General features: G+C 32.4%; 1 protein-coding gene across 1 annotated transcript; it reads left to right on the top strand.

Moving 5' to 3' along the window:
• The first annotated feature begins 36,454 nt into the window (after positions 1–36,454).
• LOC120075275 (phytochrome A-like) lies at positions 36,455–43,766 on the top strand. Its single transcript, XM_039028497.2, has 4 exons — positions 36,455–38,561; positions 39,404–40,238; positions 41,176–41,466; positions 43,349–43,766. Exons 1-4 carry the CDS (start codon positions 36,464–36,466, stop codon positions 43,557–43,559), a joined length of 3,435 nt encoding a protein of 1,144 aa, XP_038884425.1. The 5' UTR covers positions 36,455–36,463; the 3' UTR covers positions 43,560–43,766.
• Positions 43,767–72,089: the final 28,323 nt, after the last annotated feature.

Here is a 72,089-nt window from a genome sequence, read left to right as displayed (position 1 = left end):
TTTATGAGTTAATCAATTCTTTGATTCTTGTACAAGCACAAATTTTTGTATTGCATTAATTTTTAATTATTTGTATACCTGGTTAATATTCAATACAATGAGTATCTATTCATTCCATTTTTGCCTGTGCCTTTTTCTTTATCATCCTTTATCAATACTTGCGATGTTCTCAATCTTTTACTTTTTTTGTTCTTCATTGCGTTGCTATGATATAATATATGTTTATACTTAGAAACATTTCCCATACTTAGTAAATTCTGACTAACACTTAGTTAATTCTTAGTTTAGCAGTACTTTACCTTTTATCTTTCAAGTTCTGCTCAAACCTTCTTTTTGAAACTTTTCTTCCAAGTATTTGTCTAGTCTATCTAAACAACGCAATGAGGACCTTGCTCATCTTTAAATTTGGGGGTGGGGAAGGTCTGAGCAGTTGAGATCAAGAATATGCAGTATTTAAGAAAAATGTGTCCATTTTCTATTAAAAAAAATCATACAAATCTCCAATGCCAGCGCAAGGGAAACCCTTAAACATGTTCCCAACCTGATAAGAGTTTAGTTATGAAAGAAGTCTGCTCGTAGTTGGATGTTCGTATGACACCCGTAGGAGCAAGCCAAAACGAAGGTGGGTTTCCAAGAACAACACAATATGAAATAGAAAAATAAAAGAAAAATAAATGCAAGAGACAACTCCTCTGAATATCATGAGTTAAAGTTGAAATTGGCACACAACCATAGTTGGATGTTCGCATGACACTCGTGGGGACAAGCTAAAACGAAGAGTGTAACCACGATCAACAGTCTCTAAATAAATGATGCAAAGGTTTTGACCACTGCATATAGATACATCAAGTTGTTTTGAAAAGAAGAGAAAAACATTCTATTTTGAAAAATTAGAAAAGTATTTTTTAGCAGAAATTTGTTATATAGAAGAATAGTAGGGCTTTGTTAAGAATTAGCAAGGATAGAAGGAAATTGCAATGTCAAGTAATGTGCCTAAGTGTAACATTCGGAGCAACCAATTGTCGCAAAAATATAGGATAGGAATTGAGCATGATTGCCTAAGTAGAAGATATGCTTGAGGACAAGCATATATCTAAATTTGGGGGTGTGATAACTTGTAGAAATACAAGTTATTTAGACTGTCTTATCTAGATATTGCGGCCAAAAGAAAATAAATATGCATCAATTGTATCAAAATTAGCATAGAATTACAATAATTACAAATTATCGCAATTACACCCACTAACATCTTTAAGATGGAAGAAAAGGAGAATTTTACTCTGTTTTGCAGGAAACCGAGTCACCGCTTGCACTCAAGGCTCAAGAGAAACTGATCAACGCATCTCTATCACATTGCGCCTGTCAATCAACAATGAAGAGACGATTAATGCAATGACGGCACAATACGATAGTCGATCCAGAGCTAACTTTCAACTGTAAGCAGTAATAAAAACAAACATCGCATACAAACACTCGATCGAAAGATGCAGCTGAGCAACACAAAAGCGAAGGCTGGAGACACGTGCATAACTAATGGTTGTGCAGAATTGACGGTCTGATTGCATAACAGAAGGAATAATATCCCTCCATCTTCGGAATTTCCATAACAACAAGTGGGGATCACAAGGCCGGAGTCAAAGATCCTCATCTATAAATACTATGCTACTGGATACGGGGCTAATTGCTGCTAAAGTGTTGAGAGAAAAGGCTGAGCTGGGTGCTTAACTGAAGAAATCTGGGAAGAAGATGAGACAGGGCCGAGAGGTGAGTCTCAGTTCTATTCTGTTGAATACCCACCGAAAAGCTCTGTGCTGAGAACCCTGCTACTGGTTGAGCAAGCCTGAGAGGGAAGCTCATCCATCCATCTAAATCATCCAATCCGGCAAGCAGATCTCCATTCAAATCGGTGCCAAGACGTTGGAGCTTGTTTGTATCTATTCCATCTCTTTTCATCATTGTATTTCACTTTCTTTATCTCTTCATTCACACACCATGAATCAAACGCTTAATAGATATATTAAATGTTTCGATTGCTTTCATATTCCATTTTCTGTCTACTTCCGTTCCTCCGTGAATCACTTTCTCCATGATGTCTTTTTAATCCCCTGGTAGTTAATATGAATTAAACGAGTACTTAACTTGTGTTAAAGAGATAACTACGTTTAGCTAAAGCATGCTAGACGGCATCTTCACCTATGAGAGCAGAAGTGAAGATGCCATTCTGATCGATCAAGAGAAGGTTAAAATAATGCGTTAACTAAAGCGATTAGTACTTCCAGACATGGAAGCAACCTTGCGTTCATTACGTTCGTCTTTGATTCACCACTGACATGTGGTAGCGCAGCCGATCGCTGAAAGGTGTACGCCAAGAGAAAAGTGGAATCATACTTATAACTTCAACGCAATTAAGAAACTTGCGCTGTTTATATTAGTTATCTTTCTCTCTTTGTTTGGTACATAAGACTTGCCGCCGCATTCCATGTTCTTTGCATAACCTTCACAGCAAGCCTGGACCCCAGCATCTTGTATCATGAAGCCTATATCTTGTATCATCTAGCTTAGGTTTACCGTAATTATTTTATTATCGCATTTTTACTGCTTTCCTTTACTTTATCGCAATTTTATATACTTGTACAAAACACTCATTAAAGATTGAAAAACCTGATCGCATATACCACGAACATACCACAATAACCTCAAACAGTCCCTATGTTCGACCTCGGATCACTCCGAGAAACTTGCGGTGGAATTACACTTGGTTCCAACGTAAGGAAACTTGTGACAACGCAAGGCATACTACAGGAACATTCGTAATTAACGCATATCTAGAAGTAGTATCGCATCATTTCGCGCATAGCATAGCATATCTTTTTAGCATCAATCCTAGCGTTCAACAAGTTTACGGCGCCGTTGCCGGGGACATGGACTCGTTCATTCATTTACATTCATATTTGTCCACATGCTTAAAGATATAAATTTTAAGTTACAGTCTACAAGGTTTACACATAAACCTCTATCTCTATTTATGCGATGACAACATGACATTCACACAAATATGCGACCACATAATATCATTCCTATTCCTAGGATGCATGTGATGACATGCAGATATGCATGTCATCTTAGGCCTTTTCCTCAGAATTATGAAGGTTGTTAGGCAGAATATGCGTCGATCATGCTAGGAATTCATGAGAAAAAGAGTTTGCGACGATCAGCATATCGAATCTCAGCTAACCCATTACTTTGCGTTAATTATGCGTTCAATGTTCTATTTTTGTAGCCAATGCAGGAAATGAATGCAAATGTGGAAACCGGACCATCGCATAGACGACCGCATATGGAGAAACACTCCATCGCAAGGTAAACGCATCGATCAATGCACGAATGTTGCAGTAATAAGCCGTATGCGTCCATTGCATGAGAGTTGCGCTCGTCAAGCGATTGTGGTCATCATATAGAGTTGCGGTGTTAAGTGAATGCGTCCATTGAATGACTGTGGATGCGCGACAACGCATTCTAATGGGATCAATGCAAAGTTGGTGGAATGAATGCATCAACACATCTGTCTCGAGAAAATCCAAAGCTAATGCTGACATTTCACCTACCGCACCGTTGGTGGCAGAGGTACAGAAAGGACTGACGCGGCGAACGTCGGACTCAGAGCAGTCCAATTAATGCTGTCAGAGACCCAAGCTCTATAAATAGAAGCCGATGAGCTGAAATTCATTCATTTCATCCAAGGTTTTCTCCTAACGTTCGCCTATGGCGGATCCTTGCAATCCAGAAGACGGCTGAGAGTTCTTCATCTCCTTCATCCATTTCGAGTGACGACTGGAGCCTTCGACCAGAGTTAGATCTCGAGAGAGTCAGTTCCTCCGCCCATCCATGGCACCACCGGCAGCCTTGACACACATCCGCTGAAAGCAAAGTTTTGCTTCCAACCGGTCATTTCTTTTTCCTTTCTTTTTCTATATTGTATTGTATGACATTTTGACTTAAGAAATTAATATAATGTGTTTTCAATGCAATTCTTTATTCCTTCGACTCCATCTCCATCTTCTTGCTTAGCGTCTTTACTTTCATTGCAACACTTAGTGGGATTGCTTGGGTATTGAATACTTAGTCATGTGGATTAGGAATATGAAGCATATAGAAAACTACCAAGAGGTATGCATTGCACGAGTATGTGAGTAATCTTATTTGCTTAGTGTGAAGCTGCTGCAACGCCTATCTATGGGCTAACGCATTGCTTGTCTATGAGTGAAGTCAACAACAATTAACTGCCTGGGAGGGTAAGTGGTTGGATGCATTAAGCAAACTATGTGTTGTTCACTGGGGATAGTAACAATCTTGCATCGACCAAGTTCATACGTTTGTCTTGTCTTATGTTGTGCCCAACACACCTTTAGAGCTACTCGAGAGAGAGTCTAAAGAAGAACCTAATGACTCGAGAGAGCTAGTTTAGAATCTAGACTCGAGAGAGTGAGATTAGATCGGCATAAACAAGAGATAGGGTCTTAGAGATAAGCTCTGTTTGTTAACACTGCGTCGCGTGCACCCTAGGAATAGGAATGATGATATGTGGTCGCCTTGTTTTTGTATCATCGGATAGACAAGAATTAGAGGCTTATGTATAGGCCCTATAGACACTTCTGCACATACATCGCATGCGTTCTAGCATTAGAAGCCGTAGCATTCGCACCGAGAGGTGGTTTACTATTGTATGAGTGTTGCATGACCGCATTAGTTTGCATTGACTAGGGTTGCCCTTGCGATCACTCTTAAGTTTTGAAATGAAAACATCTCCACATTTTATCTATTTTCCCACACATTTATTCCATGTCAAGGTTTGTCGCATCTCTACCTTTCATGCATAATCTCATTGCGGTGTCTGATAGATAGGAGTAGGAGTAGGATTAACTTAGTAACATCCCCTCCATTCTTTTAGTCAACCGCCGCATGCACAATCACCGTAAACATATAGTTACAAGTCCCTGTGTTCGACTTCGTATTACCTGAGAAACTTGCGTTCATGTTATACTTGGCGTGAATGCAAGAAAACTTATGGCAGGACTCATGGTCATCGCATACATTCGATTAAGGCATTTTTCATCCAACGTATGACCAACGATGCATGACTATCAACGCATATCTTAGGAACATGCATCGCATACCGTGTCCAAGGGAAGTGGGTTGTCGAGTAAGATTGACTTCAAATTTTTGTCATCAGCATGCGATGCAAGTTGACAAGCAAAGCTCATCTCTAAGTCCCTATCTCTTGTTTATGCAAGCCTAATCTTGCTCTTTCGAGTCCAGATTCTAACCTAGCTCTCTCGAGACATTAGGTTCTTTCTTTAGATTCTCTCTCGAGTAACTCTAAAGGGGTATTTTGCACAATATAAAACAAGACAATCGCAAGCAATGAACTTCCTAGATCATGTTAGCTTAGTTCCTCTCAACCCATTCAACTAGTTTAGCTACTCATGCGTATTAAGAGAGTGAGCAGATGTAGAAATAGAAATTCCATTGAATAGATATAAGATGAAGTACATAATAACAATGCAAGTATAGTAAAGAGCCTGGAGCAATTTCTTGCTACCAGGCGTTACATTGTTTCTACTCGTGCTCTAAACATATTCTCGCTTTCGCGAGAGTCAGCCCGCTCTTTACTCTTATGCCTCAAGGCTCTCTCTCGAGTTTCCTTGGACAATCTCCGGCATCACCACTCTTCTCTTGCTCCGCCGTAAAATGGAAAAGAAAACTATGAACAGATATATGAACTTGTAATGGTGATGAGGTAATCGACTGCTTAACCCTTTCTCTGAAGAATGCACTTGGTATTTATAGGGCATCAAAGGTGAAAGACGACTTCTCTCTTCTGGTTGTACAGATGGGACAACTTTAATTCCTAACTGATGCGCCAGATAATTGTCACCAATAAAGTTGGATGTACTTTGTGACCGTTATCGGCTGTCAACTTAATTTGGATCCGACTACCGTCAACTTTCTGTCCCATCGATCTTAATTGTCCTTTCGTCCGGATGCGTCCACCATGTTGCGGTGGTTCTTCTTAGGTGCATGTTTGCGAGAACGATCAACGCAAAGTCTTGCGGTGAAGTTGCGCTCGACCAATGTATTCCTATGATCGCATTCTTTGCATTGCGTTAACGCATTATTCTGCACAAAAATATAAAGATCAACTGCTCTAATGCATTGGATGCATGCGACCGAAATATTATAGAATTTACGCTTAATGGATGCAATTTAACATATTTCATCAACGCAATCCAACATTCTTTAAGGATTTAGCACTATGATAATGTGCATTTCTGCCCGTTATCACCTGTGAAGGATCGACTTACTGATTATGGTTAAATCAAATGGACAGAAATATATCTATAGTGAGGAGAGTGCAACTACTGAGCCATAGTGGTATGTCTCGATAATTAACGAATATTGATTAACTCGGTCTAAAAAGTTTAGCCAATTAATCTCAAATCATTGGAGCTCATAATCTGTAGGTCTGTTTAGATCCATCTACTAGCTTATAAAAGGACTAAACCTTAGAATAGTGTTTTGAGAGAATTTGAAATGTACAAATGTGGTTTAGGGTTTGGCCAATTATATTTAATATAATTAACGTTTGATTAACAAATTAAATGAATTTAGAGAGTTGAAAATATTTAAATTTAATTTAAATATCAAATACATGAATGGTGATTCATGTATGGATTAAGTGTTTTATTAATTTAATATTTGATATTAAATTAATTAATGAAATTTATTTAATTAATTAATTATTTAAAATAAATTATGTTAAATAAATTTGAATTTAAAAATTAAAATTCAGAAATTAAGTTTTTTTTATTTCATTTATTGAAATTAAATTATAATAAAAACTATTTTAAAATTTGGAAGTGGATTTTTCCAATTTATTCCACCTAATCCACTAAAATTAGTGGAGTTTAAGTGTCAAACTCCCATTCAATTAAGTGTTTCATGTTTTTTTTTTTTTTGTATAAATAGATAGCCAATCAGATTAGTATTCATTCATGCAACAGTCTGGAAAAATAACTTAAGTTTTCTCTCTTCAAACCAGACCCCAATATACACGTAAAATTCCTCTGAATTTGAGTTCCTCCACTCAATCCAAGGTTTGAGATTAGTAGAGAAGACACTTGTGGTGGTATACTACAAATATTGAAGAAGAATTTCGTGATGAATCCAGTTAATTTAGGAGAATCATCAAAGGTATTCACTTGAAACTCTAATATACTAAAACTATGAACATGCATACTAATTAACTAAAATTGATGTACTTAAAGTACTTAGATCCTTAATTGCTTCTATTTGTTGAATGTCGACTCCATCAGTGGTTTCACTAGTCTCTTTGATCTAGAGTCTTTGGCCTCAGCTAGTAGCGTACTCATAGTTTTCCCACTATGCAGTGTCACAACCTGACACTACTCCTTGTTGTTTCCCCATGGAGCCCCAGTGTTACTAGATAGGGTACTTGGCTGCCTATTTTTCAACTCCGGTAATCTACCCTAGTTGGACCTCTAAATCTCGTATCGAAGAGGCTTGTGACCGAATTAACGCATCGTTTTTCTAAATATATTATTTGAAAAGTGCTTCCAATGTTGACAATGCATTCGAATCTGACACATGATAGTGGTTATATTGTGGCCGGTTCTGAGTTTGTTGATGACCATGAGGTGATGATTGAATCTTGGGGAATTCCCTCTATGCTTTTGCAGCTGTTGACATATGTTCTTCTGCCCCGGCTGGTCTTGATTTCCATCCCAAGAGAAATTGGGATGATTCCTCCAACCCGAATTGTATGAGCTACTAAACGGGTTATTGTGGATGGAGAAAACTATCTGGGGATCATGGGGGCAAACCTTGATTGAGTGGGGTTCCCCACATTGTATACCTGCTGTAACTTGTGTCATGGTGTTCAGTTGAGCAACATTTTTATTCAAAGCACCTTGGTTTATTGCCATTGTTTGTAGAAGAGAAGTAACAATAGCCATTTGGGTGGCTAGTGAGCTCACTGCATCCGACTGTACTATAGCTCCCTCCATCTTCCTTCTATTAGTGTTCCTGTTCCCATAACCGTCATCAACGCAATCATCTATATTCTTGGAAATTCATTCCAAGATCACTTTGGCCTCGGTATAGGTCTTGTCCATCAATCCACCTACTGTAGAGGCATTTACTATCACCTATGTGGCCCTATTTAACCCGTTGTAATTCCTCATAGGATGTTGCGATCTGTGGCCAGGAGAATAGGGTCTTGCTACCCTTGAGCAAATACTCCATTTACCCTAGCTTGGTTGTTCATCTGTTTCGGTTTTGTCTTGCTTTGCTACAAAAAGTTCATTCAATTTCAAGGTTAATATTGAGTTAAGGTTTCGTTCCCATACTCATATAATTGCTACTTGTCGCTTAAGTTGGCAATACTCCTAAAATCAAAAGGATGCCTACAAAACACAAAATCAAAAACTCGATTAGTTGCCAAATCCCTGGCAGTGGTGCCAAAAACTTGTTGCTTTCTAAATGCATCAGTCGTGACAACACTATGATATATATGTGTTGTTATGTTATGCGCTCAACTATAATCAATCATGCGCTAGTCACAAGTTTTCTTGTTCTCTTGCCATGTATAACAAGATAACAAGTTTCTCCAGCTAACCCAAGGTCAACACGGGGATTTATACTAAGAATGCTAGAGAAATGTGAGAATGCGGCGAAACTAATGTGAATAGAGTGGAATTGAAATCATGCGGTTAACTAAGCTATGCTGATGTAAGTATCTAAACTAGCAGAGAATACTTTGAAATTGATTATGAGAAAACTTAAGTAACACAGTAGCCTTAACACATGAGAAATATATAGAGAAATTGGGGTTTGGGAAAGATCAATGTCACATCCCTAAGCTTCAGCTTAAATGTTAACCCTAGTTTGCAACTTCTATTCATCGCACACCTCTCGGTGGCCAACCACACTGATCATATTTTTATAATACATGAACATTGTTTCCTTGAGTGCAAGGTTATTTTTATCTCTAGTAACACTTCTTACTTTGCTTAATGAGATCCACAACTACTTACCCTTTCGAGTAGTGAGTTATAGCTACTTGACTCAATGAGTGATCATAGGCAAGCATTTAAATCGTCTTACATTAAGCAAACAAGGTAACTTTTACATATTCAACTTAGTTCATGGCATTAACCTTCCCTCTCACCTTGTGAAAATTCGTTACTCGTGCTAGAAAAGAAAATGAAGGTAGAGATGGAAAAGATGATGAAGATAACCATGATAATATTAAGATAAATATAGAATCATCGTCTACAAAATGAATAATCTCTTAAACAGAATGTAATACAACAACACAAAGTAGTAGAGAAGTAAAAGGAAGGCAGATGTCAGCAATTTCTTGCTTCCAATAAATAGATGTCAAGGTTGATGGGGCTAGAGTGGTTGTATGAATGGAGAAGGCCCTCTCAGACTCTTGCTCCGATGAAGCTCCAATGATGAATCGGGATGAATTTTGGACGATGGAAGTTCTCTTGTTAAAATCTCAAAGTCTTTGTTCTTTTCTCCTCTTTTTTTTTTTTTTTTTTTTTTTGAAGTCTAGGCTCTATTTATAGAGCCATGTGCTAATAATGTTAGGATTCCCATTCTGATTAATTGTAATCATCTGATGTGATAGGTGAAGATGTCAGCACTACAATCATGGTCAACATTATGGATGTTTGACAGAAGATCCGCTGGTACAGGCTTATAGATCTCGAGGCATGCGGTCAACTATTTGCTCTAGAAGATCAACGTATGCAACAAGTTTTGTGGTCAACTGCAAAATAGACACTTTGGTGAAATATAACTCATGATATGTGGTCAGCGGGTGTTTTTAATGTACATCAGCGCAAGTTTAATATTCATCATGAATTCTTAGTAGAATCAACGCATATTCTTCTTATCTACCCTCATTATTCTAAGTAAAAGGCTACAATATCTTGTATTTCTACAAGTTATCAATTACACTTACAAGAAAATGTTAAGTTGTTAACAATTTCTGGACCAAACAATGGTGACTAATATTTACAAGAACAAGGAATTGTTATGTATATTGGTTGAGATGGTCTCATTTTAGTGAAGGGGTACATGACCACCCTATGGTAGCTTTTACATTGCCTCACTAAAACATCATTGCAAAACAGATGTCACATAGGGTGCATTAAATTATTTTGCTAAATCTGATTGGTTTTTCGAAAATGGGTAATGCATGGATTACTAATATAAATAACTTGTATGTTTCAACAATTTTACAATATGACTTCCGAAACTTTAAATATGCTCATTGCCGACAAATTAACTGACAATAATTACATCACCTGTAAAAACAATCAATATAGTTCTAATTATCGATGACTTAAAATTTATCCTGGTGGAGGAACATCCTCCAATCTCAACTCAAAATGCCACTCGAAACGTTTGGGAGGCATACAAGTCTTGGGAATGGACAAATGAAAAGGCCTGAGCGTATATCTTTTGAAGCCTTTCTAAAGTCTTGGCCAAGAAGCATAAGCCCATGCTCACTACTCGTGAGATCATGGAGTCTCTACGGGGAATGTTTGGACAACCGTCTGCTCAACTCAATCAAGACGCTCTTAAATGCATCTTCAATGCTCGTATGCAAGAAAGGGCCTCTATTCAAGAACACGTTCTCAACATGATGGTCCACTTTAATGTGGTTAAGATGAACGGTCTATCATTGATGAGGCCGTTTAGGTTAGTTTCATCCTAGAAACTTTACCTGAAAGTTTCCTACAGTTTTGTAGCAATGCTATTACGAACAGGATTGACTACAATCTGACCACTTTGCTCAATGAGCTGCAGACTTTCCAATTCTTGATGAAAGTCAAAGAGCAAAAAGATGAGGCAAATGTTGCCTCGTCCTCCAAAAAAGTTCTTTAGAGGTTGGACCTCTGGAACTAAGTTTGTACCTTCCTGTTCCGACACCAAAATATGGAAGAAGAAGAAATATGGAAAAAGGAAAACTAACCCGCCAGCTGCTGCCTAAAAAGGCAAGAAGGTCAAGGCTGCAAAGGAAATTTTTTTTCATTGTAACCAAGAGGATATTGAAGAAGGAATTGTCCCAAGTACTTGCCAAAAAAGAAGAAGGCCAAACATGGTAAAAATGATTTATTTGTATTGGAAACTTGCTTAGTAGAGAATGATGATTCAACCTAGATAATAGATTCAGGTGCCACTAACTACGTTTATTCTTCATTCCAGAAAATTAGTTCCTGGCGACAACTGGGGGCTAGAAAGATGACAATGCGTGTTGGAAATGGGCACGTCGTTTCAGCTACGATAGTACGAGGACTTCGACTCTGCTTATTCTTAGGTCTTTAAATGATGTATATTTTCTATGTTAATTCCCCCAAAATTGTGTTTATTATTTTCTTTAAATACTAATTTTGTAGGTAAAAAAAGTCCCAAAGGCATTTACGAGTCATTAAGAGAAGATTATGCCAAAAAGGATCCAAAATAACTAAGAAAATCAACAAGAGGCAATAGTAATTGTGTGTTTGGTGGCTATTCCTAGGATGCACTAATTACTAGATTTAGAGAAAACTTGTTTAATTAAGTAAGCTATCTTAACAATTAATCAACACAATTGAATCCTAGAACCTAATGCACATGTTTTCTATTCTATATGGCCACTATCGAACCTAATAGAAGTAGGAGCATGTAGGTTGATTAGGGTTTGGCCTATCCAACCTCAACCAATGTTTAGGATGCTCTTTTGACTAGGTTATTGCTAATTTTCGGCCTTTGTAGAGGCTAGCTTGATCGAGTTGAGTGAGTAGTTGCGAGCGTAATTCGATTGTGAACTAAATTTTAAGAATTCAATGATAAGAATTGCAATGAACGTCTAACTTGAATTAGAAGCAAGATTGTTCTAAACTTGGTTACAACTATCCTTTATCTTTTGTTTTTAGCATTTTTTTTTTTAATAAAAAAAGACCCCCCATTTTATAGCTTTCATAGTTAAGCTTGGTTAAAGAAAAGATTAAATAACATTTTCCTGGGGGATCGACCTCTTACTTCCACTTTAACTATGAGTTAGGTAGGTTGTTGTTCGAGCTTTATAAATATTGTTTGTTTCAGGTTAGGTAGAACTAATGACACCTACTTAGCTCCGAACACTTATAGAAATCATATATTTTATTAGATAATGTGTATGTGGTTCCATGCTTGAAAAGGAACTTGATTTCTGTAAGATGTTTACTTGAACAAAACTACTCTTTAAATTTTAGTGTAAATAAAGTGTTTGTTTACAAGAATGGAGTATATATTTGTTCTGCAAATCTTGAAGATAATATTTATATGCTAAGACCGTTAGCAACAAAAGTTTTCCTAAATCATGAAATGTTTAAAACTGCGGTAACTCAGAATAAAAGACATAAAATTTCTCCTAAAGAAAATGTCCATCTTTGGCATCTAAGATTAGGATACATAAATCTCAATAGGATTGAGAGAATGGTTAAGAATAGACTTCTAAGTGAGTTAGAAGAAAATTCTTTACTTGTATGCGATTCATTCTTTGAAGGAAAAATGACTAAAAGATATTTTACTGAAAAAGGTCATAGGGCCAAAAAATCCTTAGAACTTGTACATTTAGACCTCTTGGTTCGATGAATATTAAGGCAAAAGGAGGGTTTGAAAATTTCATCACTTTTATTGATGATTACTCCAGATATAGGTATTTTATTTAATGCAACAAAAGTCTGAAGTGCTTGAAAAGTTCAAGGAGTACAAGGCTGAAGTTGAAAATTGAATAAATAAAACAATTAAAACATTTCGATCTAATCGAGGTGGAGAGTATATGGATCTTAAATTCAAAGACTATTTGATAAACATGGAATTGTATCCGAACTCTTGGCACCTGGTACACCTCAACGGAATGGTGTATCAGAAAGAAGAAATCAAAACATGTTGAACATGGTTCGGTCTATGATGAGTTATGCTTCCTTACCTGAGTCGTTTTGAAGTTATGCAGTACATATTGCAGCTTACATTTTGAACTGTGTTCTGTCCAAAATTGTTACTAGAATACCTTTGGAATTATGGAATGATCGTAAAAGTAGTTTATGCCATCTCAAGATCTGGGGTTGCCCAACACATGTGCTTGAGGAAAATCCTAAGAAATTGTGATCTCGTTCAAAATTGTGTCTATTTGTAGGTTACCCTCAAGGAATTAGAGGTGATTACTTCTACGATCCTAAAAATAATAAAGTATTTGTGTATATAAACGCTACCTTTTTAGAAGATGACCACATAAGGGAGCATAGCCCCACAATAAGATAGTGTTAAATGAACTTTCCAGTGAAACTACTGAACCTTCAACAAGAGTTGTTAAAGAGCTCAATACCTCAACAAGAGTTGTAGAAGTTGGTTCATCTAGTAGGTCAAATCCACCTCAAATGTAGAGGGGGCCTCGACATAGTAGGAGGGTTGCGAACCTGCCTATTCGTTATAAGGGTTTAACAGAAACCATAGTTATCGTAGCCGACGGAGATGTTGAGGATCCATTGTCAAGAAGGCAATGGGAGATGTTGACAAAGATGAATGGATCAAAGCTATGGATCTTGAAATTGAGTCTATGTACTTCAATTTGATTTGGGATCTTGTAGATCAACCTGATGCAGTTAAACCTATAGGTTGCAAATGAATCTAAAGAGAAAATGGGGTGCTGATGATAAGGTGCAAACCTTCAAGACTAGATTTGTGGCAAAAGATTATACCCAAGTTAAGGGAGTCGACTATGAGGAGACTTTCTCATCTGTTACCATGTTGAAATCTATCCAGATACTTCTGTCCATTGCCTCATATTATGACTATGAGATTTGGCAAATGGACGTCAAGACTACTTTTCTAAATGAAAATCTTGATGAGACCATATATATGGAGCAGCCTGAGTGATTCATAACCCAAGGTCAAGAGCAAAAGGTTTGCAGGCTTAATCGGTCCATTTTTGGATTGAAACAAGCTTCTTGATCTTGGAATATAAGATTTGATACTATGATCATATCTTATGGCTTTGATCAGAATGTTGATGAACCTTGTGTTTACAAGAGAATCATCAATAGTTCAGTAACTTTTCTTGTGTTGTATGTAGACAATATCCTACTTATTGGGAATGATGTAGGTCTACTAAATGAAATTAAAAATTGGCGACCCAATTCCAAATGAAAGATTTGGGAGAGGTGCAGTTTGTTCTAGGCATTCAGATCTTTAGAAATCGAAAGAACAAAATGTTGGCCCCGTCTCAGGCATCATACATTGGCAAGATGTTTATCAAATTTTCAATGTAGAACTCCAAGAGAGGCTTGCTTCCTTCAAGCATGGAGTTATTTTGTCTAAGGAACAGTGTCCTAAGACACCTCAAGAGATTGAAGAAATGAGACGGATCCTCTATGCATCAGCTTTTGGTAGCCTGATATATGCAATGTTATATACTAGACTTGACATCTACTATGCAGTGGGGATAGCCAGTAGATATCAGTCTAATCCAAGATTTGATCACTGAACCGTCGTTAATAACATCCTCAAGTATCTTTGGAGAATGAGGGACAACATGTTCGTGTATGGTTTTAAGGATTTGATCCTTATAGAATACACAAACTCTGATTTCCAGATTGACAAGGATCAGAGTTCACTTTTAACAGAAAGGCAGTAGTCTGAAGGAGCACCAAGTAGTGGTGTATTGCTGACTCTACTATGGAGACTGAGTATATATCAGCTTGTGAAGCTGCTAAGGAAGCTGTGTGGCTCAGGAAATTCCTGACTGATCTGAAAGTGGTTCTAGACATGTGAAAGCCCATCACTCTTTATTGTGATAATAGTGGTGTTGTGGCTAATTCCCGAGAGCCTAGGAGTCACGTACCCTCATTCAAGAGATTGTTCATCGAAGGGACGTGATCGTAACATAGATAGCTTTGGCACATAACGTTGTTGATCCATTTACAAAGGCGCTCAAGGCTAAGGTAATTGAGGGTCTCCTATAGAGTATAGGTCTACGGGACATGCCATATCTAGTCTAGGGCAAGTAGGAGATTTTGTACTCGGCGCGTATTATGCCTTAGTTTCTTATTTTGTATACTTCTGTATTAGTATGATTTTTATGATGTACACCCTACTAGTTTTATGACAAGTGGGAGATTGTTGGGTTGATGCCCTAAATCTCGTGGGTCCTGTAGTTTCTAATTTTAAAGTACAAATAATTTATTTATTTAATAAAATTTGAGGTGTTTTATTTAACATATAGTAGCATTAAGGCCGCAAAACCAATAAACTAACATCAAAGGTTATCTTCTATAGCTCAAACATGTATGTAGACACATACAGGTGGATCATGTTTAAGTGATAACTGTTGAGATTGGTGTCTTAATTCTCCCGGAGTCTCGTAGTTTATAATATATACACATTGTTATGAATAAAGAATTATTTTATATGGCATTTACTCATATCTAATAAATGGAGCTCCATGGTTATTGTATGTAAACTTAAGCATGTATATGAGATATACAAGTGGATCATGCCATAAGTGATAACCTAAATAGGTTTGTAGTATAAGGATTAAGAAGGGATACCTAATCCTAGTGACACTACGGATACGGCCCGTTTTGTAGAGGTTTGCAAGTGTTGTGAACTACGACAGATGGTAGATCCTGACCATTCATGTGGAGACATGTGAGCAAGAATGTCCTGTTAGTTGCTATCGTGATTCGAGCAGGGAGTGTATTGTATAAAATAAGTTGGAAAAATAAGTGCTAAGTATAAATGGTGTGTTGATGCTGTGATGCGTTTAAGTAGTTGTAATGCGTTGATGCGTTAGAGATATGCAATTAGAATGCACGACACTCCTATTAATGACGTTCAAGTTTTCCTAAACCAGACCCAAGTATAAATCTAATTTAGGTTCCTGACAAGTCCAGGGTCGAACTCAGGGATTTAGTTAAACAAACGCAGACCTTGCGTTGTATCTATTGTAGAGGTTTTTCTAAATGAATGAGAGAAATGTGTTATTTACACTAAAGTGTTGTGCCTGTGCCTGTGCAAGAAGATACAAAAGAGTTGAGTGGAGTGATGGGTCATGCGAAAAAGAAGTTTAATGTAAGTGGATGCATCGGTCTAAGATGAGTGTACACAAACCAGAATGTGATATGGATGGGATGGGATGATGTGCTTATCTTTTGTTCATGCATTAGACTTTATTTAACACTTCTCAATGCTAACAACATACAAAACCTATCTCTAGGATGCATGCGTCTAACACAGAATGCAATAAACACCAGTAAGTCTATCTCTAGTTGTACTAAGCGTTCTACTTGATGCGGCTTAGTTATTCTCTCGAACAATCTAAGTTAAAGATGCTTTTACCAATTGATCAAGTTGGCTTAAGTGTTGAAATGAAATTTTGCATAAATTATAAATGCATTCAACATGAACAAGAAATAAACAATGGCAAAAATGTGATGGATCAAATATATGAATTTTATAAAGAAGCAAATTGTCTTTACAAAAGCAATATTCAATCAAGTGAAATGAAAGAGATGAAGGAAACTGAGTCAAGCAATAGAGTACAATCTCTTGTATCTCTTTGGCTCAATTCTGTTGTGTACAATCACTTGTACAGGAAGAGGACGAAGTGTCTTTCTCAAGCTTAGTTTCCTCCGCTTCCTGACCGGCGGTGGTGGTGGTTCTCAACCCTTCTGATCGTCTTGGCACCACAACACAGCTTAAACTATGACTATACTAATTACAGAGAGTAAGGATCCTAATAATTTCTGAAATGAATAATTTTTCTAACCCCGAACTCTGGAGTGACTTCATCTATTTATAGGCGTTGGTCATGTCCACTTGGTGAATGGGCAGCATTAAAGTCCATATCCTGGTCAGCATTAAAGTCCATGCCCTGGTCAGCCGCCTGACTCTTAGGAACTTTTCAGATGCCGCCTGCTGCTCGGAAGCTTTTCAGACGCCGCCTACTACAGGTGCCCATACTTGCAAGTGATGATGTGACACAATCAGCCTGGATCAATGAATCTTCTCTGTGTTGAATTCCCTCCGATGCATGGCCCATGCGATAGAGCGTTCCCTAAGGCATTTCTTGACTATGCATTAGCTTCTTGTAAAAATCCTGCAATTCAATGCATTTGTGTCGCAGTATTTGGTAATAAAACTTCTTTTGCATGAGTTTGCTATTGTTTGAATAATTCCATGCGTTTCTACTAAAAATGAGGAGAATTTATCATTAAAAACCTTAGTTGTTCCAACTTAAGAGCAAAAATAACTTGTATTTCTACAAGTTATCATGTCCTATACAAAGAGTTTATATAACGCCATCGATACTAGAGACTAACATCTCATCTAAACGACCATAGGTGACATGACCTCAATCTAGAGTATTTTGGGAACTCCTACCTTTGAGGACGGTCCTTTGATTATTATGGGCGAGAGTGGCCAGATTGCCAACTCAATATGCCTACCTTTTTGGGGACTTGTCTGATTGGGAGCTGGGAACTCAGTTACACCAGATGGAATTCACTCATTCCCCGATGCAGAGGTAAGTAGATAGATTGCTCCCTTAAGAGCTGATTTCGGGGCTTGAGCATAGTGGCCATAGCTTCTCTTTGGAAGAGAGGACTCGGTCATAGTAGGACTATGACTTATGTTCATTAGAGGGATCAGTGGTACTTAAAGAGTTAGATGTAACTATATGGGCATAATGGTTATTGGCCCAACTGTACTTACGAGCGATCTGTGAAGGGTTATTGCACTGTTGATTGGTTGATATGGACACATAACATATCTATGGTAAGGAGAGTTCAGCTATCGGTCTTTAATGGAGTGTCTGGTAGTTAACGGATGGTGGATCCCATGACTAAAGAGTTTAGTCAGTTATTCACGTCCGTTGGAGCTTCGAGCTACAGGTCCATAAGGTCCCCTTGGTAGCTTAATGGATTCAAGTTGAGAATCAGTTATTGGTGTTGATTTAAAATGTTCAAATTGACAAGAGGTAATTCAATTATATATGATATGATCGGTGTGATGTATGAGATACATCAAGTAGAGGATTAATGTAAATGAGATTTACATTAAGGACCATGGTATAGAAAAAGAACTATGGTTTATATGTTTCATGAGATGAAATATTAAAACTATAGGTTATAAATATAATATGGTAAGTTGGTTATCATATATATTTATAATAATATTAATTATTGGACAATTATCTCTTTTTCTCTAATAAACAATTGAGTGGGAGGTTATTGGTAGTTTCATGGTAACCATGAGATAAAAGGAAAAATGTTTTCCTAAATTTAGTTGTTGAAAGAGTTTCCATTCTCGAAATGACTCACGATTAGTTGTCAAGTGAATGAGATTCACTAAACAATAGCTGAAGAGAGACTAGACGATCGTGGAGTGACACTACATGATAGTTCACTCAGTTGGCCTTTAGCTAAACGATCGTGGAGCTTTTGTTAAACGATTGGGCATCGTTTATACGATAGACCTTGTCATCTCCCACTTGCTCAATCATTTACACGATTGTTCTTCCTTCAGTCTCATCCTCAAACCAAGTCCACATAAAGGCCACACTTCTGGATTCTCACACTAAGAATACCAAGGTAGCCATTGTGGTGGTGTCATACTTAATTCAACATAGTTCGAGGTTTTTTGGAGGTCGTTCATTGTGTTCGCGGTGTTCGTGTGGTGATCACTGTGATCGTGTTGTGTTGCGGTCGAAGTGTTCGAGCATTCATGATTATTGTCTTGCTAGTTGAACGAGCGTTTGTGATCAAGGGTATTGAAGATAAGTCTTCAAAAGTATGTTTATTCTTTCCCTTGATCTTTGTTAAGCATGCTATAATTTCGTATTATGCATGACTGCTTAGTTTTCGTTTGTGTACTGCGATTGTTTATGTTCAAATACTATTGAAATTTGGAATGATCATTCCACTGCTCATGGAAATCCTCATGTCAATTTCCTTCAATAACATATATGGTCTATAGTAGATGGATAAGGTTAGGTACCTTATCCTGGTGACACTACAAATACAGCCCGCTTTATAGATGTTACAATTGTTGTAAAGTTCTACAAATGATCTGGTCTTGATCTTCATGTAGAGACATGTGAGTGAGGGTATTCTATACAAAAGGGTTTGTGTAAGATCAAACCATGAAATGAATAGTCTCATTATATAACGCCATTAATAATAGAGATTTATATTTCACCAGGATGACCATAGGTGACATGACCTGAATCCTAAGTGAGTTATGAACTTCTGCCTATGAAGTCTGTCCTTTGATTTGCATAGGTGAGAGTGGCCAAATCGGCGACTCAATATGCTTACCATTTTAGGGATTTGTCTGATTGGGGAGCTGGGAACATAACTACACAAGAGGGAATTCACTTATTCCCTGATGTCGGGGTAAGTAAATAAATTACTCCTTTAAGACTAATTTCGGGGCTTGAACATAACTACACCCTCTCTTGGTCTGAGAGAAGTTTGGTCATAGTTGGACTATGACTTATGAGGGATCGGTGGTACTTAAGAAGTTAGATGTAACTACAAAAGAAAAATAGTAATTTTGGCCCAGTTGTACTTATGAGAAATTTGTGAAGGATCATCGCATTGTTGACTAATTATATCCAATGGACATAGAAATATATCTGTAGTGCGAAGAGTGCAGTTGTGGGTCTTTAGTGGAATGGCTGGCAGTTAATGAATGTTGAGTAATTTAATTAAAAAATTTTAATTAATTATTCAAGTACCATTGGAGTTTAATATCTACAGGTCCATAAGGTCCCCTCGTAGCTTAACTGGGATTATTGTGAAATAATTTTGGATTAATTTGAATTCTTATTAATTGAGGGATTGATTATATATTATATAATTAATTTAAATTAATTACATTGATTTGATACATTATAATATAAAGTTTATTTTGAAAGGAATTAAATATTTGAATATGATTCAAAATACTAATTATATGAATTGGATTCATATAATTAAATTTAATATAAACTTGATTTATATTAAATACCATGATCAATTGAGAGAATTTAAACTATAAATTATATTGTATTTATACAATATAAAAACTATAGGTTATGTGTTATATTCGATATAACATATAGTTTAATATATAATATATGATAAGTTGGTTATCATATATATATATTAAACTTTTATTAAATTAAATTTTGAATTTAATTTTGAAGGGTCCCTCCCCCTATTTTCTCTCATCACTCAATCGTGGAAGTGGAAGTTGGTTTTACGTTTTTCTTTATCTTCTTCACATAAGATAATTACAAAATGTGTCTGTGTGTGAAAAATCTCTCCCAACATAATTCTCCCAAAAAATTCTCCTCTGAGAAAAATTCTTCCTCCCTAATCTAAAATCAACAAAGCCCACAACTCTTGTAATTCTCAACCTCTAAGGAGAATACAGAATGATCACTGGTGGTGGTGTCTAACTAAATAGTGATTTGGTTTTGCTGTGGTTTTTGGTTCTATTCATTTTTTAGGAGTTCGTGATCAGATCGAGGAGGATTATCGTGAAGAATTAGTTCTTCAAAGGTTAGTATAATTCTAACCCTAATCTCTCTTCTCGGTTTAATTCTAAAAACATCCTGTAAAATTTCTTTCATATACATAATGCTCTTCTGTAATTTTAATTCTCTGCGAAATTTAAAATTGGACACGATCCATGCTTCCGCATCAGACCTCACAGTCCTTCAATTTCTATATGAGTCGTATTTATATAATTATTATTTTAATCATATTCAAATATTTATTTATCTCATAAAACTAATATAATGTATCAATATACATTACACTTTATAATGTATCAACATACATTATTATCAACATACATCATTTAATTGTATCTTATACAATTAATTCCCTTTAATTAATTTGAACAATCATATTAAACAAAAAATTAATTTGATTCTCATTAGTTCTTATTAAGCTAAAAAGAGGACCTTATGAACCTATAGATTAAAGGTTTAATGATACTTGATTAATTAATTAAACTCTTTAATTAAATTAATCAACCTAATTAAATTAATCAACCTTCATTATCAGTCACTCCACTAAAGACCAACAGATGTACTATTCGCACTATAAATATATTTCTGTGTCCATTGGATATATCAACAGTGCATTGACGCTTCACAAATTGTTCATAAGTACAACTAGGCCAAATTATCATCTTACCCCTGTAGTTACATCTAGCTTCTTAAATACCACTGATTTCTTTAATGAACAATTAGTCATTGTTCAACTATAACTAAACCTCTCTCGGGCTAGGAGAGGGTGAGGCGCCTCATTGTCAAGCTCCAGAATCAGCCCTTAAGGGAGAAATTCCCTGACAATAGAGGAGTGAATTTTTTTTTTTTTTTTTTTTGTGGAGCTATGTTATTAATTCCTCAATTAGACGAATCCCCAAAATGGTAGGTTTATTGAGTCGGTAAATTTGGCCACTCTCACCAATACAAATAAAAGGATCACCCTCATACGCAGGAGTTTACAACTCATATGAAATTCAGGTCAAGTCACTTATGGTTATCTTAGTGGAACGTAGGTCTCTTCTAGCAACAGTGTTATAAAAAGAGACCATACATTTCGTGGTCTAGTCTTATACAAACTCTTTATATAGGGTACCTCCACTGAAGTGTCTCCATATGAACGATCAAGATCAAATCATTTGTAGATTTTACAACAATTGTAATGACTATAACACGGGCCATACCAATAGTATTACAAGGATAAGATACCCAACTTTATCCATATAATATAGACCATTTAGATTTCACTTAAATATGATCCATCCGTATGTCTCCACATAAGTCATATCAGATACTTTTGGATCTTTGTATAATGGATTATTGCATATAAAAATAATCAACCACTGATTCAAATAACATATAACTATGAGGCTTTAGGGCATACATCCCAACACTAGAAGTTTGTTTTAATGTAGAAACTGATCAAGTAAGGTTGCAAACTTTTTGCTCTTGAACTTGCTTTATGAACCTCTCTGGTTGACTCATGTAAATGCTCTCTTCAAGATTGTCATTTGGAAAAATAATTTTTTTAATCAATTTTTCATATCCCATAGTCATTATATGTGGCAATGAATAAGAGAATGTGAATTGATTTTAACATGCAATAGGGGAGAAAGTTTCTTCATAGTCAACTTTATCCTTTAAAGTATAACTCTTTGCTACAAGTCTCGTCTTAAAGGTTTGAACCTTTCCATCTACATCTCTTTTTCTCTTGTGGATCCTATTACAACCTATAGGTTTTACCCCACCAGGTTAATTTACAAGATCCCAAACTGAATTGGAGAACATTGGCTCCATTTCAAAATCCATGGCTTTTATCTATTTATTTTTGTAAACATCATTCATTGCTTGTTTAAAGACAATGGATTCTCAGCATCATCATCGAGTATGAAGACTTGAGCTTCTGTTAAGCCCATGTAACGAGTAGGTTGATTTAAAAATTTCCCACTATGAAGAGGCACTCTCAATTTTTCAGAAGGATGTACCTAACTTTTCGATGTATCAATATTATCAACAACTCTTGTTGATGTGCAAATAGGTTCATTGGAAATCTCATTCAATACAATTTTACTTTGTAGTTTATAATCTCTCTCTCTCTCATGTGGTCTTCCTCCGAGAAAGTAGTATTTATTGAAACAAATACTTTATTTTCTTCTAGACTAAAGAAATAACCACATCTAGTCTCTTTTGGTAGCCTACAAATAGATATATCTTTGAACGAGATTCCAACTGCTTTAGATTTGTATTTAACACATGAGCTAGATATCCCCAAATCCTAAAGTGTGGTAAACTATCTTTACGACATTTTCATAATTCAAAAGGTGTTTTCGAAAGCATTGTTCAAAATATACATTGCAATCTCTATTGCATATCCCCAAAATGAGTCTAGTAATTGAGCATATCTTATTATTGACCGAACCATGTCCAACATAGTTTCTGTTTCTCTTTTTTTATACACTATTTTGTTGAGGTGTACTGGGTGCTGAGATTTGTGATGTGATTTCATTTTCTATTATATAGTCTTGGAATCTTAAATTCATACATTCTTCACCGCGATCTGATCGTAGTGTATTGATAGTTTTACCTAATAAGTTCTTAACTTTAGTTTCTTATTAGTTTGCAAGCATTACTATTGTGTATCTAATCCTTAAATAAAGTCTATACAATTCTAGAATAGCTTAATTTAAACATGTGGTCTCTGGACTTTTGATTTCTTATTAATACTCAACTAAAGTTGTTTTAGACGATATTATAACTTGACGTGTGTAATTGCACATATCATGGAGCTATCACTTCAAATTATAGCGTCTCAATACTTTAATATAGCGTTGAGATACTGGTGTACGGGTCTTTAGGCACCAATTCTTCTAATTTCCTTGATTTATCTAATTTTTCTTAATTGATTTGATCTTCTTCAATAACTAATTTAATTGCTTCATTTTGCTCTATTTATCCAATTTCTACCCTAAAAAAAACCAGTGTATGCATGAAGTCGGTTTAATTATTCAAACTATCAATAATTAATAAATTGTAGAAATAGCTCACACAGTGTGCCCTCTATTTTTCTCTAGTTATTAATTATAAAGAACTGCATTATAATTTTTTATTTTTATTTTTTTTTTTTACTTCGATGCGTTTTTTTGGGAGAATAATACTTTTATTTACGTAGATTTTGAGTTAGTATTAATTGGAATCAAGTTAAACTAGCAATAAATCACCAACGAAGTGTATATTTTATAGATTTGGTTATGAAAGTTTAAGATATAATTAATTGATAAGTTATTAATTTGAAATTTTAATTGGTACACCACTAAAGTTTGGGGATATAACTTTTTTTTTTATTTAATATTGTCTATTATAGGTTCTTGAACTTTAAATTTTAGGTCCAATAAATTCTTGAATTTTCGATTTTATGTTTGATACATTCTTGATATATTCAATATTATAAATCTACACACTTTCTTGGCATAAATGGGTTGTTCATGATCATAATACAAATAGATTTGTATTTTTATTGAAAAAAATTTAAGATGGAAGGATTTTCTAAACATGTTTAAAATTGATGGACCTATTAAACATACTAATTTGATACAATGTACATTGCAAATGTTATGTAAAGTTTAAAAAGAGAACTTAATCATAAAAGTTTAATATTACAATTTTAATCTATGAATAAGAGATAAGAAAAAACTTAGAAGCTACACGTAAAGATTAAAAAAAGAAATCATGATAATCCTTTCCTATTTAGAAGAAAAAAAATTATTGGATAATTGGATTACCTTCTTAATTTTAAACATCAAATTATATTATAATAATTTTATACATTTTATTTATTTTAAATTTGATAATTTAATTATTCTCTTAGTTTTAAACTTTACTTTAAACAACATTATTAAAAGAAAAATCGTTGGAAAAAAGTTAATTTGATGATAGCTCTAGTTAACTTTTTTTTCAAATTTTTAATTTAAACCAAATTATTATTATTATTTATGCATAAATCCTTAGAACTTATTCTTTTTGTAGATTTATAATGATTTTCCTCTTGAGTTTAAACTTTATTTTGGTTTTGCAAATTATTTCAAGATTATAGATAAATGAATTAGTGTGTATTTACAACAAATTTGAAAAGAGAAAAAAAGGTATAAAAACATGTAAAAAATAGTAAATTATTATAACTCATTCATTAGTGTGCATTTCCAAAAATTAAAAAGTGATAAAAACTATAAATATATAAAATAGTCAATAACTATCTTTTTTGCCACTTTGTCGATCTCTAAATTGCTTGATACTTCACAAATTTCTTGAATCTCAAAAGCAAGGTTTCTTCTCCATCTTTTCAATATGTGAGAATCAATAGTTGAATCTATTCGTAAAAAAAAAAAAAAAAAAAAAAAAAAAAAAAAAAAACCTACAAAACATATACAAAGTTACAGTAATATTAAATAATCATTGAAGAAGATGACATATATTGGACAAAAAAGAAGACGGTATATGTTAAACAAAAAAAGAGAAACAAATGTGATATCTCCTTTTAGACCTAGAAGAGAGATACTAGTAGCAAAACATTTTGAGATAATGCGTACTTCTAAAGTAAAACTTAAAGAAGAAGAAGAAAAAACGGGAAAGATGTTGCTATTAACAATTTTTTTAAAATAAAATAACATAATGCTACCAACAAAATTTCTAAAAAAAATGAAAGGAAAAAATTTAGAGAGAGTTCTTTAACAAAATTATTATTAATTAAAAAAAGAAAAAGGAAAAGAAGAAGAAAAGGGAACGGAGTTACCTGATTGAATGAGGTTTAATTTAATTATTTATTCAAAAAAATTAGATTTTAAATCATAATACTATATATATATATAACCAGATTTATTTATAAAATCGGATATATTTATAAATTATAAAAAAAACTATTTGAAATAATTATTTTAGATAAAATGATATTTAAAAAATTTTCAAATTTTCGTTAACATCAGTTATTATTAATTTTAGATAAAATAGAAATTTTTATCTATGATTTTTTTTAAATAACAATAAAAAAAATCTAAATCTAAATTATTAAAAAGGTCATTTTTAAATATAGAAAAATAAAATAAAATATTTACCAAATATAGCAAAATTTTAAAATTATTGCTGATAGACGTCGATAAATAGTGATATTGATAGAATAGTTCTAAAATTTTTCTATATCTTGTAAATATTTTCAATAGTTTTACCATTTGAAATAATTTTCCTTATTAAAAATTATTTTTTTAACGTCAATTATCTTTTTTTTTTTAGATAAGATCACTTTTTTTATTATTTCAATGTGAAAATATGGAGAAAATTTTTATTTAATTTCATAGTCACTTTATATTTTAGATTAGATTTAAAATAGTAAGTAGATTTTTTTTAATTTTTTAAAATAATTTATGTGAATCAAAAGTTTCTCCTATAAAACCTTTTAGATAGTATAAAATATATAACGTGATTTCGAGTTTTTTTTTTTTTCATATCTCTTTTAGATCTTAGATTTAAATAGTATATAGATTATTTTTATTCTTTTTAAGGTGATTTTTAATTTAGAGCGATTTAGAGTTTAGCTTACATTTAATTGAACTTAATGATTTATTGTCGAAATTATCTAAGATAATCCTATAACCATCATCTAAAAATATAAAAAGGAAAAATCAAATGTTTCTCGTAATAGTCTTTTAAATCGGAGAAAAATTCCAAAGATTTGTTTGACATTTATTAAAATTTAGCAATTTTTGTTATACAGATGCGAGATTGTAGTTTGACTTGAATTTAATATATACAAACCAACTTGTCATTCTTTAAGAGGAAATCGAAGTTACCTAAAAGGAAACAAATATATATATTTATTTAGAATATCAATATTGAATCTACATTTACATTACCAAAAATAACAATAATAATAAAGAAATAAAGCCAAGGAATGGATTCAGACATAATCTGTCAATGATGGGTGGATTTTCCCTTTTCCACCAACAGCATGGGCATTCATACTCTTGTGCTTTGTTCCTTTTTCAATTTCTCTTCAACCCAAACCATATATAATATTTATATTCCTTTATTTTTTTTTTCTGTTTTTCTATCCAATATCGATTTTTTTTAAATAATATTATTTTAATATATATTAACAAAAATAGGATAGAATTGAAAATATTGACAAAAATAGGTTTTTAAATTGTGTACCCGGCACACAATTAGCCCTAAGTCGTGTATTCGATACACGAGTGCCTGTTGATCTGGCACGCATAGTCTGTCGTGGCAATCATGCAGCGTTGACTGAGATAATCGTGTACCCGATACACGATTACCTTAAGTCGTGTACCGGGTACACGACTTCCTTCTCCATTAAACCGCCATGACCCTTCTTCTTCTTCCATCCGAAAACCTTCTGCCTCCTCTTTTCTTCCGTGTTCCCCGCCTGAAAACCTCTTCCGTTCATCCATCCAAACAAATTGTCCAAAAAGATTCTATTTATTCTCTTAGATTTTGCCTCCATTTAACCGTCCATCCAAAAGCTTCTGCCTCTCTTTGACTGTGGTAAATATTTTTCCCTACGTTGTTTTCTAATATATAATCTTCATATATATATCATTTTGTTTGCATTTGGGTTGAACTTAAGGTGTAGTTTATGGATCCATGATTTATTTGTTGGGTTGAATCTAGAAATACATGTATATGTTTGTCTATTTGTTGGGCTGGTTTTATGTAATGTAGTTTACGAACTTAGAAATTAGATTTTGTTGGGCTAATTTTATTGGGCTATTTTTCTGGATGATTATGTTTGTCTATTTGTTGGGCTATTTTTTTATGATTAATTTGTTTGATGATTATTTATTTGTTGAGTTGAATTTAGAAATATATTTATATATTTATAAAAATGAAGATTGGTTTATATATATATATATATATATTATTTTGTTTGCATTTGGGCCGAATTAAATGTATGATTGGATATATTATTTGGTTTTTATTTGGGCTGATTTAAATGTATAGTTTATAAATCTAATATTTAGATCTTTTATGTTAACTTAGAAATTGGATTTTGTTGGGTTGACATATTAACATTTTTTTTTGTCAACTATAACAGTTGAAAAAATCATAATAAATATGTCGATGCGTCAAGATTTAATTATTCTTGAACCTGGAAATGATGGAGACAGTGACATTGATGTTGAAATTGATGAATTATTTGAAAAAAACAGTAGTGGGGAACATGATCTTGAGTTGATCGTATATGTTCACCCAAATAGATTGGGAAATTACTAATTCAACATGTGAACTAGGGTCTACTTTGGAGAAAAGGAATATAGGTGTAGATAATTGTAGTTTAATACAGAAAGGAATCGTGTTTAATACTAAAGAAGATTTATAGCTTGCTATAAAAAAAAATATTGTGTGACAGAACACCACGAAATTATTGTAGTGGAATCAAATCAAAATCTTTGGTATGTCAGATGTAAATCATGGAGTGATGGTTGTACTTGGAGGTTATGGGCATGTCGGCGTAAAATTCATGGGATGTTCGAAATCACCAAAATTCAAGGGGACACTCATGTCTTGTATGGTTGTATAGAGAACTTTGTTGGGCTACTAATGCAAGTGTTGGAAATAGCGGGGCCATTGATAATACTACAAGTGTGGGATTATGATAGATTTCCAATTATAAGTACCACAAGTCCAGGCCCTAGATCATTGTCTACTTAGTGCCAGATATTATTTCATTTATATATTTATTTTGTTATCATTTTATGTAAGAATATAAATTAATTGTATTTTTTATAATTTTAGATGGAGTTGTGTACTAGCTGCCTCTGAACAGTCAGCAAATATGTTGCTCGTGTACCGAAAAATATTTGGCAGACTGATGCACAATCAGATAACAAATGTATATATAAATGGATATTTAAAACATTTTGGATGTATACTTATCTTCTTTTTTTCTTTTTTTTTTTTTGTCAGATTATTTGAGTCATCCTTACTTGATCACTGTCGTGATGGTGAAGACATTCGATTAACCGTTAGCCATCTTATATGCTTCCATATAGTAGAGTGTATTGAGACAGTTCGGTCTGCGACAAACGATACCTTCGTTGTCCTATACACTCCAAGCACTACACCAGATCGATTTGAGAGGTAAGCACGACCAAGACTGGCGTCGAATCCACGCGAAATATATATCCTACTAGCATAGACGACATGATCATTGTGCACAAGGAGAATTAACAAATGGGCCAGTTGTATCAAATGACTACTTTTCCTTGTACAATTCAATCACGAGGCGATTTATCACACCTGACGGCACTTATTATTACTGTATGGTAAGAGATTTAAAATTAGACATTTTCCATATATATGATATGAATATTGTTTAATATTTATTTTTTTCATTGTATAGAATAATTTTATTGGAGATGTACAATAATATTCAGTGCAGAACAACTTACCAGACTTGGGTTCAATGTGTCAACAAACATTGGTCAACATAAAAGGTATTATTCAACAAACAAAACGACTCAATGTTATTGACACCGATCAAAGACGTATTTTTCGTAGACGACAACGACAATAGGGTGAACCTAATTTGAGGGACATAAAGACAACCCCATGAAGGGTAAGGCTCAGGGGGTCGTTTTTAAATTTCATGTAAACTTTCATTTTCAAATTGTAAATTAAAGAACTAATTGTGAATATTCTTTAATATCATGACATTTTTTTTTAAATATGAGTGCAAGATAATTATGTTTTCATTGTAGATTAAATATATAATTAAGTTTAATAATGAAGAAATTTGTGGACCCGTTCCTAAAGTCTTAATATTGTTGTACATCTCCAATTAAAAAAATAATAATTAGTCAATCTATTTAAAAAATTAAAAAAAAATCGTGGACCCGGTCCACGAGTTTTCACAGGACCGATCAACCAGTCAGTCGACGTGGTGCTGACTGGATTAAACGTTAATCATGTACCCCATACACGATTTTGCCACATGGAAATCGTGTACCTCGTACACGATTTCACTATCCTACTTTTGTCAATAGTTTCAATAAGCACCTATTTTAAAAAATACCTTCAATCCTACCCTATTTTTGTCAATATATATCAAAATAACATTATTTATAAAAAAAAATCTCTATTATCTTGTAATCTCTTGTTTAAATTTAGTATACATACTTATAATAAACTTGTTAGAGCACCCGTGAGATGCACGTGGTTCATAATCTTTAGAACATAAAATTTTAAACATACTTTTAGTTGAATTTGGACAGTATAAATATTTAATTGAAATTTAAAAGTAACAAAGACAAAGAGATTAGATAACTAAAACTATATTTATCTATGTTTTATTTAATTTATTTATAATGAATATGAAATGTGTTGGATATAGTTGAAAATGTTTGAGATATAATTACGTTGAAGGAAATATAAATGATAGAACAAATATAATTTTTGTAAATATTAGATATGAAGTTTATAATCAAATAAAGAGATAGAATGGAGAATTATATTTTCATTTATAATTTTAAATGGTCTTCAGAATAAGTAAATTATCTATAAAGATACACATTTGAGACTTTTTTTTGGAAAAAAAAAATTGAAACAACGTTGCATTATGAAATTTTATAGATTGAATTACTTTTTTTGTTTTGATTTTTTAACAAAAAAATTAATAATTTGAAACAAAGAGATTAGTATTCGAAATAAAGAATTTGAGGACAAAATAAGAATTATTGAAATATCTCATGACAAAAGAAAAATGTAAAATTAAACGAGAAAAGAAAAAGAGAAGAAATCAAAGGTAAAAAAAAGTAGAGGCACAAAAATGTAAGAAGGGATGTATGAAATAGAAATTGTTGAGAGATATATAATAGTAAAAAAGAAATGTAAAATTAAATTAAAAAAACAACCAAAAAAAGGAAATCGCATTAAAGGTACGTAGAAGAGTAAGGACAGGAGAGAGTGTGAGGGGCAAAAGAGTCTTCATTGAAAAAGTTAGGTGTAAGGAGAGAAGCCCCTTTTTATATGGTATAAATTTAAATTTTAGTCTCTATAATTAATTTATAATTAATTTTCTTTATCAAAACAAATATTGCCTATTAGTTCTTTTTAGATAAAATTTAGAAAAATATTTACATTGTGTTTTTCTTACATGAAAAAAATTATGGTAAGAGATCGAAATCCTCATACTTATATCTATACTAAAAAGGAGGAAACCATCATTACTATTTTCAACAAATTCAAAAAAAGTTTACTACTGAATAAATAAATACTAATAAGAAGACCAAATTGGTGTTTTAATCATAAATATAAGATAATATATCATTCATTATATTATAATAGTAAATATATAGAAAATTTATAAAAAAAAATAAATAAGCAAACGCAAAATGAGATATACGTCAGTGCTATAAATTGTATATCATCGACTAAAAAATTAAAGACTCAAATTAAAAAATATAGATTAATCGACAATTTACTATAATATAATTAATCAATACCTAATTAATTAAATGAGAAAAACATAGATTAATCGATTATTTGTTCTAATGATGATTAATCAGTATTTAACTAATTATCAATTTATGTTAATTAAATGACTACCACATAAAATGAAAACATATTTAGTTGCTATCAATTTTAAGTTAATGAATAGTTATAGGTTAGAAAAAAGTTGCTAAAAAATTTACTAATGCTAAGAAATTAGTATATTTGCAATTATTATACATAGTTGCAAATATTTGTTTTAAAAGGGTAGACTATACATTAAAACTTTCCATTTATTTACATGATTAATATAGGTCTAGGTAGATAAGTTTTTGAAGTCATATCTAATTACGGGTTGAGTTCCTAAGTAAATTTGGATCATTTAATTAAAGGTTAAAATAAAATACCTCTTAAAATACTCTTTTAATTCAATGTTTTGTAATTCAATGTTTATTTTATTTTGTAATTCAATGTTTTTTTTTAAAAAAATATTATTTTATTTATCAATATTAAAAAAAAAGTTTTAAGATGCTATAGTGCATACATTTTAGATTAATAAATCTTAATGTGATTGTGGTAGTTAAAAACCATTTAAAGAAAAATTGCTTTGTTAGTCCCATAATTTTGAAGAATATATGTGTTTGGTCTCTAAGTTTTAAAAATATATATTTTTAATCCTTAAGATGTCATTTGGTAACCATTTCGTTTTTTATTTTTTGTTTTTGAAAATTAAGCTTATTTACTTCTCATTTCTTACAATGTTTTGCACATTTTTGGTTTTAACCAAATTTCAAAAACAAAAATAAATTTTTAAAAGCTATTTTTTTTAGTTTTTAAATTTTTGCTAAGCCTTTTAAACAATTAGTAAATGGTAGATAATAAATGAAGAAATTTAGAAGTAGAAGTAGTGTATATAGGTTTAATTTCCAAAAACAAAAAACAAAAATCAAATAGTTACCAAATGAAGCCTACATTTTTAAGAATAGACATGTTTGGTTTTTTGAGTTTTCGAAATGTATCTTCTTAGTCCATAAACTTTTAAAAATAAATTTAAAAGGTCCTCGAAGTAATTTTTTGAAACTAATTATATGACATTCTAAATTAGAAAAACAATTTAAAAGAGAATAGATAGTTTTTTTTAATCGATTTTCTAATTTAACATAGATTTTAAATAATGAAAAATTTTAAGGACCTTTTAAAATCTATACATAAGAATTCTAAGGACCGGAAAAAATATATTTTTAGAATTTAAAGATGAAATGCATCTAATATAAGAATTAAAAAAAAAATTTTAAAAAAAATTAAGGGATTGATCATAAATAACATTTAAAGGTCGAACTAAAAAAGCAAATAAAATAATGTTAAAACGAATATAGCTCAACTCACATAAAGTGAGTGCAATCAACTTTGAAATTAGAGATTGGATCACTTTTATGTCTTCTCTCCGTATTATTAAATAATAATAAAAAAAATAAAATACAAAAATTAAAATGTTTATTAAAATGAATCTACATGGCCAGTTGGTCCACACTCTCTCTTTAAACTTACCTTCTTCCCTGCTCTTCATCATCTCCATTCTCAAATTGAAGCTTGAGATCTCTGGTATTGCATCTTACACTCTCAACACCTTCCATTTTCTTTAAAGTAAGAATGCAAGTTTTTTCTTCTTATCCTTTACTCTCTTTTTTGGCAATTATTTTATAATTCCATTTTTATTCTCTTTCATTTTTTTTAAACTTATAATAGGGTTGATTGTTTTTTAAGAATATAATAGGGTTGATTTATATATGTCAACTAATAAAATAATGGGTATTTTTACACAATTTCCTAATTTCTTTTAATATTTCTCTACAATATTAAGGCTACTGATTATTTTATGTTTTGATCATCCTACATTTTAATTACTCCACTTTTCTGAGTTTTTCATCTTTTTTTATTTTTATGATTTTTTTAAAAAATGTTAAAAATATTAGTTGGAATGGATGAAGTTTAGGCTTAGATTATGTTTTAGCCTCTCAAGTCCAACTAACTTCCTTCCTTTAATGTTTGTATATATATATTTGTATGTATGTAGTGCCTCTTTAGTCAACTAGTAAATTCCTAAGTTAGATTATAATTAATGTCATAGGAATTATGACTTATTTTTATATTATATTATTATTCGGGATGAGATGACAAATTCTTTTTAATAATATTGAGATGTCAAATCTGGGGTTGTATTGGAATAATAATACAATATATATATATATATATATATATATATATTTCTTTAGTTCAACATTATCTTTGAGTGAGTATTATTTGAATCTCTATAACCTTTAAATTTAGAATATATGTATTAATTAATTAAACTATACTTAAACTGATGAAGTCCAGATTATTATTCAATAAAATTTTATCATATCCCGAAACTTAAACTTTTCTTACTTTTTACCAAAAAAGCACAGACACAGATACAGATACTACGATACGACAATACGTTAATTTCTAAAAAAATTAAGATATGGATACATTGAAGATGCGTTATATATATATATATATATATATATATATATATATAATGTCCAATTAATTGCTATAATGCTTATTTAAAGTTAGATTAAAATAGATTCAAGAAGAGAGTGAAAATTTGAAAAAAAAAGTTTCAGTAACGTTGAGTGATTGTTGAGCGACTAGAGTAGACGGTAGGAAAGAAGTAGAAGATGAAGATTGGAGAATGAAATATAGGATAAAGGGGGTGTGAATCTTGATTTAAATAGTGAGAGACAAGGAAATAATGAAGATTTAATTATATTGCGAGTTTTTTTTTTAATTTCTTATGTTTTTATCATTTTTAATTTATTTTTTTTTGGATTGCTCAATTTAAGTGGACTTTTATGTTTGGAAGTGTTTTTAAAATGGTTGAATCACATTTTCATTTTTAAAATCACCGTGAAACATGTTTAATCCTTCAAAACTAATTTTGATGATATGAAAATTGCATTTAAAAGTGTAAATTTGAAAATTAAATTAATTTTGAGTAATTAAAAGTGTGTTTTCGAGTGATTTTAAAAATGACAAATTTGATTTTTGATTATTTTAAAATCATTCCTAAACATACACTAAAATAAAATGGGTTGTGGTTTGGGCTTAAATTTGAAAAAAAAAATTGACCCACATATCATCACGTATTTGAAAATACGTGTATTAGAAAATTAAAAATTTAAATTTAAATATCAAATACTTTAAATCACATATTAGATATGTATCTATCGTATATCTGGATATATCCGTATTTGATACCGATTTTGTGGTGTTTCCCACTTTTTACTATCTACAAGAGAGGTGCATGGGAGATTGCACATAAATTCATGATCTTTTATATAAAATCCACTTGTAATTAAATAATAATAGTAAGAAATACTTTTTAATAATGAAATATAAAACTGTTAAATAAAAGTACCCTCATTCCCAAACAAAGATCCTCGAACTCCTACCTTATATCCAAAAATAGAAGAATGAATAGAAAGAGAGAACAAAAATATTTTAATCTACAAAAATATTTCTAAATATTTCGACAAAGAAATTATAAAATATTTCGAAATAATCATTAAATCCTATGTTCAATAGTTATTAGAAAACAACCATATTTTGTAGCGATCTTCTTTTTTTTTCCCCGTTTTAAGAGACTAATTTATTACTATTTGTAATGCACGTGTTCTAAATTTTAAAAATATATCTTTTTTTTCATAAAAGTTGATATGTGATTTTACTATATATTGATAATTATGTCGTTGGTTTAATGAATTTAATCTTATCTTTTATATATGAGAATGAATACTTCTAAAAAATATATATTAAAATAATTTTTTCACTTACTCCAATAATATATTGAAACTTTAAATTCACTTAGAGCGAGAAAAAAAAACAAATCGGTGTCTATTGGCAACTCATTTTTCTGTTATCAAATTTATCCATTTAATTAATTATTCTTAGACTATTCATAAAGGTTTTTTTTTTTTTTTTGCATTTTACAAAATTAATTTAGATTTGTGATTTTTGATTTTAACATGATACTTGTTAACATTAAATTTAGAAAAATCCGAGGCGTTTTTCAATTTTAGATAAAATGAGAAATCGAGATTTTTTTTAACATGAATTTTAGAGAAATTAGAGATAAAATGAGATATTTTTCCATTTTTTTTTAGAAAGTTCTTTTAACGTAAATTATATTGTTAGAGATTTTTTTTAAAAATCTATTCTCATTTAATGTGAAAGCCAAAACAGGTAGGAAAAGTTTTATTTAATGATTTAATAGGTAAGGTATCCATCAATTAAAAAAGCCAAGAGGGAAAATAAAAGGTTTCTCCCCCTTAGTTCAACTATTTTAGATAGTATAGAGTATATTCATCCTAGAAGGTTAAAAGGTTAAGGAAAAAACCACAAAAAATGCGACAATAATGATGAATGAAATTTATAAAAAAAAACAAAAAAAAACAAAAAAACAAAAATCAATGCTACAAGAAAAATCTATAAAAAATTAAAGTAAAAAAAAATTAAGGAGAACGGATTAACAAAATTAAAACTAAAACTAAAACAAAAAAGAAAAAGAAAAAGAAAAGGAAAAGGGAAAGAAGATACCTGATGGAGATGGAAGATTTAACTTGCTATTTATTTGTAGTGGAAATTCATATTTGAAATCCTAATTTGATTTTTTTTAATTCTATTTTAAGTGCGATGTTAAAAAATAGGGATAAAATGTGATATATATTTTTTAAAAAATTTCTTTTAATATGAATTAGAGATAAAAAAATATAGTAAAATTTTAGAACTATTAATGATAGACGTTGATAGACATTGATAGAAATCTTTAGTCTATCATTGATAGTTCTAAAATTTTACTATAATTTATAAATATTTGATTCATTTTTCTATATTTAAAAACAACAATTTTCTAGAAATATTTTTCTTAAAAATAAGAGTTTGCATAATTTTAATATAAGTATTATATTATTTGTGCTCTCTCATTTATCCAACATGTCAAATTGATGGTCGCACTCCACTTGTAGGTTACTTTGAAAAATAATGTAAAAATCGAGGATCCCTTTTAGCAATTAGTTGGTTTTTAAAAATTAAGTTTGATTACTCTAAATTTCTTACCAATGGTTTTTATCTTTCTTAAGTAACAAAAACATGTTTTTTTTATAATATTGATCGAAAGTAGATAAAACAAAACAAGAAATTTAGCGAAACTAAGAACCAAATTATTACCAAACTAGTTGATATTTTGACTTTGAGTTTTGTTTCTCAAAGGTTGGAGAAGAAAAGAACATGTCATCAACAAGTAGACCAAGCCAGAGTTCCAGGAACACTGGAGGAGGATCTTCCTCCTCATCACAATCAAGACACAGCTCTAGAATCCTCACTCAAACCTCCATTGATGCAAAGCTTCATTCCCACTTTGAACAATCCGGTTCTTCCTTTGACTACTCCACTTCAATCCATCTCACCACCAACCCAACGGCCGCACCACCCACCACCACCATCGCATACCTCCAACACATCCAAAAATCCAACCTCATCCAACCCTTTGGCTGCCTCTTAGCCCTCCACCCCACCACCCTCAAACTCATCGCCTTCAGCCAGAATGCCCCTGAAATGCTCGCCACCGTCGCCCACACCGTACCCGATGGGGACAACCACCCCCTCCTTGCTATTGGTACCGACCTCCGAGCCATCTTCACTGCTCCCACCGCCACTGCCCTCCTCAAGGCCCTCGCCTTCCCCGACGTTACCCTCCTCAACCCCATTCTCGTCCACTCCAAGTCCTCAGGAAAGCCCTTTTACGCCATTCTCCATCGCGTCACCGGTAGCATTATCATTGACTTCGAACCCCTCAAACCCGACCAAGTCCCTGTCACGGCCGCAGGAGCTCTCCAGTCCTATAAGCTCGCAGCCAAAGCCATCACTCGTCTCCAAGCTCTCCCTAGTGGGAGCCTGGTTAGACTTTGTGACACCATGGTTCAAGAAGTATTTGAGTTGACAGGTTACGATAGAGTTATGACTTATAAGTTTCACGATGATGATCACGGAGAGGTTTTTTCCGAGGTTACGAAGCCTGGCCTTGAACCTTATCTAGGTTTACATTATCCAGCCACTGACATTCCTCAGGCTGCTAGGTTTTTGTTCATGAAGAACAAAGTTAGAATGATTGTGGATTGCAGAGCCAAGCATGTGAAAGTCATTCAAGATCACAACCTTGATTTTGATTTGACTTTGTGTGGGTCCACTTTAAGAGCTCCTCATAGTTGCCATTTGCAATATATGGAAAATATGGACTCTATTGCCTCTTTGGTTATGGCCATTGTAGTGAATGAAGAGGAAGATGAAGAGAACTTTGATCAAAATAACAACAATAATGATGCTTCTTTGCAAAAGTATAAGAGGAAAAGGTTATGGGGTTTGGTGGTTTGTCATAACACAACTCCTAGATTTGTTCCTTTTCCTCTTAGATATGCTTGTGAGTTTCTAGCTCAAGTTTTTGCCATTCATGTCAACAAGGAATTGGAGTTAGAGAATCAAATTCTGGAGAAAAATATCCTGAGAACTCAAACACTTTTATGTGACATGTTAATGAGAGATGCTCCTTTAGGAATCGTGTCAAGGACTCCTAATATAATGGATCTTGTCAAATCTGATGGAGCTGCATTATTGTACAATAACAAGATATGGAGATTGGGGATAACCCCAACTGATTTTCATCTTCAGGATCTTGCTTCATGGATTTTCGAATATCATATGGATTCCACTGGTTTGAGTACTGATAGCTTGTACGATGCTGGGTACCCCGGTGCACTGGCACTAGGTGATGCGGTGTGTGGGATGGCTGCTGTGAGGATATCTTCCGAGGACATGATTTTCTGGTTCCGATCGCACACTGCTTCGGAGATTCGGTGGGGCGGGGCGAAGCATGAGCCAGGTGAGAAGGATGATGGAAGGAAAATGCATCCAAGATCATCTTTTAAGGCTTTTCTTGAAGTGGTTAAGACAAGGAGTTTGCCTTGGAAGGACTTTGAAATGGATGCAATTCATTCTTTGCAACTTATTTTAAGGAACACCTTTAAAGATACAGATGATCATATGAGCGAGATTCATAGAAAATCAATACAAACAACACTTAGTGACCTCAAGATTATTGATGGGAGGCAAGAATTGGAATCAGTAACAAGTGAGATGGTTAGATTGATTGAAACAGCCACTGTTCCAATTTTGGCTGTTGATGTAGATGGGCTTGTGAATGGGTGGAACTCAAAAATTGCTGAATTGACTGGACTCTCTGTTGAGAAAGCTATTGGCAAGCATTTGCTCACATTAGTGGAAGATTCTTCTGTTGAAATTGTCAAGAAGATGTTGGTCTTGGCATTGCAAGGTATATTTTGGTTTAATTTTACTCCTTTCACATATTTCATATTATTTATCAAAATCATATGTATAGTTTAATTACCTTTAAACTAGGGTTGCTTTGGAAAGTAAGAACTTTGAAAAAAAAAAATCCTTTTCTTATTATTAATAGGATGTTGAAATATAAATTTGAATTTGGGTTAGAAGTATTTTGGTCCAGTCCAAAAACAAAAGCCTAATTTCTAGAGAAATATTAATCATTAGAATATTCTAGAGAAATTACTTGTAGAAGATACTTGGAGTACATTGTAGAATTCTCTAGAACAAAGGAGAATAAAAGGTGTAATTGTAAAGAATTTATCTAGAATATTATTTGTAGTCATTAGATCATAAATGTGTTGGCAAAATCCTAGCCATAAATTTAGGGGATATCAACTAATATAAATACGAGGGAATTGAAGTCTTAGCATTTGTATCATCAAGTCAAAAAATTTGTATCAATCTCCAAAAGTTCATTTCCAACATAAGGTTTATTGAACTTCCCGACTTTTAGGAATGTAAGAAATGTATCTTGACTAATTGAATTATGTTATCTCAAATTTCAGAACTTTTATTTAGATCGAGATACAAATACGAATACTTTTGAGAGAAGATGCTCTCACACTCCAATTCTCATTCGTTCTTGGCTTCTTCACTCGCCAAAATATGCGGGGACGAGGCTTCTAGATATTTTTTTCAACTCTTCTTGAATAATATTAAGTATAGTACCTTAGAGACTTATAAAAAAAAAAAAAAAAAAAAAAAATTAGAGAAGAGTTAGTGTTTTGTATTTTATTTTAACATCATTATTATGATATACTTTTTCATCAGGTCAAGAGGAAAAAAACGTTCAATTCGAGATAAAAACACACAACTCAGACATCGAATCGGGCTCCATAAGTCTAATAGTAAATGCTTGTGCAAGCAAAGACTTAAGTGAAAATGTGGTGGGAGTGTGCTTTGTAGCACAAGACATAACATGTCAAAAGATAGTAATGGACAAGTTCACAAAATTACAAGGTGATTACAAAGCCATAGTACAAAACCCTAATCCACTAATCCCTCCAATATTTGGGTTAGATGAATTTGGTTGGTGCTCAGAATGGAACTTAGCAATGACAAAACTAAGTGGATGGTCTCGTGAAGCAGTTCTCAACAAAATGCTTTTAGGAGAAGTATTTGGAACACAATTAAACTCCAAATCATGTTGTTGCCATCTCAAGAATCAAGAGGCTTTTGTGAATCTTGGGATTGTATTGAACAATGCAATGAGTGGGCAAGATACTGAAAAGAATATCTCATTTGGTTTTCATGCTAAAAATGGGATATTTGTTGAATGTCTATTATGTGTCAATAAGATATTGGATAAAGATGGTGGAGTTATTGGGGTTTTTTGCTTCTTGCAACTTGCAAGTCAAGAGCTGCAACAAGCATTGAGTATTCAAAAACTATGTGAGAGGACTGCTTTGAATAGGTTGAAGGCACTGGGATATATGAAGAGGCAGATTCAAAATCCTCTTTGTGGGATTATTTTTTCAAGGAAAATGTTGCAGCAAACTCAATTGGGAGTGGAACAGAAGCAACTTTTGCATAATAGTGTCAATTGTCAAAGGCAAATCTCCAAGGTTCTTGATGAGTCTCATGATCTTGATCATATTATTCAAGGGTATGTTCATTTTTAATATAAAACAAAATTTTAATTTTGTTAGGTGTTGCTGTCTACCTAGAGATTTATATTATATTGCCAAATGAGAAGTTATAGTTCTTTGTTCTTCAACCATATGTTGATTGTTTTAGTTTGTTTATCTATTTCTTTGATATAATGCTAATCTTGTTTTTTTAGAAAAAAAAAAAATTAGTATAGAAAAAGAATTATGAATGATATTGATCACTCGTTTCCAAATTTCAATTCTTTCTAGTATAATTGGGAATAGTAGAATTCAAATCACATATCTCGTGGTTACTAACACACTAATATGTCAATTGAACTAGGATCGGTTTGACAAATTTCAAAAGATTAAATTAGAGTCTTGAGAATAATTGTTTTCCAAACAATTGCTTGCTATTAATCTTTTTCTTTCCCTTATTTTTATAATCCTTTCCTAAATTTATTGAAAAGAAATACATATGTCATAGCTAACCTCTTAGGCGGTTTTGATAACTATTTAATTTTTTGTGTTTGTTTTTGAAAATTAAGTCAATTTACTCTCAATTTCTTATTGTGGTTGGCATCACTCTTAAGTAAAAAAGAGCTAATTCTTAACCAAATCCCAAAAACTAAAACTAATATTTTTTTTTAGAAAAACTTTGGTAAAAAATAGATTACAACACAAATTTTATATACAAAAAGGATCTTTATAAGCTTAATTTTGAAAGACTAACCAAATAGTTACCAAATATGTGTTAAATATTTGGAGACTTTTGTTTCTTTTCAATTGGTTGATCTCTAGAATATAATGTGGGAAAATAAAATATCTTTAACATTCTATTTATACATAATCTGATGATGAGTCATTTGTTGATTGTTCTTTTTTCATCCAACCCCATAACATATCAAGTAATATCAAGGGCTGATTTTTTGGTTTACTATTGGTTTTGGACAGTTTAATTGAATTAGAAATGGTTGAGTTTTCATTGTATGAAGTATTGGTGGTAGCAATTAGTCAAGTGATGATGAAGAGCAAAGGGAAAGGTATTCAAATAGAAAATGAAGTTGCTGAAGAGATCATGACTGAGACCTTATATGGAGACAATTTGAGACTTCAACAAGTCATGGCTGATTTCTTGTTGATATCAGTTAATTATGCACCAACAGGAGGCCAACTTATGGTTTCAACAAATTTCACTAAGGCTCATTTAGGAAACTCAGTACATCTTGTGCATCTTGAATTCAGGTACTATACAATATAACCTAAATTTACTCCATAATAAACTTGTGTACTCATATATGTGTCACCATTTAGTTCTTGATTTTTTTTTCCTTATAAAATTTCATTACATTTCTATAACTCCCAATTCTCCTTCTAAATGCATGTCATTGTTCTTTGACACCATAATACTTAAATATGCATGTTTATGTTGAATGCTTGATGATTCAATGTTCACTTGTCGAACACAAAACACAAAGTTGATTAAATTACACGTTTAGTTTATGAACTTTCATGTTTTAGTCAGATAGGTCATCCTTCAACTTAAAAAGCATTTATTGGCTTTTGAACTTTCAATTTAAACCACCGTCAGATCACCTAGTGGTAAATAGGACGTATGACTTTGATAAAGACCTAATAGGTCATAAGTTCAATCCATGATGGTTATCTACTTAGGATTTTATATCCAACGAGTTTCTTTGACACACAAATATTAGGGTCAGACAAGTTGTTTCCTGAGATTAGTTCAGACATTTTTTAAAGATTGGTTAGGCAAAAATTTATAAGTTTAGAGATTTATTAGTTTTTTTTTTTTTTTAATTCATGAATCTATTAAACACAAATTTAAAAGTTTAGGGAATTAAAACTTAAAATTTCACCAATACACGTTTAAAACACAAATTTTTGGTCCATCCACCTTACTTTTTCTAATCGGCCTTACTCTTTTGTTTCTATTGTGACCAAATCGTATTACGGGTATATTTGGGAGCGATCTTGAAATAGTCAAAATCCATTTTTCTCTTGCCAAAATCATTTTCTCTTAAAATTTTTAAATCATTTCAAATTGATTTTGGAGGAATTAGTTGATAGGTGATTTTTGTTAAGTGGTTGACTGAGAACCAGTCCCAAAATGGCTATCTAATTAAGTTTTTGTTAAAATATTGGTGATTCTATTTGTGAAATCATTATTTTTAATTTTAAATATGGAAACAAAAAAATAACACTATCATTAAATTTAATAAAACAAACAATTATATTTATTTTAAATTTTCTTTCCATATCTTTTATAAACTTTCATCTTACTTAAAATATCATCTATGCATATAAGAATTTAATAATAAAATAAATAGAAATAGATATTTACCTTAATAATTTATTTCAATAATAATTTCTCAAATAGAAAATACACTTTTGAGTAATTGGGTAACTCTAAATTCACTTTTAGAACCACATATAATTATTCAAAATCACTTTTAAATATTTGAAAATTATATTAAAAAGTTTGGAACAAAACATAAATTTGATTGTTTATAAATCAATTTTACCTAAATCTCTTTTTCTAAAATCACTACTCCAATTATCACTCCCAAATACACTCTAAATCATTATACATTAGCTATGTTAATATTTTAATTAACAATCCATCATCAAATGTCCAAAAATGTGAATGAAAATTTTTTCGGTTTAAAGATTAAATAGAAACTATGAAAGTTTAGAATATAAAATTAGAATTATTATATAACTATACATATTAGAAGAGGGTTACAAGTACATAATTATACGTGTATTACATGTAAGGCTAACTAGATTTGATGGCTTTCCTTTAGTCTTTTTGTTTTCTCTTTTGTTTTGAGCTGTTCTCTAGCTTTCATTGTATATGAACCTTTATCTTTGATGGAATGTATCACTCTGAATCTGGGATATGATGAGCGTGCTAAGGAGGTGTCAACTTAATTGTGATATCCCGGTGCACCTTTTGATTCTTCTTATGTAGTACTCTGTTCAAAAAAACAAAAAGAAGTAAGACTAAAGTAGATTATATTGCATTCATTTCATAGATTATCAGATCGAATAAATAACAGGCATGTTGAAATTGAAGTGTATATTTACTTTGTGTTGGGTTAATTAGGATAACATATGTTGGAGGAGGCATACCAGAATCATTGTTGAATGAGATGTTTGGGAATGATGAGGATCCATCTGAAGAAGGTTTCAGCCTATTTATAAGTAGAAAATTGGTGAAGATGATGAATGGAGATGTGAGATATGTGAGGGAATTTGGGAAGTCAAGCTTCATCATAACTCTTGAACTTGCTGCTGCTCATAAGTTAAGAACCTAATCAAGCTAAAATAACATTAAGAATAAGGTGAGTGTGTTATGTGTAATATTAAAAAGTTAAAAAGGGAGAAAATTTGCATTATTGCTAACATTTTCAATGTGATGTGTGTAGTGCAAGTTGTCTCCTTTGTTGTTCATTTCTACTTTTCTTTTTCCTTTGAACTTGTTGAAATGTAATTTGATTTACTCAATACTTATTTGGACTCTATCACTTGGATTTTAGAATCTTTAGTATACTATTTTATATGTTTTGTTTGCTATTTATTCCTCTTTTTTTAACTTTACCTCAAATTTTATAATTAAAAGATAATGAACTTGTGTTATTTATGTCAACAAAGTGTACACACTTTCTAATTTTCATAAATACATATCAATTATTTTAGGTATTAATTAATAAAATAATGTGATAAATATTTAAAGAAGATTATAAGTTTAGTAATTGTTGAGTTGTTAGGCCCTTTTGGTTCGTAACCAAAAATTTTATTTTCAAAAACAAAGAATTCTATCTAAAAACAAGTTCGGTTTCAATTTCAATTTTGTATTTGGTTGTGAATTTATAAATGCAAGAGAAGATTAATTTGTGTTATAGATAATAATAATAATATAGCTTGATGTTATTATAATGAATTTTTATTGTTAACCAAGAAAAGAAAGATAGTGGAGAGTAGAATTTTTTTTTATTTGTTGAAATGCAAGTGATAAAATATACAAAAGAATAAATAATTTTTTTGAGATAATAATATAAATAATTTTTTATCAAGATAAAATAAAAGAATTCTTTTATCGAAAATGAAAACCCTACAAATTTGTTGGAATAATGTATTAATAGTATATTCATCTTTCATTTAGATATTTTATCAAAAAAAAAAAAAAAAAAAAAAAACTCATCATTAAAAATTGATAAGAGATAGAATTTATAGATAGAAGAAATCTTCTTGACTTTGAGGAAAAATTTCGTATTCAATTTACAATTTGTGTACGTAAATGTACTTTTCAAAAAGTGTATTTCGTGTTCGTAATTTTTTTAAAACAAATATTGAAAACAAAGAAAACAGCAATTTTTTTCTTTAATTTTTGAAAATGGGTGTTTTTTAAAATCACTTTTTTAAATAAGTATACCAAGCACGCTTTAATTGTTATCCTTATATTTTTTGTTTTTGAAAATATGAAAACAAAAATGAATCACGAATCAAATGGACCATTATTTCTTGCCTACTAAGTCTCTAAACTTTTAAATTTTTAGATTTTTATATGAAAAAATCTCTCTACAACTTATATTTCATAAATCTCTTAAAATTTTGAATTGTTTCATAAAAGCTTTTACCTATAATTTTGGACAAAATTAACCTTTTTATTTTATATTTTGAAAATTTGTAATATTATTTTATTTCCTATTCTCATCCACCTGATTTTATACTACTTAAAGTGGTATTTATTAAATTTGGTTTATATTCAAATAATTCAAGATTTGTCATAATATTATTCCCTTGATTTTAGAAGTTTTTATTTTTTTAAGTAATTATAATTACAAATTTTTCGTTTTTGTTTGTGTTTTATTTCTTCTATATACGAGGTTTTTATTTCAAATATATTTAGAACAATATAGATTTAAAGTTGTTATATAATATATATTTCATATTTTAATTTTAATCTTGTTTCTATTAAGATTTATATTCCACATGCTTTGTTATATATACATATGTTGATGAGATTCTTAAATGTAATAAAATAAACTCATATATATTTGAAATTAAAAAAAAATAGAAATAAACCTCATATATATCATGTACTATGGTCATTTGAATTTCCATGTGTGTTTTCTTGGTATTTCTAATTTATTATTATTATTTTTAAAATATCTTAGTCTAATAATTAGTTCAGAAACTTTAAAATATATCTAGTATGTTTACTGACTTTTAATTTTATGTCTAATAACTCATTAAACTTTAAATTTCATTTACAATAGGTTATCAAATCTTCTATTTTTATGTCTAGTAGGTTATTAACTTTTTTTTTGTACACTTGAGGGTTGAGGAATTCAAACCACAAACCTCTCCTTCATTAACCCATAACGTATATCAGCTAAACTATGTTTGCTTCGGCAATAAGTTGTTAACCTACTATAAAATATTTGGAATTCATGAACCATTAGACAAAAGTTACAAAGTTTAATCTTATTTTTTTATAATCATTTGATTTCTAGTTTTTTTTCTTTTTGAAAATTAAACTTATAAACACTATTTTGATTCGTAAGTTTTTTTACTTTGTATTATCAACGTTCTAACATATTTTAAAAAACAAGCTAAATTTTGAAAACTTAAAAAATGTAATTTTAGAAAAAGTTGTTTCTATTTGAAGCAATTTGTATTTGGGGGTGTTTTCACTGCTCACCTTCACCCCTCTTGATTGTGAAAAGAATTTATAGATTCCATTAAAACTGATATTTTCCCTTCAATTTATCCCAAAAAGAATTTATATAAACTCCAAATTAAGTGGAATAAAAGTTAAATAACTTAGAAAATACATTTGACAAATTAAACTCACCCGAAATCCGTAACATTACAAAAAAATAAGGGAAAAAATCTAAAATCATATCACCATTTTGAAATATTGGTAAATGTAGAAGTGTTGACTAGTCCATCTTTGATTTTTTTTTTTAATTTCTAGTTTTTACCCTTCTATTAATTATTTTGTTGCACACTTTCTTCTTCCTTTTCTGTTTTTATATTTTTTATTTTCTTTATATTTTTTTATTTTTTTATTTTTGCTTCTTTCGTTTCTTTTTTTTATTTTTTATTTTCTTTCATTCCTCCCGATTTTTCTTCTTTTTTTTTAAAAAAATTCTTTTCTTTATTCAATTTTTGTTTCTTTTTGTTTCTTTCCTTTCCTTCTTCTTTCCTTTCTTTTTTTCTTTTTTATTTTCTTTTCTTCATCCAGTTTTGAGTTTCGTACTCAAGACTTGAAACTATCCAATTCATAAGTGACTTAACACCAACAAGTCAATCATCAAATATTATTATTATAATAAAACATTAAATATAAATAGCAAATAAAAACGAATTTGAAAGAAACTACTTTTTTTAGCCCACAAATTTGTACCATTTTAGAAACATTTCTTAAAAGTTTGAAATAAGAAACGGGAATAATTATTTTACAAGATTATTTCTTAAAAAATGATAATTGTGAATGGTATCAAACAGGGCAATAATTTTTTTCTTTTTATAAAACTTTAAGAGTATGATGTCTATCAGAAATAAACTTGAAAAAATGGCATAGATGACCCAAAATGAAGTACACAAATTGAAAAAATATGTGTACCGTAATATTTGTGTATTGATAATAACAATGATTAGTGATATTAATGATAGAACTAAGATAGATATCAGTCGTATTCATGTAATAGTCAAGTTTAGATAGATATCAATTGTAGAAGTCTATTAGTGATAAAACTTTCTCAATAATAGCCAATGTTAGCTTTGAGTGTTAGTCTTTCAAAATTGATAGTTACTAATGAAAGTCTATCAATGATAGCCACTAATATTTTCTATCATTGATAGCTTAATATTTGATGGTTTTTTCAACAATTAATATCCTCTTATAGAAATCTATCATTGATAGCCAACTTAGTGAATTAAATTAGGTTGAATTTTGAACTAAAGTGTAAGTGCAATGCCTAGAAGTTATCACTAATAGCATGTTGTCAGTGATAGAAGCTATCAACAATGACATGCTATTTGATGGTAAAAAGGAATTACAAAAGTTATCTCTGATAGCATGTTATCAATAATAGAAGCTATCATCGATAACTATGATATAAGTGATATTAGTGATGTCGATGATAGAACTTTGGTGATATCCATATATCAATAATATTAATAATATGAAAGTCAATTTTATTTGATGAAAAACTATCATTTATAGCTACTACTAAAAGTTATCGATGATAGTCACTTATTGAAGCTATCAATGATAGCCAAAGCTATCAGTGATATCTGTATATCAGTGATATGATTTAGGTATATATCAATAAAATGAATGATATTAATGATATTGGAGGGTGTTTGGCTCACCAACATGAGTTGAGTTGAGTTGGTATAATATACCAACTCATTGTTTGGCCCACCAACTTTAAATGTTGGTGGAGTTGAGTTGGTATATTTTACCAACTCACCCCAACTCTCCCCTTTTCCCATGTTTTCAATGGCTCCACCCATTAGCCACTATCATACTCCATGAACTAACTCTGGGCTCCAACAACCACCTTCGATGACAACTTCGGCAGCGACCAACTTCGGTCTTCAACAACCACCTCTGTTGACAACTATGACGACCAACTTCGTGCTCTAACTACTGAAGGAAATTGGATTCGAGATTTCCATGAGCAGCGAAAAAAAGATTACTCCAAATCACAATCATGAATGAACATTTCATTTACAGTCATACAGAAACAAGTAGTTATAGAACTAATACATAAATTACAACATGAAAACTCAAATAAACAAAGAGAATACTCTACGAACATTTGAAGATGTGTCTCCTGCTCCTTTGTGCACGACTGCTTGAACAACAGCAACCTCGAACGCTCAATCTACAAGACTACAATACAGCACGAACACTTCGCACTCGTCCTCAACGATCGCCTCGACCACGAACTCCTCAGTAACAGCACGAACGATCTCCCCAGCACCTCGACAGTGTCGAGTTGAGTATGACACCACCAATAAGGCTACCTTGGTATTCTCGGTGTGAGAATCTAGAGGATGGGCTTTGTTCGGACTTGGAATGAGGCAGACGAAGGAGGAAACACCGATTGTGTACACGATTGGGCAAGTGGGAGATGGCAGAGACCTATCGTATAGGTCGATGCCCAATCGTTTAGCTAAAGCTAAACGATCGTCTAGCAAAAGCTATGCGATCGTTTAGCTTGGTCTGTAGCCTATAGACACTACACAATTGTTTACTTTGGGCAAGCGATCGTCTAACAAAGCTATGATCGTTTTGTAAATACTGTACGATCATTTAGCTGTTTAGCTAGCTCAAGCTATCGTTTAGTAAATCTATATTTACTTGACAACTCCGTGAGATCATTTTTTTTTTTTGTCGAGAGAAATCTCAAAACTTTTTTATGAAAAACTTTTCAATAGTTTGTAAATCTTACTAAAATTAGGAAAACCATTTTTCTTTTATCTCACGGTTACCATGAAAACCAATAACCACCCACTCAATTGGTTATTAAAGAAAAAGAATTAATTATCAAATAATTAATATTATTATAAATATAAATGAAAACCAACTTATCATACTATATTTATAACATATAGTTTTAATATTTCATCTCATGAAACATATAAACCATAGTTTTTTTCTATTCCATGGTACTTAATATAAATCTCATTGACATAAATCATCCACTAGATGTATCTCATACATCATACCGATTATATCATATATAATCAAAATACCTCTTGTCAATTTGAACATTTTAAATCAACACCAAGAACTTATCCTCAACTGAATCCATTGAGCTACCAAGGGGATCTTATGGACCTGTAGCTCGAAGTTCCAACGATACTTGAATAACTGACTAAACTCTTTAGTCACGGGATCCACCATCTGTTAACTACCAGACACTCTACTAAAGACCGATAGCTGAACTCTCTTTACCACATATATATTATGTGTCCATCTTAACCAATCAGCAGTGCGACAACCCTTCACAGATTGCTCGTAAGTACAGCTAGGCCAATAACCGTTATGCCCCTGTAGTTACATATGTCTCCTTAAGTACCACTGATCCCTCTAATGAACATAAGTCATGACTGAGTCTTCTTTTCTAAAGAGAAGCTGTGACCACTATGTTCAAGCCCCGGAATCATCCCTTAAGCGAGCAATCTCTCTACTTATCTCTACTTCGGGAAAGGAGTGAATTCCATCTTGTGAATTGAGTTCCCAGCTCCCAGATCAGACAAGTCCTAAAAAAGATAGACATGTTGAGTTGGAAATCTGACCACTCTCACCCATACTAATCAAAAGACCGCCCTCAAAGGCAGAAGTTTCCAAAACACTCAGGATTGAGGTCGTGTCACCTATGGTCATTTAGGTGAGATGTAAGTCTCTAGTATCAACGACATTATATACAGAGTTTAGTCATCTCGTGGTCTAGGTCTTATACAAACTCTTTGTATAGGACACCTCTGTTCGTACGTCTCCACATGAATGGTTAGAATCTACCATCTGTAGTAGTTTACAACACTTACAAACCTCTACGAAGCGAGCCATATCCGTAGTGTCACTAGGATTAGGTATCCCACCTTAATCCTTATACTATAGACTTATTTAGTTTATCACTTAAGGCATGATTCACTTGTATATCACATATACATGCTTAAGTTCACATAAGATAGCCAAGGAGCTTTGTTTATTGGATATGAGTAAATGCTAGAATTAAATAACACTTATTTTATTCATTAAACAATGTGTATCTTTACAAAAAAAACGAGACTCCGGGATAATTAGGACACCAATCCCAACAACAACCACCTCCAATGAAAATTTCGACGATGAAATCTGAACTCTGACAACTACCTCCGATGACAGCTCTGGCGACCAACTCCGACAACCAATTCTAGCCTATGACAACCACCTCTGGTGACCTAATTCCGACAACCACCTTTGCGCTACCAGCTCCAACCACCATGGCTATGGCAACAAACTTCGATGACCAACTCTGACAATCATCTTCGTAAGCTCCGACAACCACCTCCGACTATAAACTCCGATGAAAACCATCTTTGATGATCACCTTTGAGTGAGCAACTCCAACGACCAACTCGAGACTTCAACAACCACCTTTGATGTCAAACCCCGACAACCAACTCTAATACCACCTTCATACAAGGGCTCCGACAGTCACCTCCGACTACAATCTCCAGCAAAAATCATCTTCGATGATCACTTTTACTCGACCAACTCTGAGATTCGAAAACCACCTGCGATGACAAACTTTGACAATCAACTCTAATACACCTTCATGCTCTAATAATCACCTCTAACTACAAACTTCAGCAAAAATGATCTTTGATAATCAACTTCGAAAACCACTTCCGACTACTATAAGACTGATGACTGTTAAAGTATATTGTAGAGTTGTTGATTATTTAAAATATATTATTTTGTCTATAATAAATGCAATATTATACGTAATGAATTCACATATCAAATGAGTGTTAAGAATATTTAGACAAAAATATCTAACATATAACAAAAAAAAATCATAAAATGAAAAAAAAATCTTGGAATATTTTCCAACAAGAGTTAGTGAAAAATAGAGATTTATTCTCTAATGATCTTCCAAATTTAGATGAAATGAAAGTAATACTGTTGAAGAAATGTGGTGATATTCCTTTGGCTGTTACGATGATGAGGGAGATTTAATTAAAAAAAATCATGACATAGTAAAAATATAGAGCAACAATAGGAAGAAGAAGAAAAAGAAGAAGATATGAAATTCATGGAGAAAAATTAGCTGGAATCAAAAGTTTTTATTTCAATTTAGTTTTTCATTTTATTTACCATATTTCTACAAGAAATATAATGGGTTAATTGTTGTTCATTGTCCAAAAAAAAAAAATAAAGAAAGAAAGAAAGAAAGAAAGAAAGAAAGAAAGAAAAGTTTGAAAATTTAAAAGAAAAAAATTGCAATTCATATTTTATTTAAACAAATATGGATTGAATTATTGAATAAAATAGTTTTAAAACAAAAATAGTAATCATAAAAGCATATTATTTAGAGTTCAAAAAACTGTATTAGATACACAGACATATGAACTCAACTCTGCACCCCAAACACAAACATATGAACTCCACAGATATATGAACTCCATAGACATATAAACTCCAGACATCCTATCTCAACTCAACGCCCTAAACAACCCCTTGGTGATATGAGTTAGGTAAATATTAGAGATAGTCACTTATAGACCTCTTTATTGAGAAACTTCTATCACTTATAGCTTTAAATGTTAATCTTTGAAAGATAATAGTTTCCTTTCAAAAGTTGATAACTACTTATAAAAGTCTATCATTGATATCCACTAATAGTTGTAGGTGTTAATATTTCAAGTTTGATTACAATTGATCAAAGTGTATCAATGATAGTCATTGAAAATTAATAGTAAATTGAAAGGTGATATTTCAAGTGTTACTATTTTAAGGTTGTATTAATATTCTCAAATTGAAAACTACCACTGATAGAAATTATCAATGATAGAAACTGATAGTAGCTATTAGTAGCCATCACTGGTAGCTACTTTCAATTGCTATTATTGATTATCTGCTATCAGTGATAGTTTTCAATTTGAGAAAATTGGAAGAAGAAGCGTGAAATGTTGGGTTGCGTGTGGGCTTTTTCGTCATTTACCTAGTGATATCTGGTGCTAATTTTGTACAATATCTCTAATATCTAACGCTGATTGACCCAAAATCTTAAGCTGATGGGTGAAGGTAAATTTAATATAATATCTAACACTTCCTTATTAAACAAAAAATAGATTTATAGGGGATATGTTTCCCTATCAAACAAGAAACAAGAGTTGTAAGGAATATGATTCTCTATTAAACAAAATTTCCAAGGAAAGCATCAAATTAATTTCATAAGACGACTTCATATCTGATAAAAAGTTGGGCTTCCAAGGCAAATAAGCTAAAGCCAATATCATCCAAAGAATGATAAATAAAAGTAACGACGATCCACTCGACCAGTATATGGGTAGCTGAGGTCACGCATGTTTGGATTGATGTCCTAATTCTCCCAGAGTCTCATTGTTTGTAATATATACACATTGTTTATGAATAAAATAAGAGTAAACTTAAGCGTGTATATGTGATATACATATCCAATAAATAAAGCTCCATGGTTATCTTACGTAAACTTAAGTGTGTATATGTGATATACAAGTGGATCATGCCTTAAGTGATAACCAAAATAGATCTGTAGTATAAGGATTAAGGTGGGATACTGATCCTGGTGACACTACGGATGGGGCCCGCTTTGTAGAGGTTTGCAAGGGTTATAAACTACTACAAATGATAGATTCTGACCATTCATGTGGAGACATGCGAGCGGGGGTGTCCTATACAAAGAGTTTGTATAAGATGAGACCACGAGATATCTAGACTCTGTATATAACGCCATTGATATTGGGGAATACATCTCACCTAAATGACCATAGGTGACACGACCTCAATCCTGAGTATTTTGGGAACTCTTGCCTTTGAGGGTGGTCCTTTGATTAGTATGGGTGAGAGTGGCTAGATTGCCAACTCAACATGCCTACCTTTTTGGGGACTTGTCTGATCTGAGAGCTGGGAACTCACTTACACAAGATGAAATTCACTCCTTCCCTGAAGCAGGGGTAAGTAGATAGATTGCTCCTTTAAAGGCTGATTCCGGGGCTTAAACATAGTGGACACAACTTCTCTTTGGAAGAGAGGACTCAGTCATAGTACAATTATGACTTATGTTCTTTAGAGGAATCAATGGTACTTAAGAAGTTAGATGTAACTACAGGGACATAACGGTCATTGACCGAGTTGTACTTACGAGTGATCTGTGAAGGATTGTTGCACTGTTGATTGGTTAAAATGGACATATAATATATCTGTAGTAAAAAGAGTTCAGTTGTCGATCTTTAGTGGAGTGCCTGATAGTTAACGGATGGTGGATCCCGTGGCTAAAGAGTTTAGTTATTTATTCACGTACCGTTGAAGCTTCGAGCTATAAGTCCATAAGGTCCCCTTGGTAGCTCAATGGATTCAAGTTGAGGATCAGTTTTTGGTGTTGATTTAAAATGTTAAAATTGACAAGAAGTAATTCGATTATATATATATGATCGGTATGGTGTATGAGACACATGAAGTGGAGGATTAATGTAAATGGGATTTACATTAAGTGCCATGGAATAGAAAAAGAGCTATGGTTTTTATGTTTCATAAGATGAAATATGAAAATTATAGGTTATAAATATAGTACGATAAGTTAGTTATCATTTATATTTATAATAATATTAATTATTGGATAGTTATCTTTTTTTTCTCTAATTACCAATTGAGTGGGAGGTTATTGGTTTTTCATGGTAACCGTGAGTTAAAAAAATATATTTCCTAATTTTAGAAAGAAAAGATTAAAGGTCGATTTGAGATTTCCAATCTCGAAAAATACTCACGGAGAAGTTGTCAAGTAAATTAGTTTTACTAAGCGACAACTTGAAGTTAGCTAAACGATCGTGGAGTGTTAGTACGCGATAGGCACTCAACTAAACAATGAGCTAAACGATCGCATAGCTTTTGCTAGACAATCACATAACTTTTCCTAAACAATTGGGCATCGACCTATACGATAGGTTGTTTCGTCTCCCACTTACTCAATCGTTTACACGATTGTGGTTCCTCCGATTTTTTGCCTCAAACCAACTCCACACATAGCCTACCCTCTGGATTCTCACTCCGAGAATACCAAGGTAACCTTCTTGGTGGTATCATACTCAACTCGACACTGTTGAGGTTCTATGGAGGCCATCGCAGTGTTCGGGGTGTTTGTGACCTTGACGATCGCTTAGTTCGAGTGCACGGTGTTCTGTAGTGTAGCGGTCATGTTGGACAAACGTTTGTGTGTTGTTGTGTTGCTGTGATCGAGCATTCGTGATCAAAGATCTAGAAGATGAGTCTGCAAAGGTTTGTTATTTCTTGTCCTTGATTTATAGTAAAGCATGCTGTAATTTCTATATTTCGCATAATGGTATGCTTTCGTTTATGATTTTAATTGCAATGTTCATATACGATTGAAATTTGGAAAGATCATTCCACTGCTCATGGAAATCCTTGTGTTAGATTTCCTTCAGCGCACTAGATGACCGAGGCAAAGATTGATTTATCCTCTTTTAGGAATTACATATACATCTTGCACTCAAGTGTTTTTGTTGCAATCTGAAAGCTCAACTTTGGAAAGAATAACAAGTCATTAGACAAATATTGAACTGAGGCCTAAGAACATAAGCTGAGGCTAACTTTCACCTAGATTCTGTTATTGCTAGCATGCACCCACATATTTTGTTACATTTTCAGTATGCATTCTCTTTGTTAGAGTTTGTATGGTTGGCAATATTTGTTAAATCATCTCATATGTTATGAGATGTGTCTTTGCATTGGTGGTTTCAAGAAGCGGAATGTCTACGACAATGTTGATCCGACAAAATACTTTCCTTATCGGTGGTCTCCTTTGCTGTTTTATTTTACCGATATTTTTTTTTCCTTTTTAGCTCTTGATTACTATGGTAGTTAGGGTTATCCATTGTGTTTCGACTGTTCATATTTAAAGGGTTCCTTGTCTTTTATAAAGTTTTGGCCATATTATTTTCTTTATAAACCTCATATATAAAAGAAATCAACTTAGTGTGTATCCGATCAACTATGTAGAGAATTGACAGAGTTGTGTTTTGTGAAGACATACTTTGCGTTCCTCACATCGATGGTAAGAAGATTCTTTTGTGAATGGATTCTCAAGCTTAGAGGGAGCCTAAGCCATTTGAACAAAGGGGACTTTGTTCTTAGAAGGAAAGATACAATTCGAGTGGGAAGAAGTTTCATAATTTGAGGGGAGCTCAAGTCTTTTAGAGAGGGAGTCTTAATTTTAGAAGGAGCCTAAGATTTGCTTCACTAATAATAAAACATAAAAGGAGCCTAAGATATCGTGAGAAGGAGTCTCACACCTAACGGGAGCCTAGATTATTAGTTGAGTGAAAAATGTGTATGAGAGTCACTGTAATCGTGCATCCATTACAGATAAGTACTGCATTGTATTTGCTTATCATTGATATTAGTGAAGTTATCTTTCCAGGGCATACTGCCCCTCAAACGTAGGTGATTTACACTGAACTGGGTTACCAATCTCTGATATTATTTTATGTATTCTGCATATCTAATTATTGTCTTATGGAATGCTAAGATCATAACATTACTAACGTGTAGTAGATACCTTCTTATGTTTTATCGACTGGTATTAGAGCGGACCACCATTATCTCTTGTTTTGTGATCCTGTCTTGCTTTCATAGAAGGGGTAAAAGAAGAAGACTTTACCTCTTGTCTACCTGTACTGGATAAAATCAACTATGCATATTGGAAAGCGAGGATCATTGTAATGACCCGACCCCCTAGAACTTAAGTTAGGTCGTTACTAAATACATGGATGCATGGAACTTAAAATGACACTCTTTTATGGTGCAATAAATGCTAAATAAATAAGGTAAATTCAAAAGTCTTTCATTAAATTCAAATATTAAAAACAAATAATAGGATACTCATAAATCATAAATGATAATAAATAAGTCTGAAAACAAATCTTAATAGTAAGTTTCAAACATCAAAATTGAAAGTTGAAAAAAACATGAAAAGAAATCTAATAATCGTGAGTGGAAGCATAAAACTGGTCCCAATAGCTTGATCACAAATTCCGCTTGTCAGTCGTTGGTGCATCTCTACCTTTACCTGAAACAATAACATGAGAAAGGATGAGTATAAAATACTCAATAAGTAACCACACTACTAGGGTCGGGTAGGCATCTATGTCCTCTAGATGCCTACTCTTGGTGGAACATAAAAACTACTTTAGTCCTCATGGGACACATACATACATGAAAAAAAATGGTTTCTATCCTACTGTGGTTAAGTATATCCATTACCTCTAGTAAGTCCAGTAGGATCCACAACCTCTGGTGAATCCCGAAGGAAATACAACCCCTGGTGAATCCCGAAGGAAACACAATCTGGTGAATCTCGAAGGAAACACAATATCTAGTGAATCCTAAAGGAATCAAAATCTGGTGAATCTCGAAGGAAACACAATCTGGTGAATCCCGAAGGAAACAAAATATCTGGTGAATCCCGAAGGAAACATAATATCTAGTGAATCCAGAAGGAAACACAATATCTAGTGGGCATCTAACTAATCAGTACAGACACTATCACAGTCTTAATATCACAATTGTCACAACATGGTTCTATAACATACATATACACCTCAAATCATGGCTCTACAACATACATATACCTTCGGTCATCCTAGTCTCATAACATACATATACATCTCATCATCATGATTCTATAACATACATATATATCTCAGCATCCTAGTCCCATAACATATATATACATCTTATCATCTCCAGATTTAGTAGGATCTCGAAGAATAATAATATACTCAAATCATTGTAGCATTCAAACATCTCTATACGCATCTAGTCTTTTAAACCCTCATGCCAACAAGGCATACATAAACATTACGCCATTAATATATCCTCAGTAAATCATAATTATCAATAACTGACTCTAGTCCTTTCAAACCTCAGTCAATGAAGGCATACATGAAGATCATGTTACTAATGATCCTCTATAAATCATGATTATCATTACCCGAAACTAGGGCAGTTCCAGTAGTAAGATTACTTACCTCGATACTATTCAGATATCGATCCAAGCGGCAATCTTCAATAATCAATCTTTGAACTCAATTCCCCAATGAAGCCTGAGCAATAACCACCCTTAAGATTCCAATCTCCAAAATCTTCCTTCAGTTAGACCTTGCTTCCAACTTTTAATCATTTTCTCCTGTAAAATTTTCAATTCACAAAGAATTTAACTCACCCCCTTCCACAATGAAATTAATTTTTCACATTCATTTCAAATTAATTTGTGTGACATAACCCCCTTCCAAAATAAAATTAATTCTTGACATTAATTTCAAATTAAATTTGTGTGACATAACCCCCTTCCTTTGAAATTAATTCTTGACATTAATTTCAAATTAAATTTGTGTGACATAACCCCCTTCCTTTGAAATTAATTCTTGACATTAATTTCAAATTAAATTTGTGTGGCATAACCCCCTTGCAAAATGAAATTAATTCTTGACATTAATTTAAAACTAAATTTGTGTGATATAACTCCCTTCCAAAACGAAATTAATTTCTGCCATTAATTTCCAAATTGAATAATTTCAACATCAATCCATTAATTTTCAAATTGAATAATTTCAACATCAATCAATTAATTTTCAAATTGAATAATTTCAACGTCAATCCATTAATTTCCAAATTGAATAATTTAAACGTCAATCCATTAATTTCCAAATTGAATTATTTCAACGTCAATAGTTAAATTTCTGCAATTTTATTTAAGTCCAAAAATTCTAAAAATGCCCTCAATTAATAAAAATTACTAAAATTACATAAATAATAAAAATTCGGGGTGTTCCAATCATTGCGTTCTTGAAGTCTTTAGACAATAAATCCTAGAAGTATATTATCGTTGGATGGTCACATCCTCAAGTTTCTAATCAGAAAGGTGAACTGAAGCTCAAGCCTGAAGTTGAATGGATTGAGGAGGAAGATGAAGCTTTCCTTGGAAACTTTAAGGCCTTAAATGCCATATTAAATGGTGTTAAAAAAAACATCTTTCACTTGATTAACATTTATGTGTCTGCCAAAGAAGCTTGAAATGTCCTTGTTGTTGCTCACGAATGAACATCTATAGTTAAAATGTCTAGGTTGCAATTGCTGGCTACAAAATTTGAATCTCTGAAAATGGAAGATGATGAGACTATTGCAGAGTTCAACATCAGACTACTTAACATTGCAAATAAATCATTTGCTTAGGAAGAGAAGATTCATGAAGAAAAGCTTGTACGAAAAATTCTTAGATCTCTGCCAAAGAGGTTTGACATGAAGGCCATTGCTATAGAAGAAGTGCAGGATATCTCCACTATGAAAGTTGATGATCCTTTTTAATCATTATTCACCTTCATAGGCCTAAAAAGAGAAACAAGGGAATTTCTTTGCAACATTCAATCGAAAAACATTCTCTTGAATTAGAAGAGGTATCTGAAGAAAACCTTGTTGATGTAATCTCCTTATTATCAAAACAGTCCTTTCATGTGTTGAAGAAATTTGGCTTCTATTCCCTAAGAGTAGCTAAGAATGGAAATAGTTCTGGATCAACTATTCAAAATCTCAACGTTTTAAAAAGGACTCTGACAAACCATGAGGGAATGATACAAATAAAAATAAGATGTTATGATGTAGAGAATGTGAAGGATATAGTCACTATCACTTTACAAGTAGAAATGTAGGGATGCTAAGACTCTCGATGTTTAGAAGGGAATGATTGAATCTTTTATTCTGGATAACACTCACCTTATATATGTTATCTTTAACTTGAAACGAGAACTCAATAAAGTCAAAGCTAAAAAAGATTCGATGTGTAAATCTGTAAGGATGTTAAATTCAAAAACTGATCATTATGAACAAATCCTCTCTGAAAGTAAACCGTCCAGGGATGTTCGTGGCATTGGGTTCAGTGGTTCCAACTCCACAAAAAGAAGACAGTATTTAGACAGAGGGAAACACAATATTGTTTCTGCTAGAGAGCAAGAGCCTTGGAAAAATATACAACCTAAATATCCTACCATGAGTAGAATGCAGTGGACCTGTCATTTTGTGGAAAAAGAGGTCACATAATACCCTAGTGCTATAAGTTACATGGGTATCATAATCGTGAGATTTGTTCAGGACTTTCTGAGTTTGTCTACAATAGAAGATCAAATTCTCCCACGATGAAGGAAGTTTGGTAAGTCAAATCCAACCCAAATCACTGTAATGTTGTTCTTACAACTCTTTGATCTTCAACCAAGGGTGATTGGTTTTTTTACAGTGAGTGTTCAAGGCACATGACTAGTGAACAAAGCTATGTCTTTGATATTAAGGTTGTGGACTAGGTCACGTCACATTTGGTGATGGAGCCACAGGAAAGATTATTGGAAAAGAAAAACCAAAATATCTCTAATTACCTATACTTGATGATGTGATGTTGGTAAAGGGCTTGACGGAAAACCTTATTAGCATAAGTCAATTGTATGATCAAAGGCTGAATGGGAACTTTACCAAAGATGGTTATGTTGTCATGGATAATGCTAAATCCCTTGTCATGACCAAAAAGTGCATATCAGACAACTGCTATCTGTGGTTTCCTATTGACTCAAAGCAAGGGTGTCTTGTGTCTAAGCAGAATGAATCTGCCTTGTGGCACAAGCGTCTTGAACTTACCAAATTAAAACTATACAGAAGGCTATGGTGAGAAATGCTGTGATTGGTCTTCCAAATATTAGTAGCTATGAAGGATTTATATGTGGAGAATGCCAAGTTAGGAAAAAATGAGAGTGCCTCATAAACAGGTACTTGTAACTGTTACAAATCACATTCTTGAGCCGATTCATGTTGATCTCATGGGATCCATGCAGGTGAAAATCCTAGGTAGGAAAAGACATGTCATGATATGTGTCGATGATTTTTCCAGATACACATGGATTAAATTCTTAAGAGAGAAATCTGAGTCATTCTAGGTGCTCAAGACACTTTGTCTTCAACTGGAAAGAGAGATAGGGTTAAACATTGTCCGCATTCACACTAATCATGGCAGAGAGTTTGAAAACAATTAGTTTACTAAATTTTATCACTCTGAAGGTATGCACCATGAATTCTCTGCTCCCATCACACCTCAGTAGAATGTAGTTGTTGAACGGAAAAATCACACTCTATAGGAGATGGTCATGCTATGTTTCATACTTATGACCTTTCTTATCATTTTTGGGCAGAAGCTTTGAGTATTGTTTTCCATATACATAATCAAATTGTAATTCGTCTTGGCAGTGACAACAAAAATTATGAAATTTGGATCAGAGGAAGCCCAATGTCAAATATTTTCATATCTTTGGCAATCCGTGTTATATATTAGTTGATCGACATCCAAAGAAAAAATGAGATTCCAAAAGTGATGAAGGAATCTTCTTGGGGTATTCAACAAATAGCAAAGCCTACAAGGTTTATAATAAGCGTACAAAGAATGTTATGGAATCTATCAATATTGTCATAGATGATGCAAATGGGGGAAAAGTTGATGTTGAGGCAAATGAAGAAGATGACGAGTCTATTACAACAGATGTGTATAAATCAAAACCGATTCTTTCACCGACTGTTGATGACAATTTATGTGATATTTCTTAAAATTCTGAACATAGCACGATCTCTGATAATGAAAATGATCAAAAGCATACCAAGCAGCCTTCTAATAGAATTTTGAAGAATCATCCTTCAGTTATATATAGGAGATGTTGGGTCTAGAGTTTCCATCATGAAAAAAGAAAAGGAGGATTATCTCCAAATGATTGGTAATATTTGTTACACATCTCCTGTGGAATCAAAGAATGCAATTGAAGCTCTAAAAGATGAGTGTTGGGTAAATGCTATGCAAGAACTTATGCAATTTGAAAGACATCAGGTCTAGTCTTTGGTTTTACAAGGATAAAAGTCCTAATGTAGTGGAAGAATCAAGATCAAACTCGAAATTAACTTAGAATTCAAAATACCACTACACTAGCAAAATATACAAAATAAAACAGAGATATAAAAAACCTCAACCTACTATATAAATTAAGTTAAGCATGCCTTATCTTTTTGGGAATTAATCTTATAGAGAATGAAAAACGTCACTTACTCTTGTTGATGACTCATATGAAAAAATCAATTCTTCTTTGGATGGAATTCAAGAACACCATGACTTGGGAACCTCTCTATTCTCTGAGAAATTGGGGTTATTGGTTTGTGGAACCAATCTCAAATTGGGAAAAAAACTACAAGAATAGTGTGATTTTTCTTGAGAGCATTTTCGAGAAAGTTTTTCACCAAAAGTTTCCTGTGATCAATTTGTGATCTATTCCATTTTTTCATCTCTCATAAGCGTGAGATACTATAGGAGAAAGTTAAATGTAGGAAGTGTTCCAAATTTTCTCATAACTCCCACGTGTGGGAGTTATCTTTTAAATTTATTTAATTTAACAAATTAAATAATTAATTTAATCTATTAATTAAAAAAATAATAATTAATTAAATTAAGAATTAAATATAATTTAATTAATAGTTTCATTTAAATCATATTTAAATGAACATCTCTCACTTAACCTATAGTTTTAATTCAATTAATTTAATTTAATCAAATTTAATTAAAATAAAATTAATTAATTAATTAATTAATCTTTCATATAATTAATTACTATATTAAATATCGCATATTTAATTTAACCTACATTGAATCATATTCAACTGTATTTCTCTCATAACCTATAGTTTTAATTTGCATCTAATATGCATTAATTTTAACCTATAGTTTTAATAAAAATCCAATTCATATTAAATTAATTACCTCATAAATTAATTTTGAATCATATCCAAAATTATATTTATATTATAAAGTTTAATTAAAATATAAACTTTATATTATAATGTATTATTATACATTATACTATTTTCCTGAGTGAATTTGAACATTTCAAACTCTACCCAAGACATAACTACTATTGGCTTTTTGGCTCTTAATCTCAATTAATTAATTTTAATTAATTAATTAATCAATGTTTTGATGATAACAAACTTAATTTTTAATTACTAAAAATTTTAGTGTTTTAATATATCCATAGCGTAGAGCTCGGAGCAACGATTCCAACACCTCTTGAATCACTCAAATCGGAGCTAAAACGAAGATGATATGCCCAAAACAAGTCTATAGAGAAAATACCATGGTGAATGATGTGGCATAACCAGACCATTTACATGTAGACATGTGGCAGCATGGTTGAATGGTGGATTATTAAGAGATTAACATATGATGGACTATTGATTTTTGGATTGATTTAAAAAAAATGAAATTTAAAAGAAATTTAAAAGGAAAATAAATTTAATATTATTTTATGTTTTTGTCTAACGACTAGTTTTTTACACATGGTATGTTTTTTATTTTTGGATTGACTTTAAAAAGAATGAATTTAAAAGGAAAACGAATTAAAAGAAAAATGAATTTAATATTATTTTATGTTTGTGTCTAATGACTAGTTTTTGACACATGATATATTTTTTATTTTTTAGATTAATTTTAAAAAGAAAATAAATTTCACAAGAAAAAAAATTTAATATTATATTTTGTTTGTATCTAACGACTAGTTTAGTTTAAAATCTCCGCCATTGATTTTTCTTTTCCAAAATCCAATGGTCCAAATTAATTGTGGTTTCTAAAAAGTTTTCCATCTTTATATAAATCATCTTCCTCCAAATTTTGTACAAACAAATTTTACATTTCATAATCCTCCAAAACTCGAAAGTTTCCATTGTTGCTCTCTCTAAGCTTCCAATTTTTTTCTTTTCAGCTTATTCTTGAGAGAGTGTTATTGTATTGTGAGAATAAATTTGTTGAGTGCTTAAACTTGTAAATCCACTCTAGTGAGAGTTGTATTGTGTTCTTAAAAAATTCCAACATTTGTAACGGTTTGATCCTAAACCGTGGAAAGAATCGGGTTTGTTCTTGAACCCTTAAAAAAACGGTGGTGTAACGGTTGGGCTCTAATCCGTGGAAAGAGTCGGAAATATTTTATTCAAATTTCCAAGAGGCACTTGGAGAGTGGAGTAGGTCGAGTTTGATCGAACCACTATAAAAATTACGGTGTCTTCTTCTCTAACTCTTTCCTTTTTATTTTTGCAATTAATTTAAGCAATTTATTGTATGTTTTAGTTTGCTCTTATTTATTTTCTAAATTTTGATAGAATTAAATTATCACACTTTTTGTCATCTTATTTGTTGCATAAATTGAATTTTTCTTATTATTTATAAAAAGTGTATTAATTAGTTTAATTGGGTTAATTTAGAAAAAAAGTTTAATTTTCTATTCACCCCTCCCCCCTCTAGGTTTCCATATCGATTCAGCAATTACCTCAATATCCTTTATGAGCTAGGAAGGGGACTTAATGGATCTACAAATCAAAAGCTTCAATGATATGAGATTGATTGGCTAAACTCATTAACCACATTAACCAATATTCGTTAAATATGGGTACACTCTATTAAAGACCTAGAACTGCACTCTTCTCACTACAAATATATTTCTTTGTCTATGGATATAGACCAATAACAACAAGTTAGTTTTTTACGAGCATTCGTTACATTAACTGAGTCAAAATTTACCATTTTTCCCCCTGAGTTACATTTATATCCTTAAGTACTAGTACTTCTCCAATGAACAACTTGTTTATGGTCCAATCATTAAACAGAAACCCCTCTCGGGCCAGCATCAGAGGGTAGGACCCTTTGTTTAAGTCCTAGAGACACCACTTAAGGGAACACTCATCAACTTACCCTAAAGTCAGAAATGAGTGAAATCCATATTGTATTATTATGTTCCCAGCTCCCTACTCAGTCTTGTCCCCAAAATGATAGACATATTGAGTCGGCGAACTGGCCATTCTCACCCATACAAATCAAAGGACAATCGCTTGTGAATAGAAGTTCATAATACACTCAGGATTAAGACTAAGTTGCCTAGGTCATCCTATTGAAATAGAAACCTAACTAGTCAACGGAGCTATATCTAGTGGTTACTATTTTGCAGTCTGGTCTTATGAAAACTCTTTGCATAGGATACCCCCACTTGCATGTCACCTACATGAACGTGTTAGATAATTATGTTTGTATCAAATAGAAAGTGTGTCGTATCCATAGTGTCACTAGGATAAAGTACCTATCCTTATCCCTATACTATAGACCCTTTATGTTATATGTGAACATTGATCCTTGTATGTCTTCACATACAGTTCAAGACTCATAAGACAACCTAGGATGTCAGTTTATTAAATTTATGCTTATTAAGATAAAACAAATACAATGCAACTAATAAATTAATGAAATAACCTCGACAACTTTTTATTGATAATAGTCAATTATTTACATTTTCTATTTAAGAGTTTTAGGGCATAAAATCCAATAGGTTTCTCGTCCTGTTTCAGCAAATGTCATTGGCACCAAATGGATCTTTAGGAACAAATCTGATGCAGATGGAATGGTTACAAGAAATAAAGTTTGCTTGGTTGCTCAACAGTACTCTCAAATAGATGGTGTTGACTTTGATGAGACATTTGCTCCTATGGCTCACTTGGAAGCCATTAGACTTCTGCTAAGTATTACTTGTTTGCTAAAGTTCAAACTTTATTAGATGGATATTAAAAGTGTCTTCCTTCATGGGTACTTGAATGAAGAAGTTTATGTCAAACAACCTACAGGCTTTGTTGATCTAGTTCATCCTGATCATGTGTACAAGCTAAAAAAAGCTCTGTATGGTCTGAAACAAGCACCTCGTGCTTGATATGATCACTTATCTGAATTTCTTCTTAAGTAGGGATATGTGAGTGGAGGAGTTAACAAAATGCTATTTGTGAAGAAAGAAAAAGGGAGTCTTGTGATTGCTCAAGTTTATGTGGATAATATAGTGGTCGGAGGAATGTCTTAGCATCTTGCAGATCTTTTTGTCAATCAAAGGTAAACTGAATTTGAAATGAGTTTGGTGGGTGAACTAACATATTTCTTGGGATTTCAGATCAAGCAGCTTAAGGATGGAATATTCATCTCTCATATGCAAAAGGCTTGGTAAAAAAAATTGGGCTTGAAAAGGCTCGTACAAAGGAAACTCCTGCCCTTACACATGTCAAAATGTCTAAAGACTCAGATGGGTCTTGTATTAATGAGAGTTTGTACTGAAACATTATTAGGAGCTTTCTTTATCTCACTGCTAGTAGACCAGACATTGTTTTTGCTATTGGTGTATACGCCAAATATCAAACCAAACCTAAAGCAAATCATTTGTTGGATGCCAAAAGAATCATCAAATACATCAATGGACATGTGAATATGGTCTTTTGTACTCTTTCGACACTAATAGCTCCTTGATAGGCTATTGAGATATAGATTGGGTTGGAAGCTCAGAAGATCGGAAAAGCATTTTTGGTGGATGTTTCTTTTTGGGAAACAATTTGGTACCCTGGTTCAGCAAGATGTAGAATTATGTGTCTCTTTCTACTGCTGAAGCCGAATATGTTGCCATAGCAAGTAGCTACAATAAAATTTTATAGATGAAACAGATGCTCAGAGAATACAATGTCACACAAAATGCTATGACATTATGCTTGTTGGATTGTATGTTCTAAAACTCGCAGTTTGTAAAGTTAAACATATTCTATTATCAATAAAGATGTTATTCAACATTTCTTCAATAAAGTTGTTATTGAATCTATAAATTGCATTCGTAAAATCTAAATCCAATAAACTAAGATCCATGGCTATTACATGAATACTTGAACTTTATGTGGAGACATAAAGATGGATCAAGTTCGAGTAAATAACCAAAGTAGTCTATAGTATATGAATAAGGATGGGTACCTTATTCTGGTAACACTATTGGATATGACCTACTCTATAGTTAATATTGATGGAACTCTAAATAGAGCACTAGTGAGTGGAAGCGGATCGTTCCAAGTTTCATTGAGAAAGAACTCAAAACATTACAATCTATAAGAACAGATTATGCATATACTATAAATTACAATATGCTTCTTATAAGAATGAACAAGGGATAGAGTATGCAAACCTTTGAAGAACCTTCTTCAAGTATCCCTCGATCTTTCAGCAACTCGTTCAACAACACGAACTTGAGCACAACGATCAGAACTCGATCTCAACGAATGACTGGATGAATCTCGATCACAATCAAGTTCAATTCGATCCTTGAACCTCGAGCGGAACTAGAACACCACAACAAGAGTTACCTTAGTATTCTCGATGTGAGAATCTAGGAGTTGTAGGCTCTTTGTGACTTTGGATTGAGGAATGAAGGAGGTAAACGATCGAGTAAACAATCAAGTAAGTGGGAGATGGATGAAGTCTATCGTATAGACTAGATACTCGATCGTTTAGTAAGAAGAAACCTATCGTATAGACTTGCTACTCGATTATGTAGTATCAAATAACTATCGTATAGTAAACTCGATACTCGATCGTTTAGGCTATGAGACACTATCGTTTAGTAAAATGCTTTTACTCGATAGTTAATTCTTTTGTCAAACGACACAAAAATGAATAAACACCTTATTTTGGAAAATCATTTTCCTTTTATCTCACAGTTACAATAACCGTGTATAACCGCCCACTCAAGTTGGTTATTAAAGAAAAAGATTAAATAATTATCATATAATTAATATATTATAAATAAATATGATAACCAACTTATCATATTATATTTATAACTTATAGTTTAAATATTTCATCATATGAAACATATAAACCATAGTTCTTTTCCTTTTATATGGTATTTAATATAAATCATATTTATATTAATTTCTCCAATTAATGTATCTAATACATCAAATCAATTATATCACATATAACTGAATCAATTTAATTATATCATATATAATCAATTTCCTCTTGTTAATTTGAACACATCAAACTAACCCAAAATCTGATTCTTAACTTGAACCCATTGAGCTACCAAGGGGACCTTATGGACTTGTAACTTGAAGCTCCAACGATACATGAATGAGAAAACTCTTTAATCATGGATCCACCATTCGTTAACTGTTGGTCACTCCACTAAAGACCAACAGCTGCACTCTTCACACTACAGATATATTTTTGTGTCTATTGGATGTAACCAGTCAACAGTGCGATGACCCTTCACAAATCACTCGTAAGTACAGTTGGGCCAATTTTCTTCTAAACCATTTAGAAGTCCACATTTTACCAACTTCTCAATCCTATTGAGTTTAATGTGACCTAACCTTAGATGCCAAATATGGGTGTTTTCCTTAGGAGAAACCCTTGGTCGTTTTGTAGTTGTTGTTGTTTGACCTTAGTACATACAAGTTATTTTCCATTGAACCAAAACTAATCTCCATACCATTTTTAAAAATAGATACTTTATTTTCAGAAAAGAAGATGGAATAACTTTGTTCAATCAGACAAGAAACTGAAATTAAGTTCCTCTTGATATGAAGAACTACACAAACATTATCCAGTAACAGATAACGTTTCTTGTCTAAAAATAACTTAAGCCTGCCTATAGCAATAGCTGAAACAACCTCACCAATACCGACTCTAAGAGTCATCTCTCCATCTTCCAACTTTTTCCAGGAACTAAATCTTTGATGGGAAGAACATACATGGTTAGTAGCACCTAAATCAAGTATCCAGGCAGAATCATCATTCTCTACCAAACATGTCTCTAAGACAAATAAATCACATTTATCGTCTTTAGACTTTTTCCTCTTCTAGAGAGTAGTGGGATCAGTATCAAAACCTATATAAGCTCTAAGTTCCATTCCAGAGAACAATTGCTTTCTCTTTTAGTCCCTCGACATTCAAGAAAGACTGGAGATTACTTTGGGAACTGACACTACTAGTTTCTTTGTCATCAATCCCATTTTACTCAAAAAGTGAGAACTTTCATTCAAACAATTCTTGCAATGAGTCCATGATCTCACATCCAATGACCATATTCTCAACCCTTTTGGCCAATGGAACAGGTATGCTTGCCAAAACGTGAAGTTGGGCCATCGTCTTCATCCATACCTCATATTCATTACGAACAATTCGCGGTGCATTAGGGTTTGGAACTTGAGGACACTCCTCAACCATGACAAACTCGAGGTCGTTTACCACGAAGTATGTTTTAATAGACTCTTTCCAACGTATGTAATCAGTCAAATTAGAAAAAGCAACTAACGGAAAATCAAGCATTGATATGTTACTGAAAAAACAAACATATTGATCTACGTTAGATTTTAGAAAATACTCTTTTAAAACAAAATCCAATCTGGTTTAGCAAAATCTAAATGAACCCCGTGTGACATCTAGTTTTGTAATGATGCTTTCGTGGTTTAGGAAAAAAGCCACCGAAGAGTAGTCAATTTATCCCTCCTCTGAATTGAGACACTATCAACCAATCATTACACCGGAACAACTCTTGTTCCTATAACGAATAACCATCATTGATTTGGTCAATAAATCATTAACTTGCTTAAAAAAATTTCGTAAGTGTGACCTTTCATTTTAGAACCTAGAGTTCCACCCCAAGCAACTAATCCGAAGGGGAAAATCTGATTGGGGTAAAAACTAAAGCAACCCTATCCATTTATGGAGTTTGCCTTGATATTGACCAACCGCACAAACCATCCGAAGGGGGACACTCCCAAGGCGCCACGAGGCCATGCAAGAAGATCTCACGATGCAAACCAATAAAGGAGACTGTAAGACATGTTGGAACACGTCATTCACTCACTTACTATAAATACTCCCTCCGTTCACCTTGATATTGACTCATGCAAACACCATCCAAAGGGGGACGCTCTAAGGGCACCACAAGGCCAAGCATGAATCTCATGGCGTGAACATTAAGGGAGAAACATTAGTGGAATTGACATATCATATATATCTTTTCCTCCCACTGAGTATTTTAAGAACCTAGGGTTTATTTACCTAGAAAAACCATAGCTAATTATTTTAACTAAGTGGTTATTTAAGTTAGCCCAAAAGTAACACTTACTTTGGAAAGTTAAACAATTTTTTATCAACATTCATTAAACTCTTTAACGAACATATAATCAACTATTGCATGCTTGTAGCAAATCTCTCTAATTCACCTTTCCAAGTAGGTTCCCAGGTAGGGGTGTTTCATTTCCATTAACTTAAATACTCTAGCCTAGCCAGAACCCGTCTTAGACAAAAAGTTCCTTATAAATAGATTTATTACAAATTTAATTTTTTATTCAAATCAATTTAATCCTATTAAATCGATTTAAAAGATTAAATGTAGGTTTCTAATCTCATTCGAACCATGAACTTAGGTCTATCTCAATCAAATTTTAGAACCCTTTTAAAACATGAATTTACCTAAGTTTGCATGCAACTCTTGGTTATCGATTTTAATTCTAATTTCATTAATTATAACTCTTATAAAAAATGAAACAATCAAAATCAACCACAATTCGAAGCAACACTCACCAAGAATTTATAACTCTTATAAATAACCTAAGTGTCATGCTTCATGCAATGTTCATTCATTACTACTTTATATAACTCTTATATAACAAAGTAATGAATCAAACATACATGCTTTCATACACCCTTATACTATAACACTTATAATATAAAGATGATGCATGCATAAATATAACTCTTATACTATATGATGCATGAGCATGTTGTAACATAATTTAATCATGCAATCTACTATATTATAACACTTATAATATAAAGATGATGCAGAAATAAATGCATAACCTAAGTTGGGTTTTAAATCTATATGTCATACTTATGGTATATAAACTAACATACATCTCATGTACATTAAATAAAATATGATGGACTGGGATAATATGCCTCAAAATCCAAAATAAAACTAACTATTACATTGAACCATCGAGTCGACCGGTTCAAACAAGCAAACCGGGTCTTGAACCGCCCAGGTGAATCCTTGTTCCACTGATCGTGTAGCTTTTCCTTATGATCGTCGAGTAATGTTGGTCGAGTAACCACGATCATGTAGCAACGATCGAGTACCTTTGACTATGTGATGAAGCATGAAGACCACTCGATTGTGCAGTGCATCGAATTTAAACGCATGCCTAAACGATCGAGTAGACGAAACTATGCGAGAAGCATGATCTTCTAGATGATCGAGGAGCAAACGACGAGTATCACATACTGAGTGATCGAGTAGCCCGTGACTATACGATGAAGCATGCTGGCATACACGATCGTTTAGTGCGCGTGCCTAGCATGGAACGAGTATAACATACTCAACGATTGTTTACCCCCATCGTTTACATGATCGAGTAGCCAACGCAAAACGATTGAGTAAACATTTTACTCGTTCGTTTAGCATCAGCCATATGATCGTTTAGTAAATGCTATACGATCGAATTAAAACTTTTCTACTTGACCGTTTAGCGAAATCTAAACGATCGTTTAGCCTCGGCTACACGATACGACCAACGCTTGGTCTTCTTCTTCCTCGAAGTGAACTGCATCTCCATGCTTAGAAACTTCATCGCGATCAACTAAAAACTCTTCAAACACTTTGAATACAGACTCGATAGCAAGTTAATTATGCCCAAAAACACAGGGGCCCTTACAAATTAACTTTGAAAGGTAAAAGAAAATATTAAAACAGAGGCAATTATCCTGAAACATCCATCAAACCATCCACAAAAACATTTAGCACTTAAATGCATTATAGAAATATTTAAAACCCACCATGACTGTAAAGAAAGTTCAATACTGCAATGGAATTTGGAATATCAAAACAACCTAGCTCTGATACCAATTGAAGGAACTCTAAATAGAGCAGTAGTGAGCGGAAGTGGATCGTTCCAAGTTTCATTGAGAAAGAACTCAAAACATTACAGTCTACAAGAACAGATTATGCATATACTATAAATTACAGCATGCTTCTTATAAGAATCAACAAGGGATAGACTATGCAAACCTTTGAAAAACCTTTCTTCAAGTATCCCTCGATCGTTCAGCAACTTGTTCAACAGCATGAACTCGAACACAACAATCAGAACTTGATCTCAATGAACGACTGGATGAACCCTGATCACAATCGAGTTCAACTTGATCCTCGAACCTCGAGCTGAACTAGAACACCACCATAAGAGTTACCTTGGTATTCTCAGAGTTAGTTGGTATTCTCGGTGTGAGAATCCAGGAGTTGTAGGCTCTGTATGACTTTGATTGAGGAATAAATGAGGTAGACGATCGAGTAAGTGGGAGATGGATGAATTTTATCGTATAAACTAGATACTCGATCGTTTAGTAAGAAGAAGCCTATCGTATAGACTTGCTACTCGATCGGGTAGTACCGAGTAACTATCGTATAGTAAACTCGATACTCGATTGTTTAGCCTATAAGACACTATCATTCAGTAAAACACTTTTATTAGATAGTTAATTCTTTTGTCAAATGACACAAAAATGAATAAACATTTGATTTTGGAAAACCATTTTCTTTTTATCTCACAGTTACCATAACTGTGTATAAACTCCCACTCAAGTTGGTTATTAAAGAAGAAGATTAAATAATTATCATATAATTAATATATTATAAATAAATATGATAAAAAACTTATCGTATTATATTTATAACCTATAGTTTAAATATTTCATCATATGAAACATATAAACTATAGTTTTTTCCTTTTGTATGGTATTTAATATAAATCATATTTATATTAATTTCTCTAATTAATGTATCTAATACAATTTAATTTGAACACTTCAAACTAACCCAATATCTGATTCTTAACTTGAACCCACTGAGCTACCAAGGGGACCTTATGAACTCGTAGCTTGAAGCTCCAACGGTACGTGAATAACTGACTAAAGTCTTTAATCACGAAATCCACCATTCGTTAACTGTTGGTCACTCCAATAAAGATCGACAGCTGCACTCTTTGTACTACAGATATATTTATGTGTCCATTGGATATAACCAGTCAACAGTGCGTTAACCCTTCATAAGTCGCTTGTAAGTACAACTGAGCCAATTTACTG

The sequence above is a fragment of the Benincasa hispida genome, chromosome 4 (assembly GCF_027475165.1).
Source record: "Benincasa hispida cultivar pf3 chromosome 4, pf3_genome.v1.1, whole genome shotgun sequence".
Classification (NCBI taxonomy): Eukaryota; Viridiplantae; Streptophyta; class Magnoliopsida; order Cucurbitales; family Cucurbitaceae; genus Benincasa; species Benincasa hispida.
Note: the sequence above shows the minus strand (reverse complement) of the source record. Positions and strands in the feature narration are given on the sequence as shown.

What these genes read in the sequence shown, in the direction of transcription:
- LOC120075275 (XM_039028497.2), top strand. Translation starts at nt 36,464, where the DNA reads ATGTCATCAACAAGTAGACCAAGCCAGAGTTCCAGGAACACTGGAGGA. An exon ending in CTTGATCATATTATTCAAGG is followed by an intron (nt 40,239 to 41,175) that starts GTATGTTCATTT and finishes GGTTTTGGACAG; the next exon opens with TTTAATTGAATTAGAAATGG. An exon ending in CTTGTGCATCTTGAATTCAG is followed by an intron (nt 41,467 to 43,348) that starts GTACTATACAAT and finishes TGGGTTAATTAG; the next exon opens with GATAACATATGTTGGAGGAG.